At 41.3% G+C, this 56,070-nt stretch overlaps 1 protein-coding gene across 1 annotated transcript; it reads left to right on the top strand.

Annotated features, from left to right (window-relative positions):
• The first annotated feature begins 4,020 nt into the window (after positions 1-4,020).
• LOC142204185 (solute carrier organic anion transporter family member 1A2-like) lies at positions 4,021-30,494 on the top strand. The gene is made up of 15 exons (XM_075275493.1): positions 4,021-4,042; positions 7,150-7,244; positions 10,141-10,282; positions 20,003-20,135; positions 20,240-20,367; positions 21,568-21,717; positions 22,114-22,212; positions 22,489-22,719; positions 23,244-23,408; positions 23,479-23,674; positions 24,306-24,468; positions 24,540-24,709; positions 24,993-25,057; positions 28,500-28,617; positions 30,197-30,494. Exons 2-15 carry the CDS (start codon positions 7,188-7,190, stop codon positions 30,306-30,308), a joined length of 1,929 nt encoding a protein of 642 aa, XP_075131594.1. The 5' UTR covers positions 4,021-4,042; positions 7,150-7,187; the 3' UTR covers positions 30,309-30,494.
• The last annotated feature ends 25,576 nt before the right edge of the window (positions 30,495-56,070 follow it).

Here is a 56,070-nt window from a genome sequence, read left to right as displayed (position 1 = left end):
AGATAGGGTCAAGGCTTGTTGCTACCAGTCTCACTCGTGTCTCAGTTGTAGCAGGCTGGCTGTCAGGTCACAACATACAAGCAAGTATAATAGACATTTCTCATAGGATTATCTGACAGCGTGTCCCACCAGTTATCTGCACACGGGCGTATTCTCTCAGAGTGACCATCAGGGAGACAGTACTATCTGTACCTACATCATATATAGAAGAGACAGGGAGGCAGTACTATCCGTACCTACATCATATACAGAAGAGAGCCAGGGAGACAGTACTATCTGTACCTACATCATATATAGAAGAGACAGGGAGACAGTACTATCTGTACCTACATCATATATAGAAGAGACAGGGAGGCAGTACTATCCGTACCTACATCATATACAGAAGAGAGACAGGGAGACAGTACTATCTGTACCTACATCATATATAGAAGAGACAGGGAGACAGTACTATCTGTACCTACATCATATATAGAAGAGACAGGGAGACAGTACTATCTGTACCTACATCATATATAGAAGAGACAGGGAGACAGTACTATCTGTACCTACATCATATATAGAAGAGACAGGGAGACAGTACTATCTGTACCTACCTCATATATAGAAGAGACAGGGAGGCAGTACTATCTGTACCTACATCATATACAGAAGAGACAGGGAGGCAGTACTATCTGTACCTACATCATATTCAGAAGAGAGACAGGGAGACAGTACTATCTGTACCTACATCATATAGAGAAGAGAGCCAGGGAGACAGTACTATATGTACCTACATCATATACAGAAGAGAGCCAGGGAGACAGTACTATCTGTACCTACATCATATACAGAAGAGACAGGGAGGCAGTACTATCTGTACCTACATCATATACAGAAGAGAGCCAGGGAGACAGTACTATCTGTACCTACATCATATACAGGAGAGACAGGGAGACAGTACTATATGTACCTACATCATATACAGAAGAGAGCCAGGGAGACAGTACTATCTGTACCTACATCATATACAGAAGAGAGACAGGGTGATAGTACTATCTGTACCTACATCATATACAGAAGAGAGCCAGGGAGACAGTACTATCTGTACCTACATCATATACAGGAGAGCCAGGGAAACAGTACTATCTGTACCTACATCATATACAGAAGAGAGCCAGGGAGGCAGTACTATCTGTACCTACATCATATACAGAAGAGAGCCAGGGAGACAGTACTATCTGTACCTACATCATATAGAGAAGAGAGCCAGGGAGACAGTACTATCTGTACCTACATCATATACAGAAGAGAGCCAGGGAGACAGTACTATCTGTACCTACATCATATACAGAAGAGAGCCAGGGAGACAGTACTATCTGTACCTATATCATATACAGGAGAGACAGGGAGACAGTACTATATGTACCTACATCATATACAGAAGAGAGCCAGGGAGACAGTACTATCTGTACCTACATCATATACAGGAGAGAGCCAGGGAGACAGTACTATCTGTACCTACATCATATACAGAAGAGAGACAGGGTGATAGTACTATCTGTACCTACATCATATATAGAAGAGAGACAGGGAGACAGTACTATCTGTACCTACATCATATACAGGAGAGACAGGGAGACAGTACTATATGTACCTACATCATATACAGGAGAGACAGGGAGACAGTACTATATGTACCTACATCATATACAGAAGAGAGCCAGGGAGACAGTACTATCTGTACCTACATCATATAGAGAAGAGAGCCAGGGAGACAGTACTATATGTACCTACATCATATACAGAAGAGAGACAGGGAGACAGTACTATCTGTACCTACATCATATACAGAAGAGAGACAGGGAGACAGTACTATCTGTAACTACATCATATACAGAAGAGAGCCAGGGAGACAGTACTATCTGTACCTACATCATATACAGGAGAGAGCCAGGGAGACAGTACTATCTGTACCTACATCATATACAGAAGAGAGACAGGGTGATAGTACTATCTGTACCTACATCATATATAGAAGAGAGACAGGGAGACAGTACTATCTGTACCTACATCATATACAGGAGAGACAGGGAGACAGTACTATATGTACCTACATCATATACAGGAGAGACAGGGAGACAGTACTATATGTACCTACATCATATACAGAAGAGAGCCAGGGAGACAGTACTATCTGTACCTACATCATATAGAGAAGAGAGCCAGGGAGACAGTACTATATGTACCTACATCATATACAGAAGAGAGACAGGGAGACAGTACTATCTGTACCTACATCATATACAGGAGTGAGACAGGGAGACAGTACTATCTGTAACTACATCATATATAGAAGAGACAGGGAGACAGTACTATCTGTACCTACATCATATACAGAAGAGACAGGGAGGCAGTACTATCTGTACCTACATCATATACAGAAGAGAGCCAGGGAGACAGTACTATCTGTACCTACATCATATATAGAAGAGAGACAGGGAGACAGTACTATCTGTACCTACATCATATATAGAAGAGAGACAGGGAGATAGTACTATCTGTACCTACATCATATATAGAAGAGAGACAGGGAGGCAGTACTATCTGTACCTACATCATATATAGAAGAGAGACAGGGAGGCAGTACTATCTGTACGTACATCATATATAGAAGAGACAGGGAGGCAGTACTTTCTGTACCTACATCATATATAGAAGAGACAGGGAGACAGTACTATCTGTACCTACATCATATATAGAAGAGAGCCAGGGAGACAGTACTATCTGTACCTACATCATATATAGAAGAGAGACAGGGAGGCAGTACTATCTGTACCTACATCATATATAGAAGAGAGACAGGGAGGCAGTACTATCTGTACCTACATCATATATAGAAGAGACAGGGAGACAGTACTATCTGTACCTACATCATATATAGAAGAGACAGGGAGGCAGTACTATCTGTACCTACATCATATGTAGAATAGAGACAGGGAGGCAGTACTTTCTGTACCTACATCATATACAGGAGAGACAGGGAGACAGTACTATCTGTACCTACATCATATATAGAAGAGACAGGGAGGCAGTACTTTCTGTACCTACATCATATACAGGAGAGACAGGGAGACAGTACTTTCTGTACCTACATCATATACAGGAGAGACAGGGAGACAGTACTATCTGTACCTACATCATATATAGAAGAGAGACAGGGAGGCAGTACTTTCTGTACCTACATCATATACAGGAGAGACAGGGAGACAGTACTATCTGTACCTACATCATTTACCCTGGTAGATGATTACTCAGCCTTAGTAAATCTTCTTTATGTTGCAGTATTGGGGGGGACTTGACAATGTCTTGTCTCGATCGCAGCGGAACAATAAGATGGGACCTCTGTCTTCATACACGTGTCGTAGGAGAATAGACATGCCCCAATCTTGGAGGCAAAGCCTGGAGAGGGCCCCACTGAGGGTGAGATACGGGAGCAATGGCCGCCCTGGCAGATGGAGGACCCTCAGATCACCCCAGGCTCTGACAACTAGTGTGACTGGTGATCTAGAAGATGCAGGTGCTGAAGGCCCCATGAGATGGTCCCGTCATGTGGTGGTGCCCAGGGCATGCTATGGCCGAACAGACGGATCTCCTGGCTCCAGAGCTTTAACTATCACCCCCACCTACAGACGGTGACCCTAGAGGGGTGCAAAGGCTGTCGAAATTGCCATTTGTTGAGTGGTGAGGATCACCCCAATCCTGACACTTTATAGTCCTCACCATCACAGACCATGAAGTTCACAGAGAGGAGGCCAATAATGGGGCCAGTGCATGGACAGGGCTCTGCTGCAATCTATATGTAGGGCTGGAGGACTACAAGGCGCAGCAGATGTGGTGTGTGCACTGTGTCCTGGTAGGGGGTAGGGTCGTGACACTCTCTCACGTTTCACCTCGCACTACAGCACAATTACAACACTCTTCTGTTAATAATATAAGCCGGGTCAAGGTCCAGCTGGGATCGCTCTCCGCAGGTCACACGGGGGATCAGCCGCGCTCTGATGTGAGTACACTGGGACTGGTAGGCGGTGACTGGGGGGTTCATGGGGCCGTATGGGGGGCTAGGGGAGGAAAGTGGTCACATGACCCACAGGACGCAGTGCGGGATTATACTGATCATAGGATGGTATATAGTGTGGACAAACCCCATAGATACGTACACAATTTACTATCACTCCCATCATCCCTGAGCCCAGGAGCTGACAATCTAATCTCTATATCACACAATGTATCACTCCCATCATCCCTGACCCCAGGAGCTGACAATCTAATCTCTATATCACACACAATGTATCACTCCCATCATCCCTGAGCCCAGGAGCTGACAATCTAATCTCTATATCACACACAATGTATCACTCCCATCATCCCTGAGCCCAGGAGCTGACAATCTAATCTCTATATCACACAATGTATCACCCCCATCATCCCTGACCCCAGGAGCTGACAATCTAATCTCTATATCACACAATGTATCACCCCCATCATCCCTGACCCCAGGAGCTGACAATCTAATCTCTATATCACACACAATGTATCACTCCCATCATCCCTGAGCCCAGGAGCTGACAATCTAATCTCTATATCACACACAATGTATCACTCCCATCATCCCTGACCCCAGGAGCTGACAATCTAATCTCTATATCACACACAATGTATCACTCCCATCATCCCTGACCCCAGGAGCTGACAATCTAATCTCTATATCACACAATGTATCACTCCCATCATCCCTGACCCCAGGAGCTGACAATCTAATCTCTATATCACACACAATGTATCACTCCCATCATCCCTGAGCCCAGGAGCTGACAATCTAATCTCTATATCACACAATGTATCACCCCCATCATCCCTGACCCCAGGAGCTGACAATCTAATCTCTATATCACACACAATGTATCACTCCCATCATCCCTGACCCCAGGAGCTGACAATCTAATCTCTATATCACACACAATGTATCACTCCCATCATCCCTGAGCCCAGGAGCTGACAATCTAATCTCTATATCACACAATGTATCACCCCCATCATCCCTGACCCCAGGAGCTGACAATCTAATCTCTATATCACACACAATGTATCACTCCCATCATCCCTGACCCCAGGAGCTGACAATCTAATCTCTATATCACACACACAATGTATCACTCCCATCATCCCTGACCCCAGGAGCTGACAATCTAATCTCTATATCACACACAATGTATCACTCCCATCATCCCTGACCCCAGGAGCTGACAATCTAATCTCTATATCACACACAATGTATCACTCCCATCATCCCTGATCCCAGGAGCTGACAATCTAATCTCTATATCACACAATGTATCACCCCCATCATCCCTGACCCCAGGAGCTGACAATCTAATCTCTATATCACACACAATGTATCACTCCCATCATCCCTGAGCCCAGGAGCTGACAATCTAATCTCTATATCACACACACAATGTATCACTCCCATCATCCCTGAGCCCAGGAGCTGACAATCTAATCTCTATATCACACACAATGTATCACTCCCATCATCCCTGACCCCAGGAGCTGACAATCTAATCTCTATATCACACACAATGTATCACTCCCATCATCCCTGACCCCAGGAGCTGACAATCTAATCTCTATATCACACACACAATGTATCACCCCCATCATCCCTGACCCCAGGAGCTGACAATCTAATCTCTATATCACACAATGTATCACTCCCATCATCCCTGACCCCAGGAGCTGACAATCTAATCTCTATATCACACACAATGTATCACTCCCATCATCCCTGACCCCAGGAGCTGACAATCTAATCTCTATATCACACACAATGTATCACTCCCATCATCCCTGACCCCAGGAGCTGACACTCTAATCTCTATATCACACACAATGTATCACTCCCATCATCCCTGACCCCAGGAGCTGACAATCTAATCTCTATATCACACAGACAATGTATCACCCCCATCATCCCTGACCCCAGGAGCTGACAATCTAATCTCTATATCACACAGACAATGTATCACTCCCATCATCCCTGACCCCAGGAGCTGACACTCTAATCTCTATATCACACACAATGTATCACTCCCATCATCCCTGACCCCAGGAGCTGACAATCTAATCTCTATATCACACACAGTGTATCACTCCCATCATCCCTGACCCCAGGAGCTAACACTCTAATCCCTATATCACACAATGTATCACCCCCATCATCCCTGACCCCAGGAGCTGACAATCTAATCTCTATATCACACACAATGTATCACTCCCATCATCCCTGACCCCAGGAGCTGACAATCTAATCTCTATATCACACACAATGTATCACTCCCATCATCCCTGAGCCCAGGAGCTGACAATCTAATCTCTATATCACACAATGTATCACTCCCATCATCCCTGAGCCCAGGAGCTGACAATCTAATCTCTATATCACACACAATGTATCACTCCCATCATCCCTGAGCCCAGGAGCTGACACTCTAATCTCTATATCACACACAATGTATCACCCCCATCATCCCTGACCCCAGGAGCTGACACTCTAATCTCTATATCACACACAATGTATCACTTCCATCATCCCTGACCCCAGGAGCTGACAATCTAATCTCTATATCACACAATGTATCACTCCCATCATCCCTGACCCCAGGAGCTGACAATCTAATCTCTATATCACACACAATGTATCACTCCCATCATCCCTGAGCCCAGGAGCTGACAATCTAATCTCTATATCACACACATTGTATCACTCCCATCATCCCTGACCCCAGGAGCTGACACTCTAATCCCTATATCACACACACAATGTATCACTCCCATCATCCCTGACCCCAGGAGCTGACAATCTAATCTCTATATCACACACAATGTATCACTACCATCATCCCTGACCCCAGGAGCTGACAATCTAATCTCTATATCACACACAATGTATCACCCCCATCATCCCTGACCCCAGGAGCTGACAATCTAATCTCTGTATTACAATGTATCACTCCCATCATCCCTGACCCCAGGAGCTGACAATCTAATCTCTCATTGTGTCAGGTCCCTGTTCTGTTCTGATACAATGTTGCTTTTCTTTGCCATTAGACCAATGAGGAATTGTCCGTCCATCCAAAACTTCAAACATGGCACCAAATGCTGCTCCAACTGCGCCGAAGAGAAGTCACATGTCCAGACTAAAGGTGAGAACATAGAACATGTCCGGGGGCCCAGGAAAGCAGACAGGTGGCAGCTCACACCCAACTTTACCAGGAGCGGATAACACTGAGCAATAGCTAAATAGAGGATTACATAAACAGGAAGATAAAACCTTGAAGAAGAGAACGAGGAGGCGACAGATCAAAGATCCCGAGTGACGAGTCATGTGACCGACTGTAATAAGCACAATGTACCAGAGCCACATGGAATCCCGTATCTGACAACCAGCTGTATATATCATGTGAGAGGTAGTCACAGCCCCGCCCCCTGTTACTGACAACCAGCTGTATATATCATGTCTGAGAGGTAGTCACAGCCCCGCCCCCTGTTACTGACAACCAGCCTGTATATATCATGTTTGAGAGGTAGTCACAGCCCCGCCCCCTGTTACTGACAACCAGCCTGTATATACCATGTCTGAGAGGTAGTCACAGCCCCGCCCCCTGTTACTGACAACCAGCCTGTATATATCATGTCTGAGAGGTAGTCACAGCCCCGCCCCCTGTTACTGACAACCAGCCTGTATATATCATGTCTGAGAGGTAGTCACAGCCCCGCCCCCTGTTACTGACAACCAGCTGTATATATCATGTCTGAGAGGTAGTCACAGCCCCGCCCCCTGTTACTGACAACCAGCTGTATATATCATGTCTGAGAGGTAGTCACAGCCCCGCCCCCTGTTACTGACAACCAGCTGTATATATCATGTCTGAGAGGTAGTCACAGCCCCGCCCCCTGTTACTGACAACCAGCTGTATATACCATGTCTGAGAGGTAGTCACAGCCCCGCCCCCTGTTACTGACAACCAGCTGTATATACCATGTCTGAGAGGTTGTCACAGCCCCGCCCCCTGTTACTGACAACCAGCCTGTATATATCATGTCTGAGAGGTAGTCACAGCCCCGCCCCCTCTAACTGACAACCAGCCTCTATATATCATGTCTGAGAGGTAGTCACAGCCCCGCCCCCTGTTACTGACAACCAGCCTGTATATACCATGTCTGAGAGGTAGTCACAGCCCCGCCCCCTGTTACTGACAACCAGCCTGTATATATCATGTCTGAGAGGTAGTCACAGCCCCGCCCCCTGTTACTGACAACCAGCCTGTATATATCATGTCTGAGAGGTAGTCACAGCCCCGCCCCCTGTTACTGACAACCAGCCTGTATATATCATGTCTGAGAGGTAGTCACAGCCCCGCCCCCTGTTACTGACAACCAGCCTGTATATATCATGTCTGAGAGGTAGTCACAGCCCCGCCCCCTGTTACTGACAACCAGCTGTATATACCATGTCTGAGAGGTTGTCACAGCCCCGCCCCCTGTTACTGACAACCAGCCTGTATATATCATGTCTGAGAGGTAGTCACAGCCCCGCCCCCTCTAACTGACAACCAGCCTCTATATATCATGTCTGAGAGGTAGTCACAGCCCCGCCCCCTGTTACTGACAACCAGCCTGTATATATCATGTCTGAGAGGTAGTCACAGCCCCGCCCCCTGTTACTGACAACCAGCCTGTATATATCATGTCTGAGAGGTAGTCACAGCCCCGCCCCCTGTTACTGACAACTAGCCTGTATATACCATGTCTGAGAGGTAGTCACAGCCCCGCCCCCTGTTACTGACAACCAGCCTGTATATACCATGTCTGAGAGGTAGTCACAGCCCCGCCCCCTGTTACTGACAACCAGCCTGTATATATCATGTCTGAGAGGTAGTCACAGCCCCGCCCCCTGTTACTGACAACCAGCCTGTATATATCATGTCTGAGAGGTTGTCACAGCCCCGCCCCCTGTTACTGACAACCAGCCTGTATATATCATGTCTGAGAGGTAGTCACAGCCCCGCCCCCTGTTACTGACAACCAGCTGTATATATCATGTCTGAGAGGTAGTCACAGCCCCGCCCCCTGTTACTGACAACCAGCTGTATATATCATGTCTGAGAGGTAGTCACAGCCCCGCCCCCTGTTACTGACAACCAGCTGTATATATCATGTCTGAGAGGTAGTCACAGCCCCGCCCCCTGTTACTGACAACCAGCCTGTATATACCATGTCTGAGAGGTAGTCACAGCCCCGCCCCCTGTTACTGACAACCAGCCTGTATATACCATGTCTGAGAGGTAGTCACAGCCCCGCCCCCTGTTACTGACAACCAGCTGTATATACCATGTCTGAGAGGTAGTCACAGCCCCGCCCCCTGTTACTGACAACCAGCTGTATATATCATGTCTGAGAGGTAGTCACAGCCCCGCCCCCTGTTACTGACAACCAGCCTGTATATATCATGTCTGAGAGGTAGTCACAGCCCCGCCCCCTGTTACTGACAACCAGCCTGTATATATCATGTCTGAGAGGTAGTCACAGCCCCGCCCCCTGTTACTGACAACCAGCCTGTATATACCATGTCTGAGAGGTAGTCACAGCCCCGCCCCCTGTTACTGACAACCAGCCTGTATATATCATGTCTGAGAGGTAGTCACAGCCCCGCCCCTGTTACTGACAACCAGCTGTATATACCATGTCTGAGAGGTAGTCACAGCCCCGCCCCCTGTTACTGACAACCAGCCTGTATATATCATGTCTGAGAGGTAGTCACAGCCCCGCCCCCTGTTACTGACAACCAGCTGTATATACCATGTCTGAGAGGTAGTCACAGCCCCGCCCCCTGTTACTGACAACCAGCCTATATATATCATGTCTGAGAGGTAGTCACAGCCCCGCCCCCTGTTACTGACAACCAGCTGTATATACCATGTCTGAGAGGTAGTCACAGCCCCGCCCCCTGTTACTGACAACCAGCTGTATATATCATGTCTGAGAGGTAGTCACAGCCCCGCCCCCTGTTACTGACATCATCTTCTCCTCTTTCCTCAGGTTTTCCTCTTCGCTCTCTCCTTCTCGTACATCACTAAGTCTCTGGCTCTGGCGTATTCGCGCAGTATGATCACACAGATAGAGCGCAGGTTTAATATTCCTTCATCTCTGGTCGGGGTCATTGATGGAAGTTTTGATATTGGTATGTAACCTATAAGGGTTGGGGTATATACTCCTCATGGTTGTCACCTCCCTCCACCAAACACAGCAGCTAAATATCCAGGGGCAGATCTATGACGTCATCTCCACTTCTACATCTATAAAGGAACTTCCAACAAGATACAATGTTATATATAGTGTCAGATATAATGTTATATATAGTGTCAGATACAATGTTATATATAGTGTCAGATACAATGTTATATATAGTGTCAGATACAATGTTATATATAGTGTCAGATACAATGTTATATATAGTGTAAAATCAAATCAAAAAAAGCTTTATTGGCGCGTCCGAATACATATTTGGCATTGCCAAAGCTAGTAAAGTGTGTGTGGGGGGGTGGTTTGGGGTATAACAGTCCGTGGAATCTCGTCTTCCTCTTACATCTTACTCTATACATTGCACATAGTATATAGGGTGGGTATATTATATAGGGTATAGTCTATACATTGCACATAGTATATAGGGTGTGTATATTATATAGAGGTATAGTCTATACATTGCACATAGTATATAGGGTGGGCATATTATATAGGGGTATAGTCTATACATTGCACATAGTATATGGGGTGGGTATATTATATAGGGTATAGTCTATACATTGCACATAGTATATGGGGTGGGTATATTATATAGGGGTATAGTCTATACATTGCACATAGTATATAGGGTGGGTATATTATATAGGGGTATAGTCTATACATTGCACATAGTATATAGGGTGGGTATATTATATAGGGGTATAGTCTATACATTGCACATAGTATATAGGGTGGGTATATTATATAGGGGTATAGTCTATACATTGCACATAGTATATAGGGTGGGTATATTATATAGGGGTATAGTCTATACATTGCACATAGTATATAGGGTGGGTATATTATATAGGGGTATAGTCTATACATTGCACATAGTATATAGGGTGGGTATATTATATAGGGGTATAGTCTATACATTGCACATAGTATATAGGGTGGGTATATTATATAGGGGTATAGTCTATACATTGCACATAGTATATAGGGTGTGTATATTATATAGGGGTATAGTCTATACATTGCACATAATATATGGGGTGGGTATATTATATAGGGGTATAGTCTATACATTGCACATAGTATATGGGGTGGGTATATTATATAGGGGTATAGTCTATACATTGCACATAGTATATGGGGTGGGTATATTATATAGGGGTATAGTCTATACATTGCACATAGTATATAGGGTGGGTATATTATATAGGGGTATAGTCTATACATTGCACATAGTATATAGGGTGGGTATATTATATAGGGGTATAGTCTATACATTGCACATAGTATATGGGGTGGGTATATTATATAGGGGTATAGTCTATACATTGCACATAGTATATAGGGTGGGTATATTATATAGGGGTATAGTCTATACATTGCACATAGTATATAGGGTGGGTATATTATATAGGGGTATAGTCTATACATTGCACATAGTATATAGGGTGGGTATATTATATAGGGGTATAGTCTATACATTGCACATAGTATATAGGGTGGGTATATTATATAGGGGTATAGTCTATACATTGCACATAGTATATAGGGTGGGTATATTATATAGGGGTATAGTCTATACATTGCACATAGTATATAGGGTGGGTATATTATATAGGGGTATAGTCTATACATTGCACATAGTATATAGGTTCGGTATATTATATAGGGGTATAGTCTATACATTGCACATAGTATATAGGGTGTGTATATTATATAGAGGTATAGTCTATACATTGCACATAGTATATAGGGTGGGTATATTATATAGAGGTATAGTCTATACATTGCACATAGTATATAGGGTGGGTATATTATATAGGGGTATAGTCTATACATTGCACATAGTATATAGGGTGTGTATATTATATAGAGGTATAGTCTATACATTGCACATAGTATATAGGGTGGGCATATTATATAGGGGTATAGTCTATACATTGCACATAGTATATAGGGTGGGTATATTATATAGGGGTATAGTCTATACATTGCACATAGTATATAGGGTGGGCATATTATATAGGGGTATAGTCTATACATTGCACATAGTATATAGGGTGGGTATATTATATAGGGGTATAGTCTATACATTGCACATAGTATATAGGGTGGGTATATTATATAGGGGTATAGTCTATACATTGCACATAGTATATAGGGTGGGCATATTATATGAGGGTATAGTCTATACATTGCACATAGTATATAGGGTGGGTATATTATAAAGGGTATAGTCTATACATTGCACATAGTATATAGGGTGGGCATATTATATAGGGGTATAGTCTATACATTGCACATAGTATATAGGGTGGGTATATTATATAGGGGTATAGTCTATACATTGCACATAGTATATAGGGTGGGTATATTATATAGGGGTATAGTCTATACATTGCACATAGTATACAGGGTGGGTATATTATATAGGGGTATAGTCTATACATTGCACATAGTATATAGGGTGGGTATATTATATAGGGGTATAGTCTATACATTGCACATAGTATATAGGGTGTGTATATTATATAGGGGTATAGTCTATACATTGCACATAGTATATAGGGTGGGTATATTATATAGGGGTATAGTCTATACATTGCACATAGTATATAGGGTGTGTATATTATATAGGGGTATAGTCTATACATTGCACATAGTATATAGGGTGGGTATATTATATAGGGGTATAGTCTATACATTGCACATAGTATATAGGGTGGGTATATTATATAGGGGTATAGTCTATACATTGCACATAGTATATAGGGTGGGTATATTATATAGGGGTATAGTCTATACATTGCACATAGTATATAGGGTGGGTATATTATATAGGGGTATAGTCTATACATTGCACATAGTATATAGGGTGGGTATATTATATAGGGGTATAGTCTATACATTGCACATAGTATATAGGGTGGGTATATTATATAGGGGTATAGTCTATACATTGCACATAGTATATAGGGTGGGCATATTATATAGGGGTATAGTCTATACATTGCACATAGTATATAGGGTGGGTATATTATATAGGGGTATAGTCTATACATTGCACATAGTATATAGGGTGGGCATATTATATAGGGGTATAGTCTATACATTGCACATAGTATATAGGGTGGGTATATTATATAGGGGTATAGTCTATACATTGCACATAGTATATAGGGTGGGCATATTATATAGGGGTATAGTCTATACATTGCACATAGTATATAGGGTGGGTATATTATATAGGGTATAGTCTATACATTGCACATAGTATATAGGGTGTGTATATTATATAGGGGTATAGTCTATACATTGCACATAGTATATAGGGTGGGTATATTACATAGGGGTATAGTCTATACATTGCACATAGTATATAGGGTGGGTATATTACATAGGGGTATAGTCTATACATTGCACATAGTATATAGGGTGGGCATATTATATAGGGGTATAGTCTATACATTGCACATAGTATATAGGGTGGGTATATTATAAAGGGTATAGTCTATACATTGCACATAGTATATAGGGTGGGTATATTATATAGGGTATAGTCTATACATTGCACATAGTATATAGGGTGGGTATATTATATAGGGTATAGTCTATACATTGCACATAGTATATAGGGTGAGTATATTATATAGGGGTATAGTCTATACATTGCACATAGTATATAGGTTCGGTATATTATATAGGGGTATATTCTATACATTGCACATAGTATATAGGGTGGGTATATTATATAGGGTATAGTCTATACATTGCACATAGTATATAGGGTGGGTATATTATATAGGGGTATAGTCTATACATTGCACATAGTATATAGGGTGGGTATATTATATAGGGGTATAGTCTATACATTGCACATAGTATATGGGGTGGGTATATTATATAGGGTATAGTCTATACATTGCACATAGTATATAGGGTGGGTATATTATATAGGGGTATAGTCTATACATTGCACATAGTATATAGGGTGGGTATATTATATAGGGGTATAGTCTATACATTGCACATAGTATATGGGGTGGGTATATTATATAGAGGTATAGTCTATACATTGCACATAGTATATAGGGTGTGTATATTATATAGGGGTATAGTCTATACATTGCACATAGTATATAGGGTGTGTATATTATATAGGGGTATAGTCTATACATTGCACATAGTATATAGGGTGGGTATATTATATAGGGGTATAGTCTATACATTGCACATAGTATATAGGGTGTGTATATTATATAGAGGTATAGTCTATACATTGCACATAGTATATAGGGTGTGTATATTATATAGAGGTATAGTCTATACATTGCACATAGTATATAGGGTGGGTATATTATATAGGGGTATAGTCTATACATTGCACATAGTATATAGGGTGGGTATATTATATAGGGGTATAGTCTATACATTGCACATAGTATATAGGGTGGGTATATTATATAGGGTATAGTCTATACATTGCACATAGTATATAGGGTGGGTATATTATATAGGGGTATAGTCTATACATTGCACATAGTATATAGGGTGGGTATATTATATAGGGGTATAGTCTATACATTGCACATAGTATATAGGGTGGGTATATTATATAGGGGTATAGTCTATACATTGCACATAGTATATAGGGTGTGTATATTGTATAGGGTATAATCTATACATTGCACATAGTATATAGGGTGGGCATATTATATAGAGGTATAGTCTATACATTGCACATAGTATATAGGGTGGGTATATTATATAGGGGTATAGTCTATACATTGCACATAGTATATAGGGTGGGTATATTATATAGGGGTATAGTCTATACATTGCACATAGTATATAGGGTGGGTATATTATATAGGGGTATAGTCTATACATTGCACATAGTATATAGGGTGGGCATATTATATAGGGTATAGTCTATACATTGCACATAGTATATAGGGTGGGTATATTATATAGGGTATAGTCTATACATTGCACATAGTATATAGGGTGGGTATATTATATAGGGGTATAGTCTATACATTGCACATAGTATATAGGGTGGGTATATTTTATAGGGTATAGTCTATACATTGCACATAGTATATAGGGTGGGCATATTATATAGGGTATAGTCTATACATTGCACATAGTATATAGGGTGGGTATATTATATAGGGGTATAGTCTATACATTGCACATAGTATATAGGGTGGGTATATTATATAGGGGTATAGTCTATACATTGCACATAGTATATAGGGTGGGTATATTATATAGGGTATAGTCTATACATTGCACATAGTATATAGGGTGGGTATATTATATAGGGTATAGTCTATACATTGCACATAGTATATAGGGTGGGTATATTATATAGGGTATAGTCTATACATTGCACATAGTATATAGGGTGGGTATATTATATAGGGTATAGTCTATACATTGCACATAGTATATAGGGTGGGTATATTATATAGGGGTATAGTCTATACATTGCACATAGTATATAGGGTGGGTATATTATATAGGGGTATAGTCTGTACATTGCACATAGTATATAGGGTGGGCATATTATATAGGGGTATAGTCTATACATTGCACATAGTATATAGGGTGGGTATATTATATAGGGGTATAGTCTATACATTGCACATGGTATATAGGGTGGGTATATTATATAGGGGTATAGTCTATACATTGCACATAGTATATGGGGTGGGTATATTATATAGGGGTATAGTCTATACATTGCACATAGTATATAGGGTGGGTATATTATATAGGGGTATAGTCTATACATTGCACATAGTATATAGGGTGGGCATATTATATAGGGGTATAGTCTATACATTGCACATAGTATATAGGGTGGGTATATTATATAGGGGTATAGTCTATACATTGCACATAGTATATAGGGTGGGCGTATTATATAGGGTATAGTCTATACATTGCACATAGTATATAGGGTGTGTATATTATATAGAGGTATAGTCTATACATTGCACATAGTATATAGGGTGGGTATATTATATAGGGGTATAGTCTATACATTGCACATAGTATATAGGGTGGGTATATTATATAGGGGTATAGTCTATACATTGCACATAGTATATAGGGTGGGTATATTATATAGGGGTATAGTCTATACATTGCACATAGTATATAGGGTGGGTATATTATATAGGGGTATAGTCTATACATTGCACATAGTATATAGGGTGGGTATATTATATAGGGGTATAGCCTATACATTGCACATAGTATATAGGGTGGGTATATTATATAGGGGTATAGCCTATGCATTGCACATAGCATATAGGTTGGGTATATTATATAGGGTATAGCCTATACATTGCACATAGTATATAGGGTGGGTATATTATATAGGGGTATAGTCTATACATTGCACATAGTATATGGGGTGGGTATATTATATAGGGGTATAGTCTATACATTGCACATAGTATATAGGGTGGGTATATTATATAGAGGTATAGTCTATACATTGCACATAGTATATAGGGTGGGCATATTATATAGGGTATAGTCTATACATTGCACATAGTATATAGGGTGTGTATATTATATAGGGTATAGTCTATACATTGCACATAGTATATAAGGTGGGCATATTATATAGGGTATAGTCTATACATTGCACATAGTATATAGGGTGGGTATATTATATAGGGTATAGTCTATACATTGCACATAGTATATAGGGTGTGTATATTATATAGAGGTATAGTCTATACATTGCACATAGTATATAGGGTGGGTATATTACATAGGGGTATAGTCTATACATTGCACATAGTATATAGGGTGGGTATATTATATAGGGTATAGTCTATACATTGCACATAGTATATAGGGTGTGTATATTATATAGAGGTATAGTCTATACATTGCACATAGTATATAGGGTGGGTATATTATATAGGGGTATAGTCTATACATTGCACATAGTATATAGGGTGTGTATATTATATAGAGGTATAGTCTATACATTGCACATAGTATATAGGGTGGGTATATTATATAGGGGTATAGTCTATACATTGCACATAGTATATAGGGTGGGTATATTATATAGGGTATAGTCTATACATTGCACATAGTATATAGGGTGGGTATATTATATAGGGGTATAGTCTATACATTGCACATAGTATATAGGGTGGGTATATTATATAGGGGTATAGTCTATACATTGCACATAGTATATGGGGTGGGTATATTATATAGGGGTATAGTCTATACATTGCACATAGTATATAGGGTGGGTATATTATATAGGGGTATAGTCTATACATTGCACATAGTATATAGGGTGGGTATATTACATAGGGGTATAGTCTATACATTGCACATAGTATATAGGGTGGGTATATTATATAGGGGTATAGTCTATACATTGCACATAGTATATAGGGTGTGTATATTATATAGGGGTATAGTCTATACATTGCACATAGTATATAGGGTGTGTATATTATATAGGGGTATAGTCTATACATTGCACATAGTATATAGGGTGGGTATATTATATAGGGTATATTCTATACATTGCACATAGTATATAGGGTGGGTATATTATATAGGGGTATAGTCTATACATTGCACATAGTATATGGGGTGGGTATATTATATAGGGGTATAGTCTATACATTGCACATAGTATACAGGGTGTGTATATTATATAGGGGTATAGTCTATACATTGCACATAGTATATAGGGTGGGCATATTATATAGGGGTATAGTCTATACATTGCACATAGTATATAGGGTGGGCATATTATATAGGGGTATAGTCTATACATTGCACATAGTATATAGGGTGTGTATATTATATAGGGGTATAGTCTATACATTGCACATAGTATATAGGGTGTGTATATTATATAGGGGTATAGTCTATACATTGCACATAGTATATAGGGTGGGCATATTATATAGGGGTATAGTCTATACATTGCACATAGTATATAGGGTGGGTATATTATATAGGGGTATAGTCTATACATTGCACATAGTATATAGGGTGGGCATATTATATAGGGGTATAGTCTATACATTGCACATAGTATATAGGGTGGGTATATTATATAGGGGTATAGTCTATACATTGCACATAGTATATAGGGTGGGCATATTATATAGGGGTATAGTCTATACATTGCACATAGTATATAGAGTGGGTATGTTATATAGGGTATAGTCTATACATTGCACATAGTATATAGGGTGGGTATATTATATAGGGGTATAGTCTATACATTGCACATTGTATATAGGGTGGGTATGTTATATAGGGGTATAGTCTATACATTGCACATAGTATATAGGGTGGGTATATTATATAGGGGTATAGTCTATACATTGCACATAGTATATAGGGTGGGCATATTATATAGGGGTATAGTCTATACATTGCACATAGTATATAGATTAGGTATATTATATAGGGTATAGTCTATACATTGCACATAGTATATAGGGTGGGTATATTATATAGGGGTATAGTCTATACATTGCACATAGTATATAGGGTGGGTATATTATATAGGGGTATAGTCTATACATTGCACATAGTATATAGGGTGGGTATATTATATAGGGGTATAGTCTATACATTGCACATAGTATATAGGGTGGGTATATTATATAGGGGTATAGTCTATACATTGCACATGGCATATAGGGTGGGCATATTATATAGGGGTATAGTCTATACATTGCACATAGTATATAGGGTGGGTATATTATATAGGGTATAGTCTATACATTGCACATAGTATATAGGGTGGGTATATTATATAGGGGTATAGTCTATACATTGCACATAGTATATAGGGTGGGTATATTATATAGGGGTATAGTCTATACATTGCACATAGTATATGGGGTGGGTATATTATATAGGGGTATAGTCTATACATTGCACATAGTATATAGGGTGGGTATATTATATAGGGGTATAGTCTATACATTGCACATAGTATATAGGGTGGGTATATTATATAGGGTATAGTCTATACATTGCACATAGTATATGGGGTGGGTATATTATATAGGGGTATAGCCTATACATTGCACATAGTATATAGGGTGTGTATATTATATAGGGGTATAGTCTATACATTGCACGTAGTATATAGGGTGTGTATATTATATAGGGGTATAGTCTATACATTGCACATAGTATATAGGGTGTGTATATTATATAGGGGTATAGTCTATACATTGCACATAGTATATAGGGTGGTTATATTATATAGGGGTATAGTCTATACATTGCACATAGTATATAGGGTGGGTATATTATATAGGGGTATAGTCTATACATTGCACATAGTATATAGGGTGGGTATATTATATAGGGGTATAGTCTATACATTGCACATAGTATATAGGGTGGGTATATTATATAGGGGTATAGTCTATACATTGCACATAGTATATAGGGTGGGTATATTATATAGAGGTATAGTCTATACATTGCACATAGTATATAGGGTGGGTATATTATATAGGGGTAGATACTATACAATGCTCAGTATATTACATAGGGGCTTATACTGTATACATATCATATGTCACCTAATCTCTATATTAACCCCTTTATGGCCCACTCTCCTCTCTTATCTTAGGTAACCTATTGGTCATCACCCTGGTCAGTTACTTTGGGGCGAGGCTTCATCGCCCCAGAATGATCTCTATCGGGTGTCTGATCATGTTCTTGGGGGGCTGCCTGGCCGCCATGCCGCATTTCATCATGAGACGGTAAGAGCAGCCGATTATCACACGAGCGCTCCAGCTCTGCTACATCGGGGGGAGGGCGGTGATATAAGGGGATTTGTTACTCCGTGTCTTGTCATTATATCTAGGTATCAGTACGAGGGATCGGCCGTGCACTCTGCAGACAACTCCACCCATCATCTACACCTATGCCTGGCAAATCACAGTCAAGTGCCCGCCCCCGAGAGTCCAGGGCCCGCCCCCGAGCTTCCAGAAGGTTCAGGATATGTCTATTAGGTTTTGTGTACTGTACATGGTCAAAGAACTACAAGTCTCAGCAAGCTGCAGATCTGGAATATGGAGTGACTGATAAGGCTACATACTCTAGTCACAGCCAGAGCTGCAGTCACGATTCTGTAACTACATCATGTTTTATACTCCAGTCACATCCGGAGCTGCAATCACCCTTGGATTATAGAGTAGATTGGCCACTTGCTTTCTGCTTCCTTAATACAGCAGTTTGTTGCTTCGCTCTGTGAGTCTGCGGTAACTACAACCCTCATCATGGTAAAACAGACCTTGATTTGTGGTAATAAGTAGTAACCACTGAGCCACCTCTGTCTGTACCCGCTGCCCTTGTGTTGTAGTAACCACTGAGCCGCCTTTGTCTGTACCCGCTGCCCTTGTGTTGTAGTAACCACTGAGCCGCCTTTGTCTGTACCTGCTGCCCTTGTTTTGTAGTAACCACTGAGCCACCTTTGTCTGTACCCGCTGCCCTTGTGTTGTAGTAACCACTGAGCCGCCTCTGTCTGTTCCCGCTGCCCTTGTGTTGTAGTAACCACTGAGCCACCTTTGTCTGTACCCGCTGCCCTTGTGTTGTAGTAACCACTGAGCCGCCTCTGTCTGTTCCCGCTGCCCTTGTGTTGTAGTAACCACTGAGCCGCCTTTGTCTGTACCTGCTGCCCTTGTGTTGTAGTAACCACTGAGCCGCCTTTGTCTGTACCCGCTGCCCTTGTGTTGTAGTAACCACTGAGCCGCCTTTGTCTGTACCCGCTGCCCTTGTGTTGTAGTAACCACTGAGCCGCCTTTGTCTGTACCCGCTGCCCTTGTGTTGTAGTAACCACTGAGCCGCCTTTGTCTGTACCCGCTGCCCTTGTGTTGTAGTAACCACTGAGCCGCCTTTGTCTGTACCCGCTGCCCTTGTGTTGTAGTAACCACTGAGCCACCTTTGTCTGTACCCGCTGCCCTTGTGTTGTAGTAACCACTGAGCCGCCTCTGTCTGTACCCGCTGCCCTTGTGTTGTAGTAACCACTGAGCCGCCTCTGTCTGTTCCCGCTGCCCTTGTGTTGTAGTAACCACTGAGCCGCCTCTGTCTGTACCCGCTGCCCTTGTGTTGTAGTAACCACTGAGCCACCTCTGTCTGTTCCCGCTGCCCTTGTGTTGTAGTAACCACTGAGCCGCCTCTGTCTGTACCCAGTGTGCCAGGCTGGATCCTCGGAGTCCATGATGTGGATTTTTGTTCTCATTGGGAACATCCTGCAGGGAATTGGTGAGACGCCCATCGAGCCGCTCGGATTATCATATCTGGACGACTTCGCCAAACAGGAAAATTCTCCTTTTTATATTGGTAAATAATATGAAAGGGTTAAAGCTCCGATCCCGGGGTCACATCTTGTCTTATCCTCCAGTCACACCCAGAGCTGCCCCTCCCTCTATATAAGACACTACACTACTAGGTTACTATATGGGTGTAGACAGCAGGTGCCGGGCCCCTCAGTCTCTGCTGGAAGAAGAACTGACACACTGTAACAAACAGGGACGTGAGGGGGTGAGGAGGAGGATGGGGGTGAGGATGGGGGTGGTGATGATGGGGGGGATGATGATAATGATGATGGGGGTGAGGATGATGATGATGGGGGGTGATGATGGGGGTGAGGATGATGATGGGGGTGATGATGGGGGTGAGGATGATGATGGGGGTGAGGATGATGATGGGGGTGATAGTCTCGCTGTCCCCCTGCAGGTATCATCCAGACTCTCTCCATCCTGGGCCCGCTCTTCGGTTCTCTTCTCGCCTCCTTCTGTGCTCAGATCTTCGTAGACATCGGATTCATTAATCTTGGTAATTAATATCCAATTAAAGAACCGCAAACCCTGAAATCTGGACAAGGGGGGAGGGGCTCATTGTCAAATCTGTGCTGGGGAGGCCTCTATGCAGGCCACTCCCTCTACGTAGACCCCTCCCTCTATGCAGGCCACTCCCACTATGGGGGGGCTCCTCCCTCTATGCAGACTCCTCCCTCTATGCAGACTCCTCCCTCTATGCAATCCCCTCCTTATATAAAGACTCCTCCCCCTGGCTCAGCTCCGCCCCTAGTCTTACCCCTGTGTCTTGCAGATGACGTCCACCTCAGTGCCACGGACACGCGCTGGGTGGGGGCCTGGTGGATGGGCTTCCTGGTCAGTGGGCTCCTCAATCTGCTCGCTGCCGCCCCCTTCTGTTGCCTCCCTAGAAGTTTGCCCAAGGAGGGGCAGGAGGATCAGTCTGAGCTGCGGGAGACGCTGCGACCACAAATAACGGATGGCGGTGGCGACGACAACGACAAGTCCACAAAAACCGCCGCAAAAGGTACTAAACTCCTCAGACGTGGTCACATGACACCTCATCTTACCGTCACCCCAAAATTAGGACCTGTGTCCCCACCAAAGCTGCCACAAAACAATGCAAGCCTGCTGATAGTTCATACTCCAGTCACATCCAGAGCTGCAGTCGCAGTTCTATTGTTACATTGTGTCTTATACTCCAGTCACACCCAGAGCTGCAGTCGCAGTTCTATTGTTACATTGTCTTATACTCCAGTCACACCCAGAGCTGCAGTCGCAGTTCTATTGTTACATTGTGTCTTATACTCCAGTCACACCCAGAGCTGCAGTCGCAGTTCTATTGTTACATTGTGTCTTATACTCCAGTCACACCCAGAGCTGCAGTCGCAGTTCTATTGTTACATTGTGTCTTATACTCCAGTCACACCCAGAGCTGCAGTCACAGTTCTATTGTTACATTGTGTCTTATACTCCAGTCACATCCAGAGCTGCAGTCCAGTCTCTTGGTCAGGCCGGAGGGGTGACTACTGCAGGTCTTCCTCCCCGCAGGCTTCCTGTTCTTCCTGAAGACTCTCCTGCAGAATCGGGTGTACCTCCTCTTCCTTGGGGTGACCGTCCTCCAGTTCAGCGCCTTTGTGGGGTTCATGTCCTTCATGCCCAAATACCTGGAGCAGCAGTACGGGAAGTCGGCGTCGGAGGCGATCCTGCTGATCGGTGCGTGGAGCGCAGCATTGGGCGCAAACATGGCGGACAAGCAGCGGCGTCACCTCTCGTGTCTCGGCAGGCGTCTACAGTCTCCCGATCATCGCCGTCGGCTACTTCCTGGGGGGATTCCTGATGAAGAAGTTCAAGACAACGACCTACATGGCGGCAAAAGTGGGGTTCACCACGTCCATCACCGAATATCTGCTCTACCTGCTGGCCTTCACCCTGCTGTGCAAGAACTCCGCCATGGCCGGCCTGACCGTGACCTACGAGGGGTGAGCAACCTCTGACCTCACCAGCAATAGACTGTACCCCGAGTATCAGCCTGTCATTACCCCGTACCCCGAGTATCAGCCTGTCATTATCCCGTACCCCGAGTATCAGCCTGTCATTACCCCGTACCCCGAGTATCAGCCTGTCATTACCCCGTACCCCGAGTATCAGCCTGTCATTACCCCGTACCCCGAGTATCAGCCTGTCATTACCCCGTACCCCGAGTATCAGCCTGTCATTATCCTGTACCCCGAGTGTCCTCGTGTCCTTCCCCCGTACCCCGAGTGTCCTTCTCCCGTACCCCGGGTGTCCTTCTCCCGTACCCCGGGTGTCCTTCTCCCGTACCACGGGTGTCCTTCTCCCGTACCCCGGGTGTCCTTCTCCCGTACCCCGGGTGTCCTTCTCCCGTACCCCGGGTGTCCTTCTCCCGTACCCCGGGTGTCCTTCTCCCGTACCCCGGGTGTCCTTCTCCCGTACCCCGGGTGTCCTTCTCCCGTACCCCGGGTGTCCTTCTCCCGTACCCCGGGTGTCCTTCTCCCGTACCCCGGGTGTCCTCGTGTCCTTCTCCTGTACTGCAGTTGTTTTGGGGTTCACTTTCTTCTTCTTCACCTCTGCTGATTTTCTTGCTCTCAGGGTAGAGTCGGTTTCGTATCTGGAGAACCTGACGTCTCGGTGTAATGTGAACTGCGGCTGTAGCTCTGATGTTTGGGACCCCGTGTGTGGCGATGACGGGGTGGGCTACGTGTCCGCCTGCCTGGCCGGCTGCTCATCATCTACAGGGATGGGGCTGGACATGGTAAGATCGCCATCTGCCGCCATGAATAATCCGGTCACTCTCTCGCCTCACGCTCACGTCTTTCCATTCAGGTTTTTCACAATTGCAGCTGCGTCCGCTCGGTGAACGGTTCGGCCGTGCTGGGTCAGTGTCCGCGGGAGGCGGCGTGTGACTCCATGCTGCTCTACTTCATGATCCTCAACCTGGTGTGCTGCTTCATCTACTCCCTGGGGGCCATGCCCGGGTACATGGTGCTCATCAGGTACTGCAGCTCTATCTGATCCAGGGACAGCCGGGTGCTGCTGACCGTTACATATCTGCAGGCACTCAGCTTTTCCAGAGAGTGGAACGGTCCTCCTTGGTCAGATGCATCATACGAAGCAAGAGATCATTCAGGAGGATGGAAAAGCTGGGTGACACCATAATGACCCTCTGGGGGGGGGGGGGGTTGGGGGCCGCACTTTGTACCTCCTCCTCATTATACATGAGACTACTGACACATTGGCGAGGTCTCGCTGATGATTTTCTGTATCTTCGTCCTTCAGGAGTTTGACCCCAGAAGAGAAGTCGTTTGGACTGGGTCTCCATCTCTTGGCTGCTCGAGCTCTTGGTAAGTGACCCCGGGCATCAAGATGGAGCCCCCCCAAAACCAGAGGGTACTGAGAGGTCAGGGAGATGATGATGGAGGGGGTGATAGAGGGGGGTGATGGAGGGGGTGATGGAGGGGGGTGATGGAGGGATGATGGAGGGGGTGATGGAGGGGGGTGATGGAGGGGGGTGATGGAGGGGGGTGATGGAGGGATGATGGAGGGATGATGGAGGGGGTGATAGAGGATAATGGAGGGGGGTGATGGAGGATGATGGAGGAGGTGATGGAGGATAATGGAGGAGGTGATGGAGGGGTGATGGAGGGGGTGATGGAGGGAGGTGATGGAGGGGGGTGATGGAGGATGATGGAGGGGGGTGATGGAGGATGATGGAGGATGATGGAGGGGGGTGATGGAGGATGATGGAGGGGGGTGATGGAGGATGATGGAGGGGGGTGATGGAGGATGATGGAGGGGGGTGATAGAGGATGATGGAGGGGGGTGATGGAGGATGATGGAGGGGGGTGATGGAGGATGATGGAGGGGGGTGATGGAGGATGATGGAGGGGGGTGATGGAGGGATGATGGAGGGGGGTGATAGAGGATAATGGAGGGGGGTGATGGAGGGATGATGGAGGGGGGTGATGGAGGATGATGGAGGGGGGTGATGGAGGGATGATGGAGGGGGTGATGGAGGGTGATGGAGGAGGTGATGGAGGGATGATGGAGGGGGGTGATGGAGGATGATGGAGGGGGGTGATGGAGGGATGATGGAGGGGGTGATGGAGGGTGATGGAGGAGGTGATGGAGGGATGATGGAGGGGGGTGATAGAGGATAATGGAGGGGGGTGATGGAGGGATGATGGAGGGGGGTGATGGAGGGATGATGGAGGGGGTGACTAGAGGATAATGGAGGGGGGTGATGGAGGGATGATGGAGGGGGGTGATGGAGGGATGATGGAGGGGGTGATGGAGGGTGATGGAGGAGGTGATGGAGGGATGATGGAGGGGGTGATAGAGGATAATGGAGGGGGGTGATGGAGGGATGATGGAGGGGGGGTGATAGAGGATGATGGAGGGGGGTGATAGAGGATGATGGAGGGGGGTGATGGAGGGATGATGGAGGAGGTGATAGAGGATGATGGAAGGGTGATAGAGGATGATGGAGGGGTGATAGAGGATGATGGAGGGGATGATAGAAGATAATGGAGGGGGGTGATGGAGGGATGATGGAGGGGGTGATAGAGGATGATGGAGGAGGTGATAGAGGATGATGAGGGGGTGATAGAGGATGATGGAGGGGGTGATAGAGGATGATGGAGGGGGTGATAGAGGATGATGGAGGGGGTGATAGAGGATGATGGAGGGGGTGATAGAGGATGATGGAGGGGGGTGATAGAGGATGATGGAGGGGGTGATAGAGGATGATGGAGGGGATGATGGAGGAGGTGATAGAGGATGATGGAGGGGTGAGAGAGGATGATGGAGGGGATGATAGAGGATAATGGAGGGGGGTGATGGAGGGATGATGGAGGGGGTGATAGAGGATGATGGAGGAGGTGATGAAGGGATGATGGAGGGGGTGATAGAGGATGATGGAGGAGGTGATAGAGGATGATGGAGGGGTGATAGAGGATGATGGAGGGGTGATAGAGGATGATGGAGGAGGTGATAGAGGATGATGGAGGGGGTGATGGAGGGGGTGATAGAGGATGATGGAGGAGGTGATGGAGGGATGATGGAGGGGGTGATAGAGGATGATGGAGGGGGTGATGGAGGGGGTGATAGAGGATGATGGAGGGGGGTGATAGAGGATGATGGAGGGGGGTGATAGAGGATGATGGAGGGGGGTGATAGAGGATAATGGAGGGGGGTGATAGAGGATAATGGAGGGGGTGATAGAGGATGATGGAGGGGTGATAGAGGATGATGGAGGGGATGATAGAGGATAATGGAGGGGGTGATGGAGGGATGATGGAGGGGGGTGATGGAGGGATGATGGAGGGGGGTGATAGAGGATGATGGAGGAGGTGATAGAGGATGATGGAGGGGTGATAGAGGATGATGGAGGGGGGTGATAGAGGATGATGGAGGGGATGATAGAGGATAATGGAGGGGGGTGATGGAGGGATGATGGAGGAGGTGATAGAGGATGATGGAGGGGTGATAGAGGATGATGGAGGGGGGTGATAGAGGATGATGGAGGGGGGTGATGGAGGGATGATGGAGGAGGTGATAGAGGATGATGGAGGGGGTGATAGAGGGTGATGGAGGGGGTGATAGAGGATGATGGAGGGGGGTGATAGAGGATGATGGAGGGGATGATAGAGGATAATGGAGGGGGGTGATGGAGGGATGATGGAGGGGGTGATAGAGGATGATGGAGGAGGTGATGGAGGGATGATGGAGGGGGTGATAGAGGATGATGGAGGAGGTGATAGAGGATGATGGAGGAGGTGATAGAGGATGATGGAGGGGGGTGATAGAGGGAGTGATAGAGGATGATGGAGGAGGTGATGGAGGGATGATGGAGGGGGTGATAGAGGATGATGGAGGGGTGATAGAGGATGATGGAGGGGGGTGATAGAGGATGATGGAGGAGGTGATGGAGGGATGATGGAGGGGGTGATAGAGGATGATGGAGGAGGTGATAGAGGATGATGGAGGAGGTGATAGAGGATGATGGAGGGGGTGATGGAGGGGGTGATGGAGGATGATGGAGGAGGTGATGGAGGGATGATGGAGGGGGTGATAGAGGATGATGGAGGGGTGATAGAGGATGATGGAGGGGGGTGATAGAGGATGATGGAGGAGGTGATGGAGGGATGATGGAGGGGGTGATAGAGGATGATGGAGGGGGGTGATGGAGGGATGATGGAGGGATGATGGAGGGGGTGATAGAGGATGATGGAGGAGGTGATGGAGGGATGATGTAGGAGGTGATAGAGGATGATGGAGGGGGTGATGGAGGGATGATGGAGGGATGATGGAGGGGGTGATAGAGGGTGATGGAGGAGGTGATGGAGGGATGATGGAGGGATGATGGAGGGGGTGATAGAGGGTGATGGAGGGGGTGATAGAGGATGATGGAGGGGATGATAGAGGATAATGGAGGGGGGGTGATGGAGGGATGATGGAGGGGGTGATAGAGGATGATGGAGGAGGTGATGGAGGGATGATGGGGTGATAGAGGATGATGGAGGAGGTGATAGAGGATGATGGAGGAGGTGATAGAGGATGATGGAGGAGGTGATGGAGGGATGATGGAGGGGGTGATAGAGGGTGATGGAGGGATGATGGAGGGATGATGGAGGGGGTGATAGAGGGTGATGGAGGGATGATGGAGGGATGATGGAGGGGGTGATAGAGGGTGATGGAGGGATGATGGAGGGGGTGATAGAGGGTGATGGAGGAGGTGATAGAGGATTCTAACTTTTCTCCTCCCAACTCCCCGTCTTGTTACAGGAGGGATCCCCTCCCCCATATATTATGGAGCTGCAATAGACACGACCTGCATAAAGTGGGGGACCAACAGCTGCGGGGACCCGGGGGCCTGCCGCATGTATGACACTGATGCCTACAGGTAATAGCAAGCGACTCCTCTAGTTACTTCTCAAACCCTTCATCTGATGTTACATGGTGGAGCCTAATCATGAGTTACATCATGTCTTATACTCCAGTCACCTCCAGAGCTGCAGTCACTATTCTGCTGTTACATCATGTCTAATACTCCAGTCACCTCCAGAGCTGCAGTCACTATTCTGCTGTTACATCATGTCTTATACTCCAGTCACCTCCAGAGCTGCAGTCACTATTCTGCTGTTACATCAGGTCTTATACTCCAGTCACCTCCAGAGCTGCAGTCACTATTCTGCTGTTACATCATGTCTTATACTCCAGTCACCTCCAGAGCTGCAGTCACTATTCTGCTGTTACATCATGTCTTATACTCCAGTCACCTCCAGAGCTGCAGTCACTATTCTGCTCTTACATCATGTCTTATACTCCAGTCACCTCCAGAGCTGCAGTCACTATTCTGCTGTCACATCATGTCTTATACTCCAGTCACCTCCAGAGCTGCAGTCACTATTCTGCTGTTACATCATGTCTTATACTCCAGTCACCTCCAGAGCTGCAGTCACTATTCTGCTGTTACATCATGTCTTATACTCCAGTCACATCCAGAGCTGCAGTCACTATTCTGCTGTTACATCATGTCTTATACTTCAGTCACATCCAGAGCTGCAGTCACTATTCTGCTCTTACATCATGTCTTATACTCCAGTCACCTCCAGAGCTGCAGTCACTATTCTGCTGTTACATCATGTCTTATACTCCAGTCACCTCCAGAGCTGCAGTCACTATTCTGCTGTTACATCAGGTCTTATACTCCAGTCACCTCCAGAGCTGCAGTCACTATTCTGCTGTTACATCATGTCTTATACTCCAGTCACATCCAGAGCTGCAGTCACTATTCTGCTGTTACATCAGGTCTTATACTCCAGTCACATCCAGAGCTGCAGTCACTATTCTGCTGTTACATCATGTCTTATACTCCAGTCACATCCAGAGCTGCAGTCACTATTCTGCTATTACATTATGTCTTATACTCCAGTCACATCCAGAGCTGCAGTCACTATTCTGCTGTCACATCAGGTCTTATACTCCAGTCACCTCCAGAGCTGCAGTCACTATTCTGCTGTTACATCAGGTCTTATACTCCAGTCACCTCCAGAGCTGCAGTCACTATTCTGCTGTTACATCATGTCTTATACTCCAGTCACCTCCAGAGCTGCAGTCACTATTCTGCTGTTACATCAGGTCTTATACTCCAGTCACCTCCAGAGCTGCAGTCACTATTCTGCTGTTACATCAGGTCTTATACTCCAGTCACATCCAGAGCTGCAGTCACTATTCTGCTGTTACATCAGGTCTTATACTCCAGTCACCTCCAGAGCTGCAGTCACTATTCTGCTTTTTACATCATGGCTCATCCTCCAGTCACCTCCAGAGCTGCAATTACTCTTATTGTTTCCCACCCATTTCTGCAGTCACCATTATGTTGTTACATTGTGACGGCAGCTTTGGTTGTGACTGGAGGACGTTGCTTCCGGCCTATGTTACATGTGCTGATGTCTGTTCTGCGTTCCTTTGTCTTGCAGGCAGCTGTATATCGGGATCCCCTCAGTTTTGCGCTTTGTCTCGTACATCCCCTGCATCTTCATCCTCCTCGCCCTCAAGCGTGCGGCCGCACGGACTCCGGATCAGAGCTAGAGACGAACGCCATGAGCGCTGCCATACAGAGAGATGCCCAGAGCATTGTCCTCATCGATGGTCACATGCTCGCCTTACTGCCATGGAATCTGCTATAAAAGAAGTGACAGAACTACAACACCAGCAGGGGGCAGAAACCCCAAAACCTGAGCATAAGGGGAGAAGATGGCAAAATAAAAACAGAACTCTGAGGGCGCCATTTCTAAAAGTCACCACAAGATGGCGAAATCACATCACAAAAATAACATCAAAAGTAATAATAAAACAAAATAAATCCGACTACAAGACTGAACTGATACAAAGCTCCAAATCCCCAGCACAGAGAAAGTAACAAAAGATTAGGAAACCTGAACAGACCTGTATGCGGAAAAGTGTACACAGATTATACATAAACCTTCATCACTCACCATACACATAGCTCCTCCTAATGGTGACTGTATAATCTGTATGTAGTGAGCTCCTCCCCCTAGTGGTGACTGTATAATCTGTATGTAGTGAGCTCCTCCCCCTAGTGGTGACTGTATAATCTGTATGTAGTGAGCTCCCCCTAGTGGTGACTGTATAATCTGTATGTAGTGAGCTCCTCCCCCTAGTGGTGACTGTATAATCTGTATGTAGTGAGCTCCTCCCCCTAGTGGTGACTGTATAATCTGTATGTAGTGAGCTCCTCCTAGTGGTGACTGTATAATCTGTATGTAGTGAGCTCCCCCTAGTGGTGACTGTATAATCTGTATGTAGTGAGCTCCCTCTAGTGGTGACTGTATAATCTGTATGTAGTGAGCTCCTCCTAGTGGTGACTGTATAATCTGTATGTAGTGAGCTCCCCCTAGTGGTGACTGTATAATCTGTATGTAGTGAGCTCCCCCTAGTGGTGACTGTATAATCTGTATGTAGTGAGCTCCTCCTAGTGGTGACTGTATAATCTGTATGTAGTGAGCTCCCCCTAGTGGTGACTGTATAATCTGTATGTAGTGAGCTCCTCCTAGTGGTGACTGTATAATCTGTATGTAGTGAGCTCCCCCTAGTGGTGACTGTATAATCTGTATGTAGTGAGCTCCCCCTAGTGGTGACTGTATAATCTGTATGTAGTGAGCTCCCTCTAGTGGTGACTGTATAATCTGTATGTAGTGAGCTCCCTCTAGTGGTGACTGTATAATCTGTATGTAGTGAGCTCCCCCTAGTGGTGACTGTATAATCTGAATGTAGTGAGCTCCTCCTAGTGGTGACTGTATAATCTGAATGTAGTGAGCTCCTCCTAGTGGTGACTGTGTAATCTGTATGTAGTGAGCTCCCCCTAGTGGTGACTGTATAATCTGTATGTAGTGAGCTCCCCCTAGTGGTGACTGTATAATCTGTATTTCGGTAGCTCCTCCTAGTGGTGACTGTATAATCTGTATGTAGTGGCTCCCCCTAGTGGTGACTGTATAATCTGTATGTAGTGAGCTCCCCCTAGTGGTGACTGTATAATCTGTATGTAGTGGCTCCCCCTAGTGGTGACTGTATAATCTGTATGTAGTGGCTCCCCCTAGTGGTGACTGTATAATCTGTATGTAGTGAGCTCCTCCTAGTGGTGACTGTATAATCTGTACGTAGTGAGCTCCCCCTAGTGGTGACTGTATAATCTGTATGTAGTGACTGTATAATCTGTATGTAGTGAGCTCCTCCTAGTGGTGACTGTATAATCTGTATGTAGTGAGCTCCTTCTAGTGGTGACTGTATAATCTGTATGTAGTGAGCTCCTCCTAGTGGTGACTGTATAATCTGTATGTAGTGAGCTCCCCCTAGTGGTGACTGTATAATCTGTATGTAGTGAGCTCCCCCTAGTGGTGACTGTATAATCTGTATGTAGTGAGCTCCCCCTAGTGGTGACTGTATAATCTGTATGTAGTGAGCTCCCCCTAGTGGTGACTGTATAATCTGTATGTAGTGAGCTCCCCCTAGTGGTGACTGTATATTCTGTATGTAGTGAGCTCCCCCTAGTGGTGACTGTATAATCTGTATGTAGTGAGCTCCTCCTAGTGGTGACTGTATAATCTGAATGTAGTGAGCTCCTCCTAGTGGTGACTGTGTAATCTGTATGTAGTGAGCTCCCCCTAGTGGTGACTGTATAATCTGTATGTAGTGAGCTCCCCCTAGTGGTGACTGTATAATCTGTATTTCGGTAGCTCCTCCTAGTGGTGACTGTATAATCTGTATGTAGTGGCTCCCCCTAGTGGTGACTGTATAATCTGTATGTAGTGAGCTCCCCCTAGTGGTGACTGTATAATCTGTATGTAGTGAGCTCCCCCTAGTGGTGACTGTATAATCTGTATGTAGTGAGCTCCCTCTAGTGGTGACTGTATAATCTGTATGTAGTGAGCTCCCTCTAGTGGTGACTGTATAATCTGTATGTAGTGAGCTCCCCCTAGTGGTGACTGTATAATCTGAATGTAGTGAGCTCCTCCTAGTGGTGACTGTATAATCTGAATGTAGTGAGCTCCTCCTAGTGGTGACTGTGTAATCTGTATGTAGTGAGCTCCCCCTAGTGGTGACTGTATAATCTGTATGTAGTGAGCTCCCCCTAGTGGTGACTGTATAATCTGTATTTCGGTAGCTCCTCCTAGTGGTGACTGTATAATCTGTATGTAGTGGCTCCCCCTAGTGGTGACTGTATAATCTGTATGTAGTGAGCTCCCCCTAGTGGTGACTGTATAATCTGTATGTAGTGACTGTATAATCTGTATGTAGTGAGCTCCTCCTAGTGGTGACTGTATAATCTGTATGTAGTGAGCTCCTCCTAGTGGTGACTGTATAATCTGTATGTAGTGAGCTCCTCCTAGTGGTGACTGTATAATCTGTATGTAGTGAGCTCCCCCTAGTGGTGACTGTATAATCTGTATGTAGTGAGCTCCCCCTAGTGGTGACTGTATAATCTGTATGTAGTGAGCTCCCCCTAGTGGTGACTGTATAATCTGTATGTAGTGAGCTCCCTCTAGTGGTGACTGTATAATCTGTATGTAGTGAGCTCCCCCTAGTGGTGACTGTATAATCTGAATGTAGTGAGCTCCTCCTAGTGGTGACTGTATAATCTGAATGTAGTGAGCTCCTCCTAGTGGTGACTGTGTAATCTGTATGTAGTGAGCTCCCCCTAGTGGTGACTGTATAATCTGTATGTAGTGAGCTCCCCCTAGTGGTGACTGTATAATCTGTATTTCGGTAGCTCCTCCTAGTGGTGACTGTATAATCTGTATGTAGTGGCTCCCCCTAGTGGTGACTGTATAATCTGTATGTAGTGAGCTCCCCCTAGTGGTGACTGTATAATCTGTATGTAGTGAGCTCCTCCTAGTGGTGACTGTATAATCTGTACGTAGTGATCTCCCTCTAGTGGTGACTGTATAATCTGTATGTAGTGGCTCCCCCTAGTGGTGACTGTATAATCTGTATGTAGTGAGCTCCCTCTAGTGGTGACTGTATAATCTGTATGTAGTGAGCTCCCTCTAGTGGTGACTGTATAATCTGTATATAGTGAGCTCCCTCTAGTGGTGAGTGTATAATCTGTATGTAGTGAGCTCCCCCTAGTGGTGACTGTATAATCTGTATGTAGTGAGCTCCTCCTAGTGGTGACTGTATATTCTGTATGTAGTGAGCTCCCTCTAGTGGTGACAGTATAATCCGTATGTAGTGAGCTCCTCCTAGTATAGACTGTATAATCTGTATGTAGTGAGCTCCTCCTAGTGGTGACTGTATAATCTGTATGTAGTGAGCTCCTCCTAGTGGTGACTGTATAATCTGTATGTAGTGAGCTCCTCCTAGTGGTGACTGTATAATCTGTATGTAGTGAGCTCCCCCTAGTGGTGACTGTATAATCTGTATGTAGTGATCTCCTCCTAGTGGTGACTGTATAATCTGTATGTAGTGAGCTCCCTCTAGTGGTGACTGTATAATCTGTATGTAGTGAGCTCCCTCTAGTGGTGACTGTATAATCTGTATGTAGTGAGCTCCCCCTAGTGGTGACTGTATAATCTGAATGTAGTGAGCTCCTCCTAGTGGTGACTGTATAATCTGAATGTAGTGAGCTCCTCCTAGTGGTGACTGTGTAATCTGTATGTAGTGAGCTCCCCCTAGTGGTGACTGTATAATCTGTATGTAGTGAGCTCCCCCTAGTGGTGACTGTATAATCTGTATTTCGGTAGCTCCTCCTAGTGGTGACTGTATAATCTGTATGTAGTGGCTCCCCCTAGTGGTGACTGTATAATCTGTATGTAGTGAGCTCCCCCTAGTGGTGACTGTATAATCTGTATGTAGTGAGCTCCTCCAAGTGGTGACTGTATAATCTGTATGTAGTGAGCTCCTCCTAGTGGTGACTGTATAATCTGTACGTAGTGAGCTCCCCCTAGTGGTGACTGTATAATCTGTATGTAGTGACTGTATAATCTGTATGTAGTGAGCTCCTCCTAGTGGTGACTGTATAATCTGTATGTAGTGAGCTCCTCCTAGTGGTGACTGTATAATCTGTATGTAGTGAGCTCCTCCTAGTGGTGACTGTATAATCTGTATGTAGTGAGCTCCCCCTAGTGGTGACTGTATAATCTGTATGTAGTGAGCTCCCCCTAGTGGTGACTGTATAATCTGTATGTAGTGAGCTCCCCCTAGTGGTGACTGTATAATCTGTATGTAGTGAGCTCCCTCTAGTGGTGACTGTATAATCTGTATGTAGTGAGCTCCCCCTAGTGGTGACTGTATAATCTGAATGTAGTGAGCTCCTCCTAGTGGTGACTGTATAATCTGAATGTAGTGAGCTCTTCCTAGTGGTGACTGTGTAATCTGTATGTAGTGAGCTCCCCCTAGTGGTGACTGTGTAATCTGTATGTAGTGAGCTCCCCCTAGTGGTGACTGTATAATCTGTATGTAGTGAGCTCCCCCTAGTGATGACTGTATAATCTGTATTTCGGTAGCTCCTCCTAGTGGTGACTGTATAATCTGTATTTCGGTAGCTCCTCCTAGTGGTGACTGTATAATCTGTATGTAGTGGCTCCCCCTAGTGGTGACTGTATAATCTGTATGTAGTGAGCTCCCCCTAGTGGTTACTGTATAATCTGTATGTAGTGACTGTATAATCTGTATGTAGTGAGCTCCCCCTAGTGGTGACTGTATAATCTGTATGTAGTGAGCTCCCCCTAGTGGTGACTGTATAATCTGTATGTAGTGAGCTCCTCCTAGTGGTGACTGTATAATCTGTATGTAGTGATCTCCCTCTAGTGGTGACTGTATAATCTGTATGTAGTGAGCTCCCCCTAGTGGTGACTGTATAATCTGTATGTAGTGAGCGCCCCCTAGTGGTGACTGTATAATCTGTATGTAGTGAGCTCCCTCTAGTGGTGACTGTATAATCTGTATGTAGTGATCTCCCTCTAGTGGTGACTGTATAATCTGTATGTAGTGGCTCCCCCTAGTGGTGACTGTATAATCTGTATGTAGTGAGCTCCCTCTAGTGGTGACTGTATAATCTGTATGTAGTGAGCTCCCTCTAGTGGTGACTGTATAATCTGTATATAGTGAGCTCCCTCTAGTGGTGAGTGTATAATCTGTATGTAGTGAGCTCCCCCTAGTGGTGACTGTATAATCTGTATGTAGTGAGCTCCTCCTAGTGGTGACTGTATATTCTGTATGTAGTGAGCTCCCTCTAGTGGTGACTGTATAATCTGTATGTAGGGAGCTCCCTCTAGTGGTGACTGTATAATCTGTATGTAGTGAGCTCCTCCTAGTATAGACTGTATAATCTGTATGTAGTGAGCTCCTCCTAGTGGTGACTGTATAATCTGTATGTAGTGAGCTCCCCCTAGTGGTGACTGTATAATATGTAGTGAGCTCCTCCTAGTGGTGACTGTATAATCTGTACGTAGTGAGCTCCCCCTAGTGGTGACTGTATAATCTGTATGTAGTGAGCTCCTCCTAGTGGTGACTGTATAATCTGTATGTAGTGAGCTCCCTCTAGTGGTGACTGTATAATCTGTATGTAGTGAGCTCCTCCTAGTATAGACTGTATAATCTGTATGTAGTGGCTCCCCCTAGTGGTGACTGTATAATCTGTATGTAGTGAGCTCCCCCTAGTGGTGACTGTATAATCTGTATGTAGTGATCTCCTCCTAGTATAGACTGTATAATCTGTATGTAGTGAGCTCCTCCTAGTGGTGACTGTATAATCTGTATGTAGTGGCTCCCCCTAGTGGTGACTGTATAATCTGTATGTAGTGAGCTCCTCCTAGTGGTGACTGTATAATCTGTATGTAGTGAGCTCCTCCTAGTGGTGACTGTATAATCTGTATGTAGTGAGCTCCTCCTAGTGGTGACTGTATAATCTGTATGTAGTGGCTCCCCCTAGTGGTGACTGTATAATCTGTATGTAGTGAGCTCCTCCTAGTGGTGACTGTATAATCTGTATGTAGTGAGCTCCTCCTAGTGGTGACTGTATAATCTGTATGTAGTGAGCTCCTCCTAGTGGTGACTGTATAATCTGTATGTAGTGAGCTCCTCCTAGTGGTGACTGTATAATCTGTATGTAGTGGCTCCCCCTAGTGGTGACTGTATAATCTGTATGTAGTGAGCTCCTCCTAGTGGTGACTGTATAATCTGTATGTAGTGAGCTCCTCCTAGTGGTGACTGTATAATCTGTATGTAGTGAGCTCCCCCTAGTGGTGACTGTATAATCTGTATGTAGTGAGCTCCTCCTAGTGGTGACTGTATAATCTGTATGTAGTGAGCTCCACCTAGTGGTGACTGTATAATCTGTATGTAGTGAGCTCCCCCTAGTGGTGACTGTATAATCTGTATGTAGTGAGCTCCTCCTAGTGGTGACTGTATAATCTGTATGTAGTGGCTCCCCCTAGTGGTGACTGTATATTCTGTATGTAGTGAGCTCCTCCTAGTGGTGACTGTATAATCTGTATGTAGTGAGCTCCTCCTAGTGGTGACTGTATAATCTGTATGTAGTGAGCTCCCCCTAGTGGTGACTGTATAATCTGTATGTAGTGAGCTCCTCCTAGTGGTGACTGTATATACTGTATGTAGTGAGCTCCCCCTAGTGGTGACTGTATAATCTGTATGTAGTGAGCTCCCCCTAGTGGTGACTGTATAATCTGTATGTAGTGAGCTCCTCCTAGTGGTGACTGTATAATCTGTATGTAGTGAGCTCCTCCTAGTGGTGACTGTATATACTGTATGTAGTGAGCTCCCCCTAGTGGTGACTGTATAATCTGTATGTAGTGAGCTCCCTCTAGTGGTGACTGTATAATCTGTATGTAGTGAGCTCCCCCTAGTGGTGACTGTATATACTATATATAGTGAGCTCCCCCAGGACATATAGATGTCACTCCTTCCCTGCACTCCTATGACTTCTGTTCCGTCTCTTGGTGAGTTTCTCAGGTTCCTCCTTCGTGCAGTTATTAATGTTACTATAATAATTTCTCACAAATTGTCAGATAAAAGCTTTGTCTGTCAGTGCTATTGGCCGATCTGTCACTGACTGCGACATCTCCGCTCATATCACATGAGAAAGTCCTAAAGCAGATGAATAACCAGAGATTATATATGTAGACTGTAGTATCTGTAGTAAATCAAATCAAAAAAGCTTTATTGGCACGTCCGAATAGATATTTGACATTGCCAAAGCTAGTAAAGTGGGGGGGAGGGGAGTTGGACTCGGGTGGGTGAGTGGTGGGTATGGTGGGGGTGGGGTGGGTGGTTTGGGGAATAACAGTCCGTGGAGTCTCATCTTCCTCTTAGTTGGTGACCGCTATAGGGGAAGGTGGGGGTGGGAGTCCTCAGCAAGAGCCAAGCAGGGTTCATGCCAAACCACCGCACCACAGACCATATCTACACCCTGCACAGCCTCATCAAGACGCACGTCCACAACACCAGAAGAGGCAAGATATTCGCCTGCTTCGTGGACTTTAAGAAGGCGTTTGATTCAGTATGGCACCCAGGCCTACTTCTAAAACTCCTAGAGAGTGGAATAGGAGGAAGAACGTACGACGTCATCAAGAGCTCCTACACCGGAAACCAGTGCAGTGTGAAGGTGAATGGGAAAAGGACCGCATACTTCCAACAGGCCCGAGGGGTCAGACAAGGCTGTAGCCTGAGCCCAACGCTCTTCAACATCTATATCAATGACCTGGCTACAGCCCTGGAGGCCTCACCAACCCCAGGCCTCACCCTGAACAATCGAGAGGTGAAGTTCCTGCTATACGCCGATGACCTCCTACTCCTGGCCCCCACCGAGAAAGACCTCCAAGAAAGCCTGTCAGTGCTGGAAAAATTCAGCACCACATGGGCCCTACTCATCAACCAGAAGAAGACCAAAGTCATGGTATTCCAGAAGAAGGGCCACAATAAAGCCTCCACCACCTCACAATTCACACTGAACGGCTCCACACTGGAGAAAACCAACAACTACACCGACCTGGGGCTGGAGCTCAGCCAATCAGGAAGCTTCAAAACAGCAATAGAAACCCTGAAAGCAAAAGCCTGCAGAACCTTCTACGCCATCAGAAGACAACTGTACCACCTCAAACCACCGGTGAGGGTCTGGCTGAAGATATTTGACGCTGTCATCTCCCCGATCCTTCTCTATGGCAGTGAGGTTTGGGGCCCAGCCACCTACCCAGACCAGTCAAGGTGGGATTCCAGCCCAACAGAGAACTTCCACCTGGAGTTCTGCAAATACCTGCTCCATGTCCATCGCAACACCACCAACATGGCCTGCAGGGCAGAGCTAGGCAGACTCCCCCTATGGCTCACCATACAGAAGAGGGCGCTAGCTTTCCAGGCACACATCCAGGGGAGCGACTCCTACCACCACCAAGCATGGCTAAGCCACCGGAGCAAACCAGACACTCACCAACCAAACAGCAGCCAACCACCAAACCAAAAACACCAACAGATGATAACCAAGGCCGAAATAAAGGCGACCACAGAGGCAAACAGAGAGCGGTACATTGAAGAATGGAGAAACCAAATAAATAACTCCAAGAAACTCACCAATGTGTACCAATCCCTACAAAGGGACTACACCATGGCCACCTACCTGGAGAGAATACGCCACCCCAAGCACAGACAGACCCTGAGCCGGTACAGACTGAGCGCCCACAACCTAGAGATAGAGACGGGGCGATACAGGCAGACGTACAAGCCATGGGAGAAGAGACTGTGCCAGCACTGTGACCAGGGGGTCCTAGAAGACGAGACCCACTTCCTGCTACACTGCACCAAATACTCAGCTGTGAGGGCCGTCTACTACCAAAGACTCTCTGCCCACATCCCAGACTGGGAGAAGAGGAAACTCTACATCCTACTGGGAGAAGAAGAGGCCACTGTGGAGATCGCTGCCTTATACGTGTCCAGCTGTCACCAAACCAGAGGAAGATGAGACTCCATGGACTGTTATATTTATCCCAATACACCCGCCCCGCCCCCACCTCCCCATATAGCAGTCACCAACGAAGAGGAAGATGAGACTCCACGGACTGTTATATTTATCCCAATACACCCGCCCCACCCCACCTCCCCATATAGCTGTCACCAAACCAGAGGAAGATGAGACTCCACGGACTGTTATATTTATCCCAATACACCCACCCCACCCCCACCTCCCCATATAGCAGTCACCAACGAAGAGGAAGATGAGACTCCACGGACTGTTATATTTATCCCAATACACCCGCCCCACCCCACCCCCACCTCCCCATATAGCAGTCACCAACTAAGAGGAAGATGAGACTCCACGGACTGTTATATTTATCCCAATACACCCGCCCCCCCCCCCACCTCCCCATATAGCGGTCACCAACGAAGAGGAAGATGAAACTCCACTGACTGTTATAACCCAAAGCACCCACCCCACCCCCACCATACCCGCCCAACCGAGTCCAACTCCCCCCCACACACACACACTTTACTAGCTTTGGCAATGCCAAATATCTATTCAGACGTGCCAATAAAGCTTTTTTTTATTTGACTGTAGTATATGTAGACTGTAGTATCTGTGGTATATGTAGACTGTAGTATATGTAGTATATGTAGACTGTAGTATATGTAGACTGTAGTATCTGTGGTATATGTAGACTGTAGTATATGTAGACTGTAGTATATGTAGACTGTAGTATCTGTAGTATATGTAGACTGTAGTATCTGTAGTATATGTAGACTGTAGTATATGTAGTATATGTAGACTGCAGTATATGTAGTATATGTAGACTGTAGTATATGTAGACTGTAGTATCTGTGGTATATGTAGACTGCAGTATATGTAGTATATGTAGACTGTAGTATATGTAGTATATGTAGACTGCAGTATATGTAGTATATGTAGACTGTAGTATCTGTGGTATATGTAGACTGTAGTATATGTAGACTGTAGTATATGTAGACTGTAGTATATGTAGACTGTAGTATATGTAGTATATGTAGACTGCAGTATATGTAGTATATGTAGACTGTAGTATATGTAGTATATGTAGACTGCAGTATATGTAGTATATGTAGACTGTAGTATCTGTGGTATATGTAGACTGTAGTATATGTAGACTGTAGTATATGTAGTATATGTAGACTGTAGTATATGTAGTATATGTAGACTGTAGTATATGTGGTATATGTAGACTGTAGTATATGTAGACTGTAGTATATGTAGACTGTAATATATATAGTATATGTAGACTGTAGTATATGTAGACTGTAGTATATATAGTATATGTAGACTGTAGTATATATTGTATATGTAGACTGTAGTATATGTAGACTGTAGTATATGTAGACTAGACTGTAGTATATATAGACTGTAGTATATGTAGACTGTAGTATATGTAGACTAGACTGTAGTATATATAGACTGTAGTATATGTAGACTGTAGTATATGTAGACTGTAGTATCTGTAGTATATGTAGACTGTAGTATATGTAGACTGTAGTATATGCAGTATTTGTAGACTGTAGTATATGTAGTATATGTAGACTGTAGTACATGCAGTATATGTAGACTGTAGTATATGTAGTAGACTGTAGTATATGTAGACTGTAGTATATGTAGTATATGTATTATATGTAGACTGTAGTATATGTAGACTGTAGTATATGTAGTATATGTAGTATATGTAGACTGTAGTATATGTAGACTGTAGTATATGTAGTATATGTAGTATCTGTAGTATATGTAGACTGTAGTATATGTAGACTGTAGTATATGTAGTATATGTAGTATCTGTAGTATATGTAGACTGTAGTATATGTAGTATATGTAGACTGTAGTATATGTAGTATATGTAGTATATGTAGACTGTAGTATCTGTAGTATATGTAGACTGTAGTATCTGTAGTATATGTAGTATATGTAGACTGTAGTATATGTAGACTGTAGTATATGTAGTATATGTAGACTGTAGTATCTGTAGACTGTAGTATATGTAGACTGTATTATATGTAGTATATGTAGACTGTAGTATATGTAGTATGTGTAGACTGTAGTATCTGTAGTATATGTAGCATATGTAGTATCTGTAGTATCTGTAGTATCTGTAGTATATGTAGACTGTAGTATATGTAGTATATGTAGACTGTAGTATATGTAGTATATGTAGACTGTAGTATATGTAGACTGTAGTATCTGTAGTATATGTAGACTGTATTATATGTAGTATATGTAGACTGTAGTATATGTAGACTGTAGTATCTGTAGTATATGTAGACTGTAGTATATGTAGTATACGTAGACTGTAGTATATGTAGACTGTAGTATATGTAGTATATGTAGACTGTAGTATATGTAGACTGTAGTATCTGTAGTATATGTAGACTGTAGTATATGTAGTATATGTAGACTGTAGTATATGTAGTATATGTAGACTGTAGTATATGTAGACTGTAGTATATGTAGTATATGTAGACTGTAGTATATGTAGTATATGTAGACTGTAGTATATGTAGACTGTAGTATCTGTAGTATATGTAGACTGTAGTATATGTAGTATATGTAGACTGTAGTATATGTAGACTGTAGTATATGTAGTATATGTAGACTGTAGTATATGTAGACTGTAGTATCTGTAGTATATGTAGACTGTAGTATATGTAGTATATGTAGACTGTAGTATATGTAGACTGTAGTATATGTAGTATATGTAGACTGTAGTATATGTAGTATATGTAGACTGTAGTATATGTAGTATATGTAGACTGTAGTATATGTAGACTGTAGTATATGTAGTATATGTAGACTGTAGTATATGTAGTATATGTAGACTGTAGTATCTGTAGTATATGTAGACTGTAGTATCTGTAGTATATGTAGCATATGTAGACTGTAGTATATGTAGACTGTAGTATATGTAGTATATGTAGACTGTAGTATCTGTAGACTGTAGTATATGTAGACTGTAGTATATGTAGTATATGTAGACTGTAGTATCTGTAGACTGTAGTATATGTAGACTGTATTATATGTAGTATATGTAGACTGTAGTATCTGTAGTATATGTAGACTGTAGTATATGTAGTATATGTAGACTGTAGTATATGTAGACTGTAGTATATGTAGTATATGTAGTATCTGTAGTATATGTAGACTGTAGTATATGTAGTATATGTAGACTGTAGTATATGTAGACTGTAGTATATGTAGTATATGTAGACTGTAGTATATGTAGTATATGTAGACTGTAGTATATGTAGACTGTAGTATCTGTAGTATATGTAGACTGTAGTATATGTAGACTGTAGTATCTGTAGTATATGTAGACTGTAGTATATGTAGTATATGTAGACTGTAGTATATGTAGACTGTAGTATATGTAGACTGTAGTATCTGTAGTATATGTAGCATATGTAGACTGTAGTATATGTAGTATATGTAGACTGTAGTATATGTAGACTGTAGTATCTGTAGTATATGTAGACTGTAGTATATGTAGTATATGTAGACTGTAGTATATGTAGACTGTAGTATATGTAGTATATGTAGACTGCAGTATATGTAGTATATGTAGACTGTAGTATATGTAGTATATGTAGACTGCAGTATATGTAGTATATGTAGACTGCAGTATATGTAGTATATGTAGACTGTAGTATCTGTAGTATATGTAGACTGTAGTATATGTAGTATATGTAGTATATGTAGTATATGTAGACTGCAGTATATGTAGTATATGTAGACTGTAGTATATGTAGTATATGTAGACTGCAGTATATGTAGTATATGTAGACTGTAGTATCTGTGGTATATGTAGACTGTAGTATATGTAGACTGTAGTATATGTAGTATATGTAGACTGTAGTATATGTAGTATATGTAGACTGTAGTATATGTGGTATATGTAGACTGTAGTATATGTAGACTGTAGTATATGTAGACTGTAATATATATAGTATATGTAGACTGTAGTATATGTAGACTGTAGTATATATAGTATATGTAGACTGTAGTATATATTGTATATGTAGACTGTAGTATATGTAGACTGTAGTATATGTAGACTAGACTGTAGTATATATAGACTGTAGTATATGTAGACTGTAGTATATGTAGACTAGACTGTAGTATATATAGACTGTAGTATATGTAGACTGTAGTATATGTAGACTGTAGTATCTGTAGTATATGTAGACTGTAGTATATGTAGACTGTAGTATATGCAGTATTTGTAGACTGTAGTATATGTAGTATATGTAGACTGTAGTACATGCAGTATATGTAGACTGTAGTATATGTAGTAGACTGTAGTATATGTAGACTGTAGTATATGTAGTATATGTATTATATGTAGACTGTAGTATATGTAGACTGTAGTATATGTAGTATATGTAGTATATGTAGACTGTAGTATATGTAGACTGTAGTATATGTAGTATATGTAGTATCTGTAGTATATGTAGACTGTAGTATATGTAGACTGTAGTATATGTAGTATATGTAGTATCTGTAGTATATGTAGACTGTAGTATATGTAGTATATGTAGACTGTAGTATATGTAGTATATGTAGTATATGTAGACTGTAGTATCTGTAGTATATGTAGACTGTAGTATCTGTAGTATATGTAGTATATGTAGACTGTAGTATATGTAGACTGTAGTATATGTAGTATATGTAGACTGTAGTATCTGTAGACTGTAGTATATGTAGACTGTATTATATGTAGTATATGTAGACTGTAGTATATGTAGTATGTGTAGACTGTAGTATCTGTAGTATATGTAGCATATGTAGTATCTGTAGTATCTGTAGTATCTGTAGTATATGTAGACTGTAGTATATGTAGTATATGTAGACTGTAGTATATGTAGTATATGTAGACTGTAGTATATGTAGACTGTAGTATCTGTAGTATATGTAGACTGTATTATATGTAGTATATGTAGACTGTAGTATATGTAGACTGTAGTATCTGTAGTATATGTAGACTGTAGTATATGTAGTATACGTAGACTGTAGTATATGTAGACTGTAGTATATGTAGTATATGTAGACTGTAGTATATGTAGACTGTAGTATCTGTAGTATATGTAGACTGTAGTATATGTAGTATATGTAGACTGTAGTATATGTAGTATATGTAGACTGTAGTATATGTAGACTGTAGTATATGTAGTATATGTAGACTGTAGTATATGTAGTATATGTAGACTGTAGTATATGTAGACTGTAGTATCTGTAGTATATGTAGACTGTAGTATATGTAGTATATGTAGACTGTAGTATATGTAGACTGTAGTATATGTAGTATATGTAGACTGTAGTATATGTAGTATATGTAGACTGTAGTATATGTAGACTGTAGTATCTGTAGTATATGTAGACTGTAGTATATGTAGTATATGTAGACTGTAGTATATGTAGACTGTAGTATATGTAGTATATGTAGACTGTAGTATATGTAGTATATGTAGACTGTAGTATATGTAGTATATGTAGACTGTAGTATATGTAGACTGTAGTATATGTAGTATATGTAGACTGTAGTATATGTAGTATATGTAGACTGTAGTATCTGTAGTATATGTAGACTGTAGTATCTGTAGTATATGTAGCATATGTAGACTGTAGTATATGTAGACTGTAGTATATGTAGTATATGTAGACTGTAGTATCTGTAGACTGTAGTATATGTAGACTGTAGTATATGTAGTATATGTAGACTGTAGTATCTGTAGACTGTAGTATATGTAGACTGTATTATATGTAGTATATGTAGACTGTAGTATCTGTAGTATATGTAGACTGTAGTATATGTAGTATATGTAGACTGTAGTATATGTAGACTGTAGTATATGTAGTATATGTAGTATCTGTAGTATATGTAGACTGTAGTATATGTAGTATATGTAGACTGTAGTATATGTAGACTGTAGTATATGTAGTATATGTAGACTGTAGTATATGTAGTATATGTAGACTGTAGTATATGTAGACTGTAGTATCTGTAGTATATGTAGACTGTAGTATATGTAGACTGTAGTATCTGTAGTATATGTAGACTGTAGTATATGTAGTATATGTAGACTGTAGTATATGTAGACTGTAGTATATGTAGACTGTAGTATCTGTAGTATATGTAGCATATGTAGACTGTAGTATATGTAGTATATGTAGACTGTAGTATATGTAGACTGTAGTATCTGTAGTATATGTAGACTGTAGTATATGTAGTATATGTAGACTGTAGTATATGTAGACTGTAGTATATGTAGTATATGTAGACTGTAGTATATGTAGACTGTAGTATCTGTAGTATATGTAGACTGTAGTATATGTAGTATATGTAGACTGTAGTATATGTAGTATATGTAGACTGTAGTATATGTAGACTGTAGTATATGTAGTATATGTAGACTGTAGTATATGTAGACTGTAGTATATGTAGTATATGTAGACTGTAGTATATGTAGTATATGTAGACTGTAGTATATGTAGTATATGTAGACTGTAGTATATGTAGTATATGTAGACTGTAGTATCTGTAGTATATGTAGCATATGTAGACTGTAGTATCTGTAGTATATGTAGCATATGTAGACTGTAGTATATGTAGACTGTAGTATATGTAGTATATGTAGACTGTAGTATCTGTAGACTGTAGTATATGTAGACTGTATTATATGTAGTATATGTAGACTGTAGTATATGTAGTATGTGTAGACTGTAGTATCTGTAGTATATGTAGCATATGTAGTATCTGTAGTATCTGTAGTATCTGTAGTATATGTAGACTGTAGTATATGTAGTATATGTAGACTGTAGTATATGTAGTATATGTAGACTGTAGTATATGTAGACTGTAGTATCTGCAGTATATGTAGACTGTATTATATGTAGTATATGTAGACTGTAGTATATGTAGACTGTAGTATCTGTAGTATATGTAGACTGTAGTATATGTAGTATACGTAGACTGTAGTATATGTAGACTGTAGTATATGTAGTATATGTAGACTGTAGTATATGTAGACTGTAGTATCTGTAGTATATGTAGACTGTAGTATATGTAGTATATGTAGACTGTAGTATATGTAGTATATGTAGACTGTAGTATATGTAGTATATGTAGACTGTAGTATATGTAGACTGTAGTATATGTAGTATATGTAGACTGTAGTATCTGTAGTATATGTAGACTGTAGTATCTGTAGTATATGTAGCATATGTAGACTGTAGTATATGTAGACTGTAGTATATGTAGTATATGTAGACTGTAGTATCTGTAGACTGTAGTATATGTAGACTGTAGTATATGTAGTATATGTAGACTGTAGTATCTGTAGACTGTAGTATATGTAGACTGTATTATATGTAGTATATGTAGACTGTAGTATATGTAGACTGTAGTATATGTAGTATATGTAGCATATGTAGACTGTAGTATCTGTAGTATATGTAGACTGTAGTATATGTAGTATATGTAGACTGTAGTATATGTAGACTGTAGTATATGTAGTATATGTAGTATCTGTAGTATATGTAGACTGTAGTATATGTAGTATATGTAGACTGTAGTATATGTAGACTGTAGTATATGTAGTATATGTAGACTGTAGTATATGTAGTATATGTAGACTGTAGTATATGTAGACTGTAGTATCTGTAGTATATGTAGACTGTAGTATATGTAGACTGTAGTATCTGTAGTATATGTAGACTGTAGTATATGTAGTATATGTAGACTGTAGTATATGTAGACTGTAGTATATGTAGACTGTAGTATCTGTAGTATATGTAGCATATGTAGACTGTAGTATATGTAGTATATGTAGACTGTAGTATATGTAGACTGTAGTATCTGTAGTATATGTAGACTGTAGTATATGTAGTATATGTAGACTGTAGTATATGTAGACTGTAGTATATGTAGTATATGTAGACTGTAGTATATGTAGACTGTAGTATCTGTAGTATATGTAGACTGTAGTATATGTAGTATATGTAGACTGTAGTATATGTAGTATATGTAGACTGTAGTATATGTAGACTGTAGTATATGTAGTATATGTAGACTGTAGTATATGTAGACTGTAGTATATGTAGTATATGTAGACTGTAGTATATGTAGTATATGTAGACTGTAGTATATGTAGTATATGTAGACTGTAGTATATGTAGTATATGTAGACTGTAGTATCTGTAGTATATGTAGCATATGTAGACTGTAGTATCTGTAGTATATGTAGCATATGTAGACTGTAGTATATGTAGACTGTAGTATATGTAGCATATGTAGACTGTAGTATATGTAGACTGTAGTATATGTAGTATATGTAGACTGTATTATATGTAGTATATGTAGACTGTAGTATATGTAGACTGTAGTATATGTAGTATGTGTAGACTGTAGTATCTGTAGTATATGTAGACTGTAGTATCTGTAGTATATGTAGCATATGTAGACTGTAGTATCTGTAGTATATGTAGACTGTAGTATCTGTAGTATATGTAGACTGTAGTATATGTAGTATATGTAGACTGTATTATATGTAGTATATGTAGACTGTAGTATATGTAGACTGTAGTATATGTAGTATGTGTAGACTGTAGTATCTGTAGTATATGTAGCATATGTAGACTGTAGTATCTGTAGTATATGTAGACTGTAGTATCTGTAGTATATGTAGACTGTAGTATCTGTAGTATATGTAGACTGTAGTATCTGTAGTATATGTAGACTGTAGTATCTGTAGTATATGTAGTATCTGTAGTATATGTAGACTGTAGTATCTGTAGTATATGTAGACTGTAGTATCTGTGGTATATTTAGACTGTAGTATATGTAGACTGTAGTATATGTAGACTGTAGTATATGTAGACTGTAGTATATGTAGTATATGTAGACTGTAGTATCTGTAGACTGTAGTATATGTAGACTGTAGTATATGTAGACTGTATTATATGTAGTATATGTAGACTGTAGTATATGTAGACTGTAGTATATGTAGTATGTGTAGACTGTAGTATCTGTAGTATATGTAGACTGTAGTATCTGTAGTATATGTAGCATATGTAGACTGTAGTATCTGTAGTATATGTAGACTGTAGTATCTGTAGTATATGTAGACTGTAGTATCTGTAGTATATGTAGACTGTAGTATCTGTAGTATATGTAGACTGTAGTATCTGTAGTATATGTAGTATCTGTAGTATATGTAGACTGTAGTATCTGTAGTATATGTAGACTGTAGTATCTGTGGTATATTTAGACTGTAGTATATGTAGACTGTAGTATATGTAGACTGTAGTATATGTAGACTGTAGTATATGTAGCATATGTAGACTGTAGTATCTGTAGTATATGTAGCATATGTAGACTGTAGTATATGTAGACTGTAGTATATGTAGTATCTGTAGACTGTAGTATATGTAGACTGTATTATATGTAGTATATGTAGACTGTAGTATATGTAGACTGTAGTATATGTAGTATATGTAGACTGCAGTATATGTAGTATATGTAGACTGTAGTATATGTAGTATATGTAGACTGTAGTATATGTAGTATATGTAGACTGCAGTATATGTAGTATGTGTAGACTGTAGTATATGTAGTATATGTAGACTGTATTATATGTAGTATATGTAGACTGTAGTATATGTAGACTGTAGTATATGTAGTATATGTAGACTGTAGTATCTGTAGTATATGTAGACTGTAGTATATGTAGACTGTAGTATATGTAGACTGTAGTATATGTAGTATGTGTAGACTGTAGTATCTGTAGTATATGTAGACTGTATTATATGTAGTATATGTAGACTGTAGTATATGTAGACTGTAGTATATGTAGTATATGTAGACTGTAGTATATGTAGTATATGTAGACTGCAGTATATGTAGTATATGTAGACTGTAGTATCTGTAGTATCTGTAGTATATGTAGACTGTAGTATATGTAGACTGTAGTATATGTAGACTGTAGTATATGTAGTATGTGTAGACTGTAGTATCTGTAGTATATGTAGACTGTATTATATGTAGTATATGTAGACTGTAGTATATGTAGACTGTAGTATATGTAGTATATGTAGACTGCAGTATATGTAGTATATGTAGACTGTAGTATATGTAGTATATGTAGACTGTAGTATCTGTAGTATATGTAGCATATGTAGACTGTAGTATATGTAGTATATGTAGACTGTAGTATCTGTAGTATATGTAGCATATGTAGACTGTAGTATATGTAGTATATGTAGACTGTAGTATCTGTAGTATATGTAGTATGTGTAGACTGTAGTATCTGTAGTATATGTAGTATATGTAGACTGTAGTATCTGTAGTATATGTAGTATATGTAGACTGTAGTATCTGTAGTATATGTAGACTGTAGTATATGTAGTATCTGTAGACTGTAGTATATGTAGTATATGTAGACTGTAGTATCTGTAGTATATGTAGACTGTAGTATATGTAGTATACAGTCCTATGAAAAAGTTTGGGCACCCCTATTAATCTTAATCATTTTTAGTTCTAAATATTTTGGTGTTTGCAGCAGCCATTTCAGTTTGATATATCTAATAACTGATGGACACAGTAATATTTCAGGATTGAAATAAGGTTTATTGTACTAACAGAAAATGCGCAATATGCATTAAACCAAAATTTGACCGGTGCAAAAGTATGGGCACCTCAACAGAAAAGTGACATTAATATTTAGTAGACCCTCCTTTTGCAAAGATAACAGCCTCTAGTCGCTTCCTGTAGCTTTTAATCAGTTCCTGGATCCTGGATAAAGGTATTTTGGACAAACAATTCGCGTTCAGTTAAGTTAGATGGTTGCCGAGCATGGACAGCCCGCTTCCAATCATCCCACAGATGGTCAATGATATTCAGGTCTGGGGACTGGGATGGCCATTCCAGAACATTGTACTTGTTCCTCTGCATGAATGCCTGAGGATTTGGAGCGGTGTTTTGGATCATTGTCTTGCTGAAATATCCATCCCCGGCGTAACTTCAACTTCGTCACTGATTCTTGAACATTATTCTCAAGAATCTGCTGATACTGAGTGGAATCCATGCGACTCTCAACTTTACCAAGATTCCCGGTGCCGGCATTGGCCACACAGCCCCAAAGCATGATGGAACCTCCACCAAATCTTACAGTGGGTAGCAAGTGTTTTTCTTGGAATGCTGTTTCTTTTTGGACGCCATGCATAACGCCTTTTTTTATAACCAAACAACTCAATCTTTGTTTCCAAAATGAAGCTGCCTTGTCCAAATGTGCTTTTTCATACCTCAGGCAACTCTATTTGTGGCGTACGTGCAGAAACGGCTTCTTTCTCATCACTCTCCCATACAGCTTCTCCTTGTGTAAAGTGCGCTGTATAGTTACCGATGCACAGTGACACCATCTGCAGCAAGATGATGCTGCAGCTCTTTGGAGGTGTCTGTGGATTGTCCTTGACTCTTCTCACCATTCTTCTTCTCTGCCTTTCTGATATTTTTCTTGGCCTGCCACTTCTGGGCTTAACAAGAACTGTCCCTGTGCTCTTCCATTTCCTTACTATGTTCCTCACAGTGGAAACTGACAGGTTAAATCTCTGAGACAACGTTTTGTATCCTTCCCCTGAACAACTATGTGGAACAATCTTTGTTTTCAGATCATTTGAGAGTTGTTTTGAGTAGCCCATGATGCCACTCTTCAGAGGAGATTCAAATAGGAGATCAACTTGCAATTGGCCACCTTAAATACCTTTTCTTATGATTGGATACATCTGGCTATGAAGGTCAAAGCTCACTGAGGTTACAAAACCAATTTTGTGCTTCAGTAAGTCAGTAAAAAGTAGTTAGGAGTATTCAAATCAATAAAATGATAAGGGTGCCCATACTTTTGCACCGGTCAAATTTTGGTTTAATGCATATTGCACATTTTCTGTTAGTACAATAAACCTCATTTCAATCCTGAAATATTACTGTGTCCATCAGTTATTAGATATATCAAACTGAAATGGCTGCTGCAAATACCAAAATATTTAGAACTAAAAATGATTAAGATTAATAGGGGTGCCCAAACTTTTTCATAGGACTGTATGTAGACTGTAATATCTGTAGTATATGTAGACTGTAGTATATGTAGACTGTAGTATATGTAGACTGTAGTATATGTAGTATATGTAGACTGTAGTATCTGTAGTATATGTAGACTGTAGTATCTGTAGTATATGTAGACTGTAGTATATGTAGACTGTAGTATATGTAGTATATGTAGACTGTAGTATCTGTAGTATATGTAGACTGTAGTATATGTAGACTGTAGTATATGTAGTATATGTAGACTGTAGTATATGTAGACTGTAGTATATGTAGTATATGTAGACTGTAGTATCTGTGGTATATGTAGACTGTAGTATATGTAGACTGTAGTATATGTAGTATATGTAGACTGTAGTATATGTAGACTGTAGTATATGTAGTATATGTAGTATCTGTAGTATATGTAGTATATGTAGTATATGTAGTATCTGTAGTATATGTAGTATATGTAGACTGTAGTATATGTAGTATATGTAGACTGTAGTATATGTAGTATATGTAGACTGTAGTATATGTAGTATATCTAGACTGTAGTATATGTAGTATATGTAGACTGTAGTATATGTAGACTGTAGTATATGTAGTATATCTAGACTGTAGTATATGTAGTATATGTAGACTGTAGTATATGTAGACTGTAGTATATGTAGTATATCTAGACTGTAGTATATGTAGTATATGTAGACTGTAGTATATGTAGACTGTAGTATATGTAGTATATCTAGACTGTAGTATATGTAGTATATGTAGACTGTAGTATATGTAGTATATGTAGACTGTAGTATATGTAGTATATGTAGACTGTAGTATATGTAGTATATGTAGACTGTAGTATATGTAGTATATGTAGACTGTAGTATCTGTAGTATATGTAGTATCTGTAGTATATGTAGTATCTGTAGTATATGTAGTATATGTAGACTGTAGTATATGTAGTATATGTAGTATCTGTAGTATATGTAGTATATCTAGACTGTAGTATATGTAGACTGTAGTATCTGTAGTATCTGTAGTATATGTAGTATATGTAGTATATGTAGTATATGTAGACTGTAGTATATGTAGTATATGTAGACTGTAGTATATGTAGTATATGTAGACTGTAGTATATGTAGTATATGTAGTATATGTAGTATATGTAGACTGTAGTATATGTAGTATATGTAGACTGTAGTATATGTAGTATATGTAGACTGTAGTATCTGTAGTATATGTAGACTGTAGTATATGTAGTATATGTAGACTGTAGTATATGTAGTATCTGTAGACTGTAGTATATGTAGTATCTGTAGTATATGTAGTATCTGTAGTATATGTAGTATATGTAGACTGTAGTATATGTAGTATCTGTAGACTGTAGTATATGTAGTATCTGTAGTATATGTAGTATCTGTAGTATATGTAGTATATGTAGACTGTAGTATATGTAGTATATGTAGTATCTGTAGTATCTGTAGTATATCTAGACTGTAGTATATGTAGACTGTAGTATCTGTAGTATATGTAGTATCTGTAGTATATGTAGTATATCTAGACTGTAGTATATGTAGACTGTAGTATCTGTAGTATATGTAGTATATGTAGACTGTAGTATATGTAGACTGTAGTATATGTAGACTGTAGTATATGTAGACTGTAGTATATGTAGACTGTAGTATATGTAGACTGTAGTATATGTAGTATATCTAGACTGTAGTATATGTAGTATATGTAGACTGTAGTATATGTAGTATATGTAGACTGTAGTATATGTAGACTGTAGTATATGTAGACTGTAGTATATGTAGTATATGTAGACTGTAGTATCTGTAGTATATGTAGACTGTAGTATATGTAGTATCTGTAGTATCTGTAGTATATGTAGACTGTAGTATATGTAGTATATGTAGACTGTAGTATATGTAGACTGTAGTATCTGCAGTATATGTAGACTGTATTATATGTAGTATATGTAGACTGTAGTATATGTAGACTGTAGTATCTGTAGTATATGTAGACTGTAGTATATGTAGTATACGTAGACTGTAGTATATGTAGACTGTAGTATATGTAGTATATGTAGACTGTAGTATATGTAGACTGTAGTATCTGTAGTATATGTAGACTGTAGTATATGTAGTATATGTAGACTGTAGTATATGTAGTATATGTAGACTGTAGTATATGTAGTATATGTAGACTGTAGTATATGTAGACTGTAGTATATGTAGTATATGTAGACTGTAGTATCTGTAGTATATGTAGACTGTAGTATCTGTAGTATATGTAGCATATGTAGACTGTAGTATATGTAGACTGTAGTATATGTAGTATATGTAGACTGTAGTATCTGTAGACTGTAGTATATGTAGACTGTAGTATATGTAGTATATGTAGACTGTAGTATCTGTAGACTGTAGTATATGTAGACTGTATTATATGTAGTATATGTAGACTGTAGTATATGTAGACTGTAGTATATGTAGTATATGTAGCATATGTAGACTGTAGTATCTGTAGTATATGTAGACTGTAGTATATGTAGTATATGTAGACTGTAGTATATGTAGACTGTAGTATATGTAGTATATGTAGTATCTGTAGTATATGTAGACTGTAGTATATGTAGTATATGTAGACTGTAGTATATGTAGACTGTAGTATATGTAGTATATGTAGACTGTAGTATATGTAGTATATGTAGACTGTAGTATATGTAGACTGTAGTATCTGTAGTATATGTAGACTGTAGTATATGTAGACTGTAGTATCTGTAGTATATGTAGACTGTAGTATATGTAGTATATGTAGACTGTAGTATATGTAGACTGTAGTATATGTAGACTGTAGTATCTGTAGTATATGTAGCATATGTAGACTGTAGTATATGTAGTATATGTAGACTGTAGTATATGTAGACTGTAGTATCTGTAGTATATGTAGACTGTAGTATATGTAGTATATGTAGACTGTAGTATATGTAGACTGTAGTATATGTAGTATATGTAGACTGTAGTATATGTAGACTGTAGTATCTGTAGTATATGTAGACTGTAGTATATGTAGTATATGTAGACTGTAGTATATGTAGTATATGTAGACTGTAGTATATGTAGACTGTAGTATATGTAGTATATGTAGACTGTAGTATATGTAGACTGTAGTATATGTAGTATATGTAGACTGTAGTATATGTAGTATATGTAGACTGTAGTATATGTAGTATATGTAGACTGTAGTATATGTAGTATATGTAGACTGTAGTATCTGTAGTATATGTAGCATATGTAGACTGTAGTATCTGTAGTATATGTAGCATATGTAGACTGTAGTATATGTAGACTGTAGTATATGTAGCATATGTAGACTGTAGTATATGTAGACTGTAGTATATGTAGTATATGTAGACTGTATTATATGTAGTATATGTAGACTGTAGTATATGTAGACTGTAGTATATGTAGTATGTGTAGACTGTAGTATCTGTAGTATATGTAGACTGTAGTATCTGTAGTATATGTAGCATATGTAGACTGTAGTATCTGTAGTATATGTAGACTGTAGTATCTGTAGTATATGTAGACTGTAGTATATGTAGTATATGTAGACTGTATTATATGTAGTATATGTAGACTGTAGTATATGTAGACTGTAGTATATGTAGTATGTGTAGACTGTAGTATCTGTAGTATATGTAGCATATGTAGACTGTAGTATCTGTAGTATATGTAGACTGTAGTATCTGTAGTATATGTAGACTGTAGTATCTGTAGTATATGTAGACTGTAGTATCTGTAGTATATGTAGACTGTAGTATCTGTAGTATATGTAGTATCTGTAGTATATGTAGACTGTAGTATCTGTAGTATATGTAGACTGTAGTATCTGTGGTATATTTAGACTGTAGTATATGTAGACTGTAGTATATGTAGACTGTAGTATATGTAGACTGTAGTATATGTAGTATATGTAGACTGTAGTATCTGTAGACTGTAGTATATGTAGACTGTAGTATATGTAGACTGTATTATATGTAGTATATGTAGACTGTAGTATATGTAGACTGTAGTATATGTAGTATGTGTAGACTGTAGTATCTGTAGTATATGTAGACTGTAGTATCTGTAGTATATGTAGCATATGTAGACTGTAGTATCTGTAGTATATGTAGACTGTAGTATCTGTAGTATATGTAGACTGTAGTATCTGTAGTATATGTAGACTGTAGTATCTGTAGT

The sequence above is a fragment of the Leptodactylus fuscus genome, chromosome 5 (assembly GCF_031893055.1).
Source record: "Leptodactylus fuscus isolate aLepFus1 chromosome 5, aLepFus1.hap2, whole genome shotgun sequence".
NCBI lineage: Eukaryota > Metazoa > Chordata > Amphibia > Anura > Leptodactylidae > Leptodactylus > Leptodactylus fuscus.
Note: the sequence above shows the minus strand (reverse complement) of the source record. Positions and strands in the feature narration are given on the sequence as shown.

What these genes read in the sequence shown, in the direction of transcription:
- LOC142204185 (XM_075275493.1), top strand. Translation starts at nt 7,188, where the DNA reads ATGGCACCAAATGCTGCTCCAACTGCGCCGAAGAGAAGTCACATGTCC. An exon ending in TGATGGAAGTTTTGATATTG is followed by an intron (nt 10,283 to 20,002) that starts GTATGTAACCTA and finishes CTCTTATCTTAG; the next exon opens with GTAACCTATTGGTCATCACC. An exon ending in CTGACCGTGACCTACGAGGG is followed by an intron (nt 23,675 to 24,305) that starts GTGAGCAACCTC and finishes TCTTGCTCTCAG; the next exon opens with GGTAGAGTCGGTTTCGTATC.